The sequence below is a fragment of the Rhinoderma darwinii genome, chromosome 5 (assembly GCF_050947455.1).
Source record: "Rhinoderma darwinii isolate aRhiDar2 chromosome 5, aRhiDar2.hap1, whole genome shotgun sequence".
Classification (NCBI taxonomy): Eukaryota; Metazoa; Chordata; class Amphibia; order Anura; family Rhinodermatidae; genus Rhinoderma; species Rhinoderma darwinii.
This window is the reverse complement of record NC_134691.1, coordinates 338,566,925-338,627,887: the sequence shown is the minus strand read 5'-3', so window position 1 is coordinate 338,627,887 and position 60,963 is coordinate 338,566,925. Positions and strand designations below refer to the sequence as shown.

General features: G+C 44.6%; 1 protein-coding gene across 1 annotated transcript; it reads right to left on the bottom strand.

Moving 5' to 3' along the window:
• Positions 1-2,551: 2,551 nt before the first annotated feature.
• On the bottom strand, positions 2,552-59,555 carry ZBTB47 (zinc finger and BTB domain containing 47). The gene is made up of 6 exons (XM_075827809.1): positions 59,374-59,555; positions 42,430-43,842; positions 19,237-19,384; positions 16,896-17,011; positions 15,121-15,265; positions 2,552-10,335 (listed from the first exon to the last, which is right to left on the bottom strand). The coding sequence occupies exons 1-6, from the start codon at positions 59,374-59,376 to the stop codon at positions 9,929-9,931; spliced, it is 2,232 nt and encodes a 743-aa protein (XP_075683924.1). The 5' UTR covers positions 59,377-59,555; the 3' UTR covers positions 2,552-9,928.
• Between the last annotated feature and the right edge of the window lie 1,408 nt (positions 59,556-60,963).

The following is a 60,963-nucleotide window of genomic DNA, read 5'->3' as shown; positions in this document are numbered from 1 at the left end:
GATGTATGGGCGCTCTTCTAACAATCACTTTTGATTGATTACTATTGTCCAAAGTCAAGGACGCAGTTGGAACGGACTATAAAATTACACAGTGAGAAGGTCAAACCTTTAGGCCGGATTCCCAAGTAGCGTTCCGCAACGGAATTCTGTGCGAAAATTCCGCAGCATTTACAGTAGCCGCAAGGTGGATAAGATTTTAAAAATCTCACGCCCACGTTGCAGAAAAAAACCGCAGCGTAAACGTTACTAAATTGACCTGCGGTGCGGAATTTAAATCCTCAACATGTCAATGTAGAGTCTATGGAGGGATGCGTGAAAATATAAAACACGTCCTACTTTCTCACGGACCCTTCACACGATCCGTTGAAACAATGGCCGTGTGAACGGCCACATTGAATTATATAGGTCCGTGTGACCGCCGTGTGAATAAGGCCTAAGGAGTCATGTAACGTGCTAGGAAAATGCCAAACAGGAGCCGAAGAGGAGCATCCCTCAGCCAAGTGCTTGGAGGTCTCAGTTCCCGTTCCCTCACCGATATAAACATTTGACATGTCTCCATAAAAGAAAGGACCCTTTAAGGACTCATCCACATGACCGTATCCACGGTACTCGTCAGAGTTATTCAGTAGTATGCTGTATATAGCACCTTATTCCATGAAGCGGCTGGAAGGGAAGACGGTCGACTATAAGGAATTCAGCACACTGTATACCATGATATATGAAGATACAGCAGTAGGGACGGCTCCATACTGTAACTCGGATGACTTTGAACAGGATTGTTAAATCAATGACCAGTGTATTCAATGAGAGCGCGCGAGCGTGCACAAGAAAGCGAGCAAGAGCGCACGAGAGCGAGCAACAAACACAAAGTCAAAAAAAGAGACACCTATAGCAAATTTTCAAATGTCGTTTTTTATTTTGTCAAATAACTTTTATAGCTACTTAAAAAGGCGAGAACATTTTGTTTTTTATTTTATTTTCAGATTGGCAATAGGTAAGTGGTTTAGATTCCAAAATCCCCACATACATCTGTCTAAATTTGTGCTCTGGACATAGAGTTGATATCACTAACACTTTCTACGACTACGTTGCTGATCTCCTACCTCTTCTACTTATTGTCTTTCCACTTGATAGCACGAGAAGACATGAAAACCGTAATGTCCAATAATACAGTGAGACAGCAAAAAGCTGTAACTTTAAGCATACGATATAGTGGAAAAAACAAAAAGTTCCGGACAGTCGGGAAATATTGACAAAATGTCTCTTAATCAACCATATCTAGTGCTGCTGAGAGTTCATCTACAGGAGAGGAAGATGAAAGATAAAACTTAGCAGGTTCCTTCCAAACTTACTCCCAGAATGCTTTGCATTCGGCTTTGCCGAATGTCCTGGGTCCAGCTTCTAAAGCTCTGAAGGTGCGGAGTGTCGATGCTCACAATTTCGTTTGACATTTTCTTTCTCATGTCCGTAAGAAACGAGGCTATGAAAACATTGAGCCCACCCAGATTGGCCTGCATCGGGCAAGGCACGGTTAAGCCGGATAGGATAGAACCACCTCAGAAGTGGGGCGTGTAAACTATCACAACTGTCCTTTAGTCCTACAGAATACGGGACGGACCTCTGATATGCAGTCTCATATATGCCCTTCCCGAGCAGAAGAGAACGGTGGCGACTGTTCCACTTATTTCTTTTCCAAGAGAAACCAAGGTCCGATCTTACAATTTCCAGTGACCGGCAAAAGAAACAATTTTTAAATTTTAAATTAAAATATTTTTTTTTTTTATTCTTTTTTAAATAACCTTGATTTTGGCAGCGTAAAGCAAGAAAAACGTTCCAATGTTAGAGAGGAAGGAGAGAGACATTGCTTTCGCACACGGCTATGACAGCTTACAGATATACAGAACCCATCGTAAAAAAAAACAATTACAAAATGAATGAAAATGATTTACACTTACGGGGGAAGGGCCACCCAAACACAATAGTGCAATACAGACTAGCGCTCTGTCAACCCCACCCTGGCTTCATAGGGTGTCCAAAAAAAATTTTTTGTTAAAATATTACATTTGGCCAAACGTCAGGACAAAGACAGGGACTCTTAATAGCACTCTGTCGACTGGTGTTTAAGTTTTTGCATTCTCATTTTTTTTTTTAGACCGTATCCATTCAAAAATGTTCCCTTGGAAGGTCTCTCCCACTATAGAAAGTGATGGCAAAGCGCCAGGATCACATGCCACCACTTTTCTGATCAGTGAGGGTCCAATCGCTCTGACCCCCAGAGTCCTCAGAATAAAGCTCCATCAGTTTTATCTCCCAGGCACCTGCCGTCCAGTGAACTGAACTTGAAAGAGGCTGTGCTGCAGATCCCTGCCCAGTGAGTGGCCAGAAGATACAGGATCAGCGATCATCCCAGAGGTCAGACCCCTACCAATCATACGGTTATAGCTATGCCAAAACATTTCAAGATGGGGAGTACCCCATTAAAGGAGATGAGAGCCAAGTGAGATGAAGAATTTGCAATGAACAATGAAGCAGTCAATTTTCTAACACAAGCTAATCCAGGACTGTTTATTTTAAAAAAAAAATACTAAACGTGCAGTACCTCTCAATGCCTGTTGGCGGTGTAGTGTGCTTAATCTACGGGCAGCATTTTGGACCAAAATTTTACTACAGATGTGACAAAACTCTGCATACAAAGCAACATGACACAATGAATAACAGAGATCTAAACATTAACAATATGAATGAATTATAAAGTTATTATGCACAGCGTAGAAAATCTATTTAGATGAAGCAGTCGAGAGGCAGCAAGTTGGGAACTCCGCTTCTGGCTGGCTCCACGCACTCCCCCTGTCTAAGCCAATGTTAGCTCACTGTTGGACCCTATGGTGAGCTAGGTTGGGTGGACCAGCAGGGGTGGAGGGGGTGCCTGGGTTTTGTGGCCATAATACAGGAGGCTAAAACGTGAGTATTACAACCGAGTGAAGGCGGCCCTTTAAAGTGACGCGTGACAAATGCACTGTGGTGATTCCTATAGACTGGGTCCCGTCAAATACACTATCGAGAAACCAAGTCATTGTCCCACCTACTCTACCTGGTCACATTAAAAAAACAGGCACTAGACAAAAAAAAAATGAAAGCAGCATTATACCGACGCAAAATTTAACGCAGCACAATCGCCATCTAATCCCGAGCGCCATGAAAATCAAATAGCAGGTATGGAAGAAAAAAATCGGCTGCTTTTTCACAAAATCGCACCTCTCCTGTCTGGTATTGCAGCTCCGCTCCGTTGAAGTGTGCAATACCACACACAACCTGTGGACAGCTGCGGCGCTGTTTTTGGAAAAAAAAGCAGCCAAGTTTTTCTTCCTGTTTAAAAAAAATTAGCCGCTCCTCTATGGGTATGTTCACACGCACACCCAAAAACGTTGGAAAATAGGGAGCTGTTTTCACGGGAAACCAGCTCCTCATTTTCAGACGTTTTTTTATGCCACTCGCGATTTTCGCTGCGTTTTTTACGGCCGTTTTTGGAGCGGTTTTCTATAGTCAATGAAAAACGGCTCCAAAAACGTCCCAAGAAGTGTCCGGCACTTCTTTTTCGCGGCCGTTTTTTTTACATAGCCGTTTTACAAAACGGCTGTGTGAAAAAAACGGCCCATCGGAACAGAACGCTGTTTTTCCCATTGAAGCCCCTACAACGGCCATACAAAGCCCAACAGAACAAACTGCGCCGGAACAGGCCCCCAAAAAAGGGAATAAAAAGGGTGATCAACGCTTATGGGTGTTGACCATACGAGAGGACCTTTAATGGTCCTGACACCTCACTGCGTTCTTTTATTAATTAACAAGGTCTAATTATTGCTAATCATTATATTAAAGTGTGGCTTCCCCTTTAAGCAGCCTCTTAGAATTTATATCATCTGTATATGGAGTGGAGTAACTTTTCCTTGACTCAATGTCCTTTTAGACAGCCCAATGCTGCCCATGAAACGAGTGCCGATCCAGCACGTCGATCGGCGCTCGTTTGCACCATTCAGAAGGAACGATCGCGCCGATGCATTTGCATCATGTAGGCAGCACATCTCCGGTGTACACAGGCAGATGTGCTGCCAACAAGCGGCCAGTTTAGGGTTTGCATAAGTTTTGCAGGGCAGTGATCGGGTAGGAGCGCTCATTCAGCCAATCATTGGCCTTCGCTCAAAGATGCATTTATAGATTATTTTTTCACTGATCTCACACCTCCAAGTAGCCCCTGCTGCTTCAGTGTCTTTCCTTCCAATTTGCTGCCTAGGAGCATAGTCTTTAGGTTATGTTCACACGGCTTATTTTCTGCCGTTTTTCAGGCCGTAAACGCCCCGAAAAACGGACGCTAATCACCTCCAAAGATCTGCCATCGATTTCAATGGGAAAAACAGCGTTTCGTTTGTAGAAACGGAGTGTAAAAAAATGGCGTTTCTCATTGTGTCAAAAGAAAAACAGCTCCAAAAACGGCCGCAAAAAAACGCGTCAAAAAACGTTTGATGTTTAAAAAAACGGCTGAAAATCAGAGGCTGTTTTCCCTTGAAAACGGCTCCGTATTTAGTCTAGTGTGAACAGAGCCTAACTATACAGTAACGTGCAAAAAAACTAAAATCAACCTCATTACCTCCGAATGTAATGTAGCACAGAACATTGCATTATGGGAAATCAGCTAAATGGTGCACAACGCTGACTGACTAAGGCGGGAAATGCAATTTTTGTTGCAGAATTTTGAGGCAAAGTCAGAAGTGGATCCAGGAAGGAAGGAGAAGTTCTCCTTTTTATATTTCCCATTCCTTTTGAATCCACTTCTGGTTTTTGCTCAAAATCTGCACCAAAAACTTGTTACTTAGGCTGGAAACACAAGTAGTAGGACCGTGAACGCAGCTCTGGAAGGGACAGGAGCATAAGATGGGAGGTAGTTCAGTCTGATAAGTAACGTTCTCCTAGAATGGTATATATTGTTATATATTAAAGGTGAAGCTACACTTAAATGGGAACTAAACTTTCAAAAAACTTGTCACATGTCAAAAGTTTTGATCAGTGGGGGTCCGCGGAGACTCCCACCAATCGATCGCCGAACAGGAACGAAGCGGCACAATGCTCACCGGAGAGCTTCTGCCGCTACATTTCAGCGCTCGGTGGGGGTCTCCGTGCTCAGACCTCCACCAATCAAAATGTTTGACATGTCGCTATGACAGGTTAGAAGTTTTTGGAAAGTTTAGTTAGGTCCCATGCACACGACCGTATTTTTCCATCCGTAATTACGTTCCCATTCATTTCTATGGGCTCAGGACGCCTATTTTTTACAGACGGGCGTCCGTTCCATAGAAATGACCCGTAAAATAAAGAACATGTCCTATTCTTGTCCATAATTACAGCACGGACTCCCCATAGAAGTGTATCTTCCGTAATTACAGATGGCACCCGTAGCGTCCGTAACTACGGAAGCGTTGCTAGGCGACGCCAGGTTTGCAGATGTTGCACATCATTTGTAGTTTTATTCTTTCTGCCGATCCGTATTTACGGATGGATGAAAATACGGTCGTGTGCATGAGACCTTAGGCCGCATGCACACGACCATAAAAATAGTCCGGAATTGCGGACCGTAATTACGGACCCATTCACTTCTATTGACCATGGACACCTTCACGTATATTTGCGGGATGGTGTCCGTGCCGTAGAAGTGTAACGCAAATTATGTATGGAACACGTCCGTTCTTTTGCTTTTTACGGGCAGTGCTCCGTTACTTTGTATGGGAGCACGGGGCGAAGATGCGAGTGGCTGTCCGCGGCCGACAGTCCTGCCCGTAATCGCGGGCCGTGATTACGGTCACGGCCGTGTGCATGGGGCCTTATACTTTGAAAAAAAATAAAACCGCCTTGGAGGGATCTGGTCATTTTAACTTTAAAGTCATAAGCGGAATAAATTCTACGGAAAATGGAGCAAAGTTTACATGGCCTCAGCCGCTCTCCACCCAACGCACAACATTTTAAGAATCACAATAATGGCGCTCTCTCCGGTTTTCGCCACCGGTCTCTAGGCCCAGACATGTCGCTCCCAACATTATTGCAAACATTATAATAGAGACTTTGGTATTTTCGTCTGTGACAGCGCCGCTGTGGTCAACCTTCTATTGGCCTTACTACACTGCACAACTACAGTGTAACAGATGCTCAGAGGTGCACGTATTGCGGGGGTCTGGATGCAGGGACGTTGCGAGCCCAGTTCATTTAAGGGCATTATTTAAAAAAATAATAATAATAAAAGCAGCAACTTTGCAACTGATCTGGATTAAAAATCTACCATTGCAACTGTGTCTCCATGGTTACAGACTACAATGGAATTCTGTGTAGTCTGATCTTTCAGTTGTGGGTTACTCTTTTCCATCTGCCCCCTCTACAGACAGATGCTTTATTTGTAGTCTGTTACCATGGCGACACATAGGAGCTGCATCCACAAAATTGTAGAAAATTTTATTAAACGTAAAAGATGTTGCAACAGTGTACACGCCCTTAAAGGGGTTAATCTCTCGCAGTGCCGCCGTTTGTACGTAATTGAAACAATACTCCCCACAACTCCACGGTTTAGGAATAATGGCGGATTGTACATGGGTGGCAGGCAATCATTGTATAGGCGACCATTCCACATCATATCACAGAACAAACTAAAATCCACAAATATTCTGTAAATCACAATATAGATTTTACATGATTACCATACGGTTGTTCTGGATTTCATCACAATTGCGCTGGAGAAAGCGATCCTCCTCCAAAAAGCAACTTCTTAATATGGCAGAAAGGGTTAATGAAAATAAAGGTTTAAAAGGAATTGTCCAGGATTATAAAAACTTGTCCGCTTTCTTCCAAAAACAGCACCACATCAGTCCACAGGTTGTACGCGGTATTGCAGCTCACCCCCATTAAGTTCAATTGAGCTTAGCTGCAACACCAAAACAGTCCAGGTGTGGCGCTGTTTATGGAAGAAAGCAGCCATTTTTTCTAATCCTGGACAACCCAAGGACATAGTCCCATAAGGATAACCCCTGTAGCATCACTGTAGAGTAAATTTGGACACATCAGTCGCTTCACCAGACAAGGAGATAAACACAGGGGGGGAGGGGTTCTAGTATGGCCACCCATCAACACCATTTAGCTTTGCTTTTATTATGTCAGAGTATTCTGTGCTAATGTCTTTTTATTACGGCCGGAGTGCCTTATTTTTCTTTTTTTTTATGCAGAGCTCCAAATTCCCTTGCATAGATGGAGGTAAATGATATTATTTTGTGCTTCTTCTGCCACCACTAGGGGGAGCTTACTGCATGCTGTGTTATTGAGCTCAATGTAGTAAGCTCCCCCTAGTGGTGGCTGCTGGTAGACAGAATTTTATCATGTAACTATCGCTATACAGGGGATTTGGAGCTCTGTATAAAAAAAAAACTGGAGGTCCGACCCCTATAAAGATTAGAAATGAATTAGCGAAAATGTTCGACCCAAAAACCTCATGATGTTAAAATGTGGACATACTGTCTGACAATCCCATTTAAAAACAGGTTGCCATAGCAACCTCTCTCCCGACAGCGGAGGAAAAGCTGCCTGGCAGCCGTCCCAACATGCCAGCCTGGCAGCCGTCCCAACATGCCAGCCTGGCAGCCGTCCCAACATGCCAGCCACATCTCAGCCTGCAATATTAATCAGATTTTTGGATGAAAAACGACGTTATAAAAATAATAAAAAATAAATAAAAAAAATTGTTTAAAAAAAAATGCATCATCCCTCATAGAAGCTCCACAGATGAGACCGCTATAGGCAGACACTGGATTGGCCCCTATGTACAGATCCTATCATATGTGCAGTGGTCCGAGAGTCTCATATAGTGCAAAATATGGTGGAAACTAACACATGGCCCAAAACCAGAACATAATGAGCCCACCCATTCTGTAAATTGGACCAAATATTAAAAGGGGTTTTCTTCCAAAATACAGCGCCACACCTGTCCACAGGTTGTTTGTGGTATTGCAGCTCAGCCTCAATCATTTCAATAGAGCTGCAATACCAGACACAACCCAACGACCGACTTGGCGCAGTTGCTAGAAGGAAACAGACACGTTTTTCTAATCGTGGACAGCCACGTGGTACCCCAATAATTAGTTGAAATGATTATAAGGGAGTTCATAGTAATCAAATAATCTTTTTCAAGCTGAAGAAATCGATTTCCCTTGGTTATGGGAACATATGTGGTCTCTAGAGTGGAAGAGATTGGCCACGTAGTTAGAAATGTATTGGCGCAGCCCACAATATGACCACGGGCCTCTATCACCGAAGAATTTAAAGGTTTTTTGGGATAATGCTACAGTAATGACATGGTGGTCACCCAGACAGGAAGTGATGTTTGCTGACACTTCCTGCAGAACACACGAAAGACTGAGGAAGGGCGAGGAGAGAAATAAAACATGGATTCTACAACAATATAATACTGACGACACTTTATGATTGTAGTTACAGTAGTGGAGTTGGATTTTAACAGGAAGTAATCGGCGCGTCGGAAAACGCTTCCTTCCGGTTGTCAGACCCACTTTTAGTTTTAGCATATAATTGTTGGGATGCGAAATGGTTTCCTACACGACAACTTGTATTGAAGGTTTAGGGCCAGTTTGAGAAGCCCCGGAAAGGAAGTGACAACTTGCCATGTGGGTGCAAGAATCCAAAGTGGAGAAACCCTTCAAGGTTGTCCGGTCAAAATGTCAACCCGGCTGAAACCGTTAAAGAGGTCCCAGGCAGAAATCAAAGTTGGGTCACAGCTTTCTAATTAACACCCCAAATCTGCATCCCCACGCAGGTGGAGGTGTAAGAACAAGTCCTGGATATCTCGTGTTCTCATAAGTGCAGAAAAAGCTTAATTAGATCTTCCAAACCCCCACGATCATTAGGGTGGAGCCAAACCAGGAAATGGGAGGTACCCTTCCTTGATTTCTGCCTCAGGGAAACCCTTCACAACGCCTTACCCTAGAAACACTTCTGACATAACTCTATGGTACCTTCTCATAGGGGGAAACTTTTTGATAAATTTCAGACCAAGACAGGAAAATGAAACATGTAAAAACATCAAAAATCTTATTCATGTAACAGGAAGAGACTCAGTTCCCATCAATGTACAAGTTGTATGGAAAATGGATTAAAACTAATTTCAATCATGATGAAATGTCGAGGACACAGTCAATATGGCGGCCACTTCCATAAACCATTTTGTCAATTTTTTTGGGTGGGGGGGGGCACTGGTTTTCTTAAACCTACAGACTGGGTAGGTGAAAGGGCCTCTATATTAGTACCTAATATATATCTCTGCTGCCAAGATGGGACTTTCACCATGATCGGCCAGATTAGACAGGGTTGCCTAGAATTTATCAACAATGAACGCTCTTTTTCCACCTCTGCCGGGACTTCTCGTGTCTTCCATGAGCTTTGACGACCCTATATCCCCCACCATTGTGTGGCCCGGGACCGGTCACTGGGTAGGCTGTGCGTATATATGACCTCTGAGCTACGGTGCAATTGGCGTAGTTGGACAGTTTCACATACGAAAAGAATAGAACATGATACAAAGTTAAAAAGAAAAAAAAAAATATAGGAATTTACCATATTAACATTATTATGTACTAAAAACACAAAGAGCGCATTAGCGAGAAGTCGGCTTGTAGCACTTTGTCCTCACCATTGTATCCTAATGCTGCAAGCATGTGCAAGAAGAGCGCAACGATGGCGGATAATGACGTCTATCTCCTCCCCCTCCGTCACATCTGAACGGAGGCGGACAAAACGTAGAAAAGGAAAATAAATCGGTCATGACGCCACAGCGTTGTCTTGGAGGCAGGGAGGGAGCACTTAAGAACGGTCAGGCCAGTCTTAGCTTGGTCTAGTTGATGTTTGAGTTTATGCGACCGGCGGGGAAGAGCGGAGGCGGAGGAGGCAGATGGTGAGATGGCGGAGGCATGCTGTGTGGGAGGGAGTGGAGGAGGGGCAGAGAAAGAGGATGTTGAGGCAAGGTAGGGGAGAGGCCGGGGCTGGACTGACTCGGGGAGTTGCCACTTTGTGATGAGGCCGAGAGACTCGCTGCTGTTCCGGGACTGCCGGGAGTGGGGGGGTTCCCGCCTTGGAAGCACTTTTCCCTATGAGCTTTGAGCATGTTTGAAAACCGGAAGCGCTGGCCGCACACACCGCAGGGGTAGGGCTTCTCTCCGGTATGTGTCCGGCGGTGGCGCTTCATGTTAGGCCGACTGGTAAAGCTTTTGCCGCAGATCTCGCAGATGAAAGGTTTCTCTCCTGAAGTAAAAAAAAAAAAATCAATACAAAAAAAAAAAAAATCAACAATGAAAGAGCTAAACTCTGGTCACTGATAGCAAAAATAAATCTATGTTTTATAATGCACTCACATCCAGAGCTGCATTCAGAATTCTGCTGGCTTCCTGTTATCAGAGTGCATTGTGGGAGCTCAGAAGATAGGTCACATGGCTAACTGTAGACTGGAGAAAATTGCGGGATTTTTTTTAATTTAATTAAATTTGAATGCAGCTCTGGATGTGACTGGAGTGAAAAAACAAAAACATCGTATAACTCAATTTGCACAATTACTAAACATTCCTGACAAGTGACGCTGCACTTACAATAAGGGACAACTTCCAATATTCAAGAATTAGTGGCAGATATTAGAATAAAAAATGTTGAAAGGCAATTTTCCATACTCTAGAGAAAGTAGTCTCCAACCACTGCAAAAACTACATCTCCCAGCATGCACACATTTATCCTCCATTACCAACGACCTCAGTGCTCTACTCCATGACTGCAAACTCTGTGCTAATAGATTTCTTTATAGGAATCAGAGCTCCATTTTTTCCTGATACAGAGCTCCAAATCTCTTGCATAGACAGTTACATGATAAAATTCTGTCTGCCTGCAGCCACCACTAGAGGTAGCTAACTGCATAGGACTTGTACATTGAGATCAATAAAACTGTATACAGTAGATCAATAAAACTGTATACAGTAAGCTCCCCCTAGTGGTGGCTGTAGACAACGTTGGCCAATACTCATGTTTGGAGCTGCACATCAGAAAAAAAGGAGCCCTGACCACTATAAAGATATCAAGGGTGGACAATTACTTTAAAGAGGACCCATCACCCCTCCTGACAGTTCTGTTCTAACAAATAATTGTATTCGCCATGAAATAAATCTGGAAAATATTTTCTTAAAATTGTGCATTGTGCAATTCCTCTGTTATTCCTCCTAGAAATATAAGAAATAAATTGACAACTGGGTGTTACTATTCCGCTTGTCAACAGGGCGTGTCCTACACAGTCTCACTCAGCAGCACCGATTGGTCATTTTCAGTCTGAGTAGGGACACGTCCCCAACTGGTAACACCAGTTGTCAATGTATTCATTCATTTCTAGGAGGAATAATAGAGAAACAGCACAAAGTAGAGTTCCAAGAGAACATGCTACATAGTACAGGACATAAGAGGTGTGGGGGGGGGGGGGGGTTAGCAAATTAGGGAGTGATGTAAGCCGTGGTGAGGAGGGGGAAGTATTTAGCTGAAGATGTACCACATCTATATAGTGGGGGGGGGGGGGATAGGAGAGGACTGTTGAGAAGAGGGTGATGAAGAGGAGGGGAAAGATATTGGCACAAACTCGGGAGGAGGAGCCATCTACATGGCGAGGAGGAGGAGCCATCTACATGGTGAGGAGGAGCCATCTACATGGTGAGGAGGAGGAGCCATCTGCATGGTGAGGAGGAGCCATCTGCATGGTGAGGAGGAGGAGCCATCTGCATGGTGAGGAGGAGGAGCCATCTGCATGGTGAGGAGGAGCCATCTACATGGTGAGGAGGAGGAGCCATCTACATGGTGAGGAGGAATCTACATGGTGAGGAGGAGGAGCCATCTACATGGTGAGGAGGAGCCATCTACATGGTGAGGAGGAGGAGCTATCTACATGGTGAGGAGGAGGAGCCATCTACATGGTGAGGAGGAGGAGCCATCTACATGGTGAGGAGGAGGAGCCATCTACATGGTGAGGAGGAGGAGCCATCTACATGGTGAGGAGGAGGAGCCATCTACATGGTGAGGAGGAGGAGCCATCTATATGGTGAGGAGGGGCTATCCACATGGTGAGGAGGAGCCATCTACATGGTGAGGATGAGCCATCTACATGGTGAGAAGGAGGAGTTGGTATCCATATGGCGAGGAGAGGGGCCGTCTACATGGCGAGGAGGGGCTATCCACATGGTGAGGAGGAGCCATCTACATGGTGAGGAGGGGCTATCTACATGGCGAGGAGGAGGAGTTGGTATCCATATGGCGAGGAGAGGGGCCGTCTACATGGCGAGGAGGAGAGAGCTATAAAAGGAGGATTTGACAGATGGTGAAGATTTAGCAAGTGGAGAGATATGAAGAGGTGGGGGTACATGAGGGATAGGTTTGTGGAAGAAGGGGCAGCACGATGTTAGAAAATGAACATAATGACATTGCAGGGAAGCGTTCATTTACAATGAAATGAAGAGCCTGTTTTAGGAGGTCTGCGCTGCCATCATCTCATTATTAATAAACCAATACATATCGATAGGTGAATCCTCAAATGAGCAAACACAGGCCCAGAACAAGGACTGCGCAGTGCAATACAGAACATACAGGCCAGAATCTGCCCCTCGGCCTCCTCCACATCACAGGAAATGCTGCAAACGAGCCGCCATATAACAAAAGAGAGGAGATCATATTTCTATATAAAGGTCACGCTAATCCCACCCTCAGGCGGCTCCCTGGCCTCATTAGACAGATGCTCGCTCGCTGCCTCAGAACCACCGCCTGCACGGGAGCGTGTCATCCGGCAAGACCGAGCGGGGAACGGAAGGAAATATATATCCAGTATCTAGATCTCATGTGATTACTGCAAAGTTTGCATTTAACCTTTTTACCTGATCATGAGACTATTGCTGGGCTGATAAGTGCTGTATGACCGGGTGGTAACACAGCAGCACAGAGGAATATGACGTGGACCAGGGGGGGGGGGGGCTAATCTCACATGGATATCATAAGGGGACAGCGAGGGGTCTGGAGGTTACACAATGGGACAGTGTTTTACGTAACACGTAGAGGATGATAAAGAGGCAGAAGATTTCTTTTGTTATTATATTGAATAAGACGAATTAAAAAAAAAAAGAAAGGAGGGAGAAAGGATAGGAAAAGGATAGATCAGGCAAGGGGACCAAGGTAAGGAAGAGGCCGATCAGGAAACGGCACGGTGTAGGGATGAGATATTAGAGGTTAGGAATGAGGCAGCGTATAAGAAGGGATCAGGAAATGGATTTGACTGGGAGGTCAAGGAATACGGATCAGACATTGATCCCTATTGCTAGGTTGTATCTACTGCCTGATCCCTACTCTGTACTCTTGCCGTATCTACTGTGTGAACTACTCGAGAGACTGGAAACATGCAGCAGGTACAGCCGAGGGACAAGGATTACGTAGTGCATACAGTTAAGGTATAAGGCAAAAGAATAAAGACAGTGAACACGGCCAGGAGACAGGGATCAGGCAGGGGACAGGAATAGGGATCAGGCAGTGCATATGGTCAGGAGACAGGGATCAGGCAGGGGACAGGAATAGGGATCAGGCAGTGCATATGGTCAGGAGACAGGGATCAGGCAGGGGACAGGAATAGGGATCAGGCAGTGCATATGGTCAGGAGACAGGGATAAGGCAGGGGACAGGAATAGGGATCAGGCAGTGCATATGGTCAGGAGACAAGAATCAGGCAGTATATATGGCCAGGTACAGAGAGAAGGATCAGGAAGTGGATATGGCTAGGGGATAGGGATCATGCTATACATAGACAGGGGACAGGAATAGGGATCAGGCAGTGGACACAACCAGGGGACAGGGATCATCCTGTACATACAGCCAGGGGACAGGAATAGGGATTAGGCAGTGGACCCAACCAGGGGACAGGAATAAGGATCAGGCAGTGGACACAACCAGGGGACAGGAATAGGGATCAGGCAGTGCATATGGTCAGGAGACAAGGATCAGGCAGTACATATGGCCAGGTACAGAGAGAAGGATCAGGAAGTGGATATGGCTAGGAGATAGGGATCATGCTGTACATAGTCAGGGGACAGGAATATGGATCAGGCAGTGGACACAACCAGGGGACAGGAATAAGGATCAGGCAGTGGACACAATCAGGGGACAGGAATAAGGATCAGGCAGTGGACACAATCAGGGGACAGGAATAAGGATCAGGCAGTGGACACAATCAGGGGACAGGAATAAGGATCAGGCAGTTGACACAACCAGGGGACAGGGATCATGCTGAACATACAGCCAGGGGACAGGAATAGGTATCAGGCAGTGGACACAACCAGGGGACAGGAATAAGGATCAGACAGTGGACACAACTAGGGGACAGGGATCATGCTGTACATACATCGAAGGGACAGGAAAAGGGGTCAGACAGTGGACACAACCAGGGGAAAGGGATAAGGCTGCACATACAGCGAAGGGACAGGAATAGAATATGGTCAGGACATAAGGATAAGGCAGTATATACAGCCAGGGACAGAGATAGGGATCAGGCAGTGGATATGGTCAGGAGATAAGGATAAGGCAGTATATACAGCCAGGGACAGAGATAGGGATCAGGCAGTGGATATGGTCAGGAGATAAGGATAAGGCAGTATATACAGCCAGGGACAGAGATAGGGATCAGGCAGTGGATATGGTCAGGAGATAAGGATAAGGCAGTATATACAGCCAGGGACAGAGATAGGGATCAGGCAGTGGATATGGTCAGGAGATAAGGATAAGGCAGTATATACAGCCAGGGACAGAGATAGGGATCAGGCAGTAGAGGAAACTAAGACGTTCATGTCAAAATATATTAAAATACTGAATGTTATATTTTACAAGGGGTTTGTAGACACTGGCGGTGGAGGGATCCAAGCCCAGGCTCTACATGAAGAGGGTACCACACAGCTGATGCCACACGCTCTCAGAAGCTGGCACAAGGAGGTGGCAGGAGGGCAGTCATATGCTATACAATGAAATCCTTACCAGTATGGGTCTTCATATGTTCATCAAAATACTGTTTCATGTTGAAATCCTTGCCGCACCACTGGCACATGAACTGCTTGTGTCCGATGTGTATGCTCATGTGCGACCGCAGCTGGTACTTGTACTGGAATCGTTCATGGCAATTCTGGCGAGGAAACAACCAAAAACACACAACTATTGTAAGGTCCAGAAGAGACACACACAGGAGATACAATAAAGCTGCTACAAAAATAACACTAAACAGCCGACGAGGAAACTTCTAGCGCAACAGCAACGAAAAACTCCTAATATCATCCCGGAGAAGACGCTGAAGGTCAAGTCCCCGATAAAGACAAGTCCCTAAGGCGATCTGTCAAGTTGTTAAAAATCCCGTCCAGCTGGGTAAAAATCAATATGGCCGACGACATTTCCCACAGGGGTTCTTGTTAGTTCTTCTAGGCCAGTGAATGGGAAACATAGCGATAGAGATAAATTCCCCACTTCTTTATCACTGTATATTTGGGCAGATTTGCTTTTCAGGGGTCTAGGAAAGCTGGGTAAAAAAAATTGTGGGAACCTGTAACGAAGCCCATATTGATGATCTTGTAGTTTTCCAGGGCAAAAATATAACGAAGAGCAAAAACAACAAAACAGAGAAGGGACGGGCCACCTTAAAAACCAATTTATTTTTGCCAATGCATCAGAAATGAATAAAGACGCAACTCGGCAAATGCTCTAAATTAAAAATACCCTCTTATTTGGGGCTACAGCTCCTATGCAGACCTAGGCGTCTCCATGGTAACAGACTACAAACCCTGTAGTCTGATCCTGTAGTCATATTGCCATCGATCGGTCCTCTAAATATCTCTAAGTCAGTGAAAAGCGGTGTACACATCTGCATTGGAGTCTCTGTCGCAGATTTCATTACATTTGGCGGGAGAAGTATCGCACCTCGGCAGATCCCATTGTAAGTCAGTGTATCACAGTCATGTGGTGGATCAGACTATGCATAGTAGTTTACGTTAAAAAAGGAAACCACTGTGCAAGTGTGAACAGAGCCTAGGTAGGTGATTGATGCAATAGAAGTGCAGGATCAGACTACGTAGAGTTGGTTTGCAGTCTGTTACCAAGGAGACACAAAGACTATTTCCCTATGCAGAGCGGACAGTAGGGATTCCAAATAGTGCATTTCACATGGAGCGTTCTGAAACGAAAAACATACATTGAAGCAAGATCGGTGAGGTCTCCTGCAGCAAAAAGTTTGGAACATTGTTGGCTTTGTTCGAAAAAAATGGTCGTGAGGGACAGGCCGTACCTAGCCGGGGCAGCCTGCTTCGATGCAAAACTGTTCAGCCATGATCAATTTCAAAACCATGCAAATTTGCGTAAAAAACGCAAGTCGCAACATTTTTTGGCCTTACCCATAGACAGTGTAATATCCCTAGGAAGGAGTTCTCAACAGTTAGAGAAGTTATGCTGTGAAATAACTATTGGAAGGGGTTTTCGACAGTAAGAGGAGTAGTGCTGTAAAATATTCATTGGAAAGGGTTCTTTACAGTAAGAGCCGTTATTCTGCACGATACCTACAGAAAGATACTTTACAGTAAGAGCAATTATGTTGTAAAATATCCGTATGAAGAGGTTTACTGGAAAGGGTGGATGAGCTTTGGAATACCCATCACGCAGGGGTAATTGTAAAATCCACACAAGATCCATAGAGTCATTTCTAGGTAATGGTAAGTCTCAAAGTAAATGAACATGCTGTCCATTAAACGTCAAATATTTTGGAGTCTCACCTCACATTTAAAGGGTTTCTCCCCGGAGTGCTGCAGAGAGTGGACCTTCAGAGACATGCTACGTTTAAAGGATTTCCCGCAGGTTTCACATGTGAAGGGCATGTCCTTTGTGTGAGCTGTCGAAGTAGAAATAAGACACAGTTATGGTTTAGGTCGGCTGTCGGAGCGGAGATTTAGCCCCGGTCGAACGGCCCAAGCTGTGGTTAATTAATAGGTTATTAAATAGCAAACACTCGGTGAAATATTGCGGTGATCTGACATCACATAGAAAACTATAATACAGCCATACTGCGCCAAACACCAACATATAGAAATCAAGAGGGCCCAAGTAATACCAGCATGCAGTACCCTAGTAATTCCACAATCAGCGCCACTGAGGAGGAATTCAGAGTGGTCCACGTGTGCAGGTGATGGGGAGAGTTTCAGGCCCTTTTCTCCCATACTTTACTCCAGCCCTGCTACAATATGGCACAATTCCTTTCAAGGGGTTGTCCAGGATTAGAAAAACTTGGCTACTTTCTTCCAAAAACAGCACCACACCCGTCTACTGGGTGCGTCTGGTATTGCAGCTCAGCCCTATTCACTTCAATACCACACACAACCTATGTTCTTCTAATATCCCCTTCCCCTTATATAGCTGTACAACCAGGTGCCGTAGTGGTTGTCTGCCTGGTAAAGAAATCGATAAAAGGGTAAGGGGCGTATTTACCTTTTCTCTGTCAGGGACATATGTAACATGTCATAACTTTATATGTTTGCCACCACTAGAGTAAAAAAATAAAATACTATCTTGATATTAAAGTCCAGAATCTTGGCTTTCAAATGATATCATGGTCATAGCTGTAGCCGCAATATTCGGAAAGCAGCACTTATTTATATTCAGGGGGCAGGATGAAAAGTTTTACTTCGTGGTGCTGTGTCTGTGTAGGGAGGAGGTGGGAGAGGGAGCTGCAAGTGAGAGCAGAGAGTAGATCAAAGCCTGTTACTGTCATCCCTCTCCCTGTACAGTCCCCAGTGACCTGGGGGAGGGGGATACAGGAACTTTTGTTTTATGATGTCCCCCTCTTAAAACAAAAACACACACACACACACACACACACACACACACACACACACACACACACACACACACACACAACTTTGCTGAAGATATGCGGAGATATGTAGACAGGAATAAGTGACATTCAGGAATTTTGAGGCAGATTTTGACCTGCCTGCACTTTCTTTGCCGCGTTTTTCGGCTGCGGGAAAAAACACAACTAAAACGCTTTCTCTACCTCCCATTGATTTCAATGGGAGGTCAGAGACAGAACCGCAGGGAGAAAGAGCATGTTTCGCTTTTTTGGTTCGTGTTTCTGCTTGCGGGAAAAAAACGCCTCCGCCTCCCATTGAAATCGATGGGAGGCGATTTCAGACCTTTTTCAGTGCAGGTTTCCGCATCAAAAACAGCGCCAAAAAAAACTGTGTGTGAACTAGCCCTAAGAATTCTACGGTCAGACTTCCATTTTTTTTTAATGCCATAATTAAAGTTTTATTTAATATATTCCAGGTTTTTCCTTTTTGTTTTTTATTTCTCTCTTTGTATTGGAATAAAAAAGGTTTAGCAAAAACATTTTTTTTTTCTTTTTTACGTTTTATTCGTATACGTCAAAAGTGTGAAAATTGTCGCGTCAGTGAAAGATTTATGGATAGTGTTAAAACTTCTCTTTTGTGTGTCTAAGCTCTACTCACATGTGAACACGTCCAACGTATGCGACGGGGAAACTCCTGCCGCACACGCCAAATATACCAATTTGCGTCAGCATAGCCCCTTTTTTTTTTTTTTTTTTTTAACTGTGCAGGAAAGTGCGGTATACATTTTATAACATTGGCACCGATACTTCAGAAATATACCTCCGACGGGAAGCTCTAGACAGAGCCTTCCATAGTTGGGTGACCGCCTTTTTGGGCGTTGAAATGGTGGCCACGGTGGTTGTCACCCAGCTTTTATGGAAAGAAAACAGAATACAACTAACCGAAGAGGGTGACCAAATTACTTACATTTTGTTACCCAACTAGTTACATTTTTGTTTTTTAAAAATCAGAGGAAATTCCTAATTCGTTTTCTGCTTCTGGATGATCGGATTTTCTGGATTATCCCACGGTGGATTAAAGGAATTCCGATATATCACATGAACGTTGTAACCAATAACACCGTGCACTACAGGAAGACCCTACAGTATCTCAGATCTTCCTCCCCGCAGCACGGAGACGCCGATCACAAGACAAATAATTCATCCCGTACGTCCCGGAAGACTGGATCAGACAACAGGACCGGGACTCTTCACGGATCATTACTCACCGACCAGGTGCTTTCGTACGTGAGCCATCGTGTAGAATTTCTTCTCACAAATGTCACAGGAAAATTTCTTCTCTGCGTAACCGTGGACGATCTTATTGTGCTCATGAAGGGACCAGAGCTTCTTAAAGGTCTTCCCGCACGTTAAACACTGTAAGGCAAGGAAGAGACGGTCATCACGCTTCTTCTGAAGAAATAAAGTCATTACTCTGAAGCTTCCGGAGTGAAAAGCGAAACAACTCTGAAAAAAAAAAAATTCAATTTCCCATGGTTTTGTTTCTACAGCTCCTATGCAGAGCAGTGTGTCTCCATGGTAACAGACTACAAATATACCCTGTGTAGTCTGACCCTGCAGTCCTACTCTCTTCCGTCTGTCCACCACATCTGTAGGGTGGGGATAGAAGGAATAGGACTGCAGGATCAGACTACACAGCTGGTTTACAGTGCAGATAGGAGCTGTATACAAGGAACGATAGGAAAAACTATTTGCAAAGTTGTATCATTTTTTACTTCAGACACATGAGGGACAAAAATTGTTGCCAAAGTGTACATACCCTTCACACCGTGGATTGCGAGAATGCAAAAGGGTTTACATTAACAGGTCAATCGAATGAGACCAAGAATTGAGGAACTATTGAACGTTTTGTTCAGAGGTCGTATCAAGGTCGAAGGAGTTCAGTAGCCAATGGGCCAGGAAATGTATCGCTGGCTCTAAGCTTTTGGGTTATTTTTGACTGCATTTTACGAAACAATGAACAAATAATAAATAAAATCTAATACTAAATATAATAATAATAATAAATATTATGTACCACAGTAGATTGGCATCAAATGAAATCTTCTCTCTGTATTATAATTATTACATCTGTTACTTATATAGCGCCAACATATTCCGCAGCGCTGTACAGAGGTCCATACATACTGTCCCCATTGGGGCTCACAATCTAAATTCCTTATTGGTATGTTTTTGGGGTGTTGGAGGAAACCGGATTACCCGGAGGAGACCCACGCGAACACGGGGAGAACATACAAACTGCAGATGTTGTCCTTGGTTGGATTTGAACCCAGGACCCGAGCGCTGCAAGGCAACAGTGCCAACCACGGAGCCACCGTGCTTAAAAAGTGTCACGTTGATTGTAAGGCCATATTCACACGACTGCGAAAAAAAACCGGTCATTAGAAACTGATAAACTGTCAGAATGTCACGGCCGTTTTGCATCAGTCTCTCCAAATTTTCATCCATTTCCAGTCCGTCTGTCCGTTTCTCATGGCTGTTTGACATCCGTTTTTCATGGCCGTTAAGAAAACTAATGAATTTCATTGGTCAGGTTTTTTTTGTCCCAACCCCCTGAAAACACCCAAAGGAAGGTCATTGTCATGATTGTTTCACAGCCCCCTGTATATGACGACACACAGCCCCTGTATATGATGCCACACACACCCCCTGTATATGCCGCACAGCCCCGATGTAGATGATGCCACACAGACCCCCTGTATATGACGCCACACACCCCCTGTATATGCCGCACAGCCCCGATGTAGATGATGCCACACAGACCCCCTGTATATGACGCCACACACCCCCTGTATATGCCGCACAGCCCCGATGTAGATGATGCCACACAGACCCCCTGTATATGACGCCACACACCCCCTGTATATGCCGCACAGCCCCGATGTAGATGATGCCACACAGCCCGGATATAGATGATGCCACACAGACCCCCTGTAGATGATGCCACACACCCTCCCTGGAGGAATTTTCAGGGACCCTTGTAGTGAGCGCTACAATGCCCTACATACTCACTAATGCAGCGCCGTCTCTCGTCTTCTTTATGTGTGGTTTCTCGTCTGCACGGGATCTGCCAAAGCGGCGCGGTGACGTGATTGTGTCGCCTTCGCAAAACCCGTGAAGACGAGAGACCACACCTGAAGAGGACGGCGCTGCATCGGTGAGTATGCTGCCAATAGCCAGAAAGGGAACTAGTAGTTCTCTGGCCAATCCCCATGTCATAGATCCGTTTTTAACGGTTGTTATATGTATTGACAGCCGTTAAAAACGGATCCATTGACTTCTATGGGGGCCGTCTGGCCGTGAAAATGGCCAAAAATAGGACATGTCCGTGTCAATACACCCTTAGAACATCATTCTTCTGAAAACTGTCGTGTGAATAAGACCCTACCCTGTAATCGTGTCACGCCTGGCAGCCGGGAGAGAGAGGGCCGTACAGCACACAATGGGAATTTTTACAAAAAGATTTTGGCCGGTTTACAAAAACACAAAAAGTTCTACGTCTTGCCCCCCCTGGTGACGTCACTGGGTATCACAACTTCACTGATCTGACCCAACCTAGAAATAATAAGTGCGAGTCTTTAGGAAGATATTCACCAAAAATTCCGAAACACACATGGTTAATAGAAACCAGTCAGACAATCACGTAGCCACGTCTAGTACTCCGCCAATGCAAAGGAACGAACCCAATAACACGACAATATGGATACGCAGACCTGACATCAATACATCCACGGAAGATCCAGTCACAATATAAAACATAAATAAATTTTAGTCCCTTTATTAAAATTCACGACACCGCGTAACCAATTGTATACAAAAAAACTTAGCACAAAAATAGTACAAAAAGGACGAATACACAATAACTGTAGAAACTTTTTTTTTTTTGGACCCCTACTCAAAAAATAATGGCACATATAAGGATATGCTATACCGGCTGAATACATAACTCATGCCTTAAACCCTTCCCTCCTCATCCATTTTTTGATATTCACTTTTGTATTTTCCTCCACGCCTTCCAAAAGCTATCATTTTTTTATTTTTCCGTCTACGCAGCCACACGAGGTCTTGTTTTTTGAGGGACAAGTTGTTGTTTTTCATGGCACCATTTACTCTACCGCATAATGTACTGGGAAGCTGTAAAAAAATATTTGTGGGGTGAAATGGGAAAAAAACAGCGATTACGCCATTTTTGGGGGGGGTTTTGTTTTTACGGCGTCCATCAGGCGATTAAAACGACATATTCACCTTATTCTACAGGTTGATATTATTACGGCGATACCAAATTTATATGTTTTGTTCTATGTTTTACCACTTTTAACCCCTTAATGACCAGCCTATTTTAAACCTTAATGACCAAGCCATTTTTTACATTTTTCCATCGTCGCATTCCAAGAGCTATAACCTTTTTCTTTTTGCGTCGACATTGCTGTATAAGGTCTTGTTTTTTGCGGGACAAGTTGTATTTTTTAATAGCACCATTTTTAGGTACATATTATTTATTGATTAACTTTTATTAACTTTTTTTTGAGGTGGGAATAGAAAAAAACCTGAAATTTCACTCTTTTTCGCGTCTTAAATCGACGCCGTTTACCGTGTGATATAAATAACACAATAACTTTATTCAGCGGGTTGTTACGATTGCAACGATACCAAATTTGTATAGTTTTTGTATGTTTTACTACTTTTACACAGTAAAAACGCTTTTTTTTCCAAAAGGATTTGTTTTTGTGTCTCCATATTTGAAGAGCCGTAACGTTTTTATTTTTTCGCCGATGCGGTTGTATGAGGGCTTTTTTTTTGCGGGACGACTTGTAGTTTTTACTGGTACCATTTTGGAGTAGATGCGACTTTTTGATCACTTTTTATCACATTTTTTTTAAGTCAGGATTCACAGAAAACAAGAATTTTTCCATTGTTTTTTATTAAATTTTTTACGGCGTTCACCGTGCGGGTTAAATAATGTAATAACTTTATAGTCGGGGTCGTTACGGACGCGGCGATACCAAATATGTGTAACTTTTTTACTTTATTTTGGTTTTTTAATACTAAAGGAGTTTGTAAGGGGAAAAGGTGGGTTTTTAATTTTTTTTTCACATTTTTTTTAAAATTAACTTTATTAAACTGTGGCACTGCTGAGGTGTGATCAATGCGGCGTGGCATGGAGGCGATCAGCCTGTGGCACTGCTGAGGTGTGATCAATGCGGCGTGGCATGGAGGCGATCAGCCTGTGGCACTGCTGAGGTGTGATCAATGCGGCGTGGCATGGAGGCGATCAGCCTGTGGCACTGCTGAGGTGTGATCAATGCGGCGTGGCATGGAGGCGATCAACCTGTGGCACTGCTGAGGTGTGATCAATGTGGCGTGGCGTGGCGGCGATCAGCCTGTGGCACTGCTGAGGTGTGATCAATGCGGCGTGGCATGGAGGCGATCAGCCTGTGGCACTGCTGAGGTGTGATCAATGCGGCGTGGCATGGAGGCGATCAGCCTGTGGCACTGCTGAGGTGTGATCAATGCGGCGTGGCATGGAGGCGATCAACCTGTGGCACTGCTGAGGTGTGATCAATGTGGCGTGGCATGGAGGCGATCAGCCTGTGGCACTGCTGAGGTGTGATCAATGCGGCGTGGCATGGAGGCGATCAGCCTGTGGCACTGCTGAGGTGTTACCAATGCGGCGTGGCATGGAGGTGATCAGCCTGTGGCACTGCTGAGGTGTTATCAATGCAGCGTGGCATGGAGGTGAACCGCCTGTGGCACTATGAGGTGTTATCAATGTGGCGTGGACCTGATATAACACAGTGGACCAACACTGCTGCTCTGTGGTCCCCAAACCATCACTGACTGTGGACACTTCACACTGGAGCGCAGGACACTTGGGTTGACTCCTCTCCACTCTTCCTCCAGACTCCGGGACCGAGATTTCCAAATGTAATGCACAATGTACTTCCCTCTGATACCAGGACTGTGGACACCGAGCTGCAGACCCGTCATTGTAAAGACTCTGCGTGTGTTTTGTGTTGATTCGCTGATTAGAAAGTCACCAGGAGGCGACAAGCTGCAACTAACACCCAATATTCTCATATTCTGAGACACACAATTTTGGGTTTTCAGTAACTGTTCCCATAATCATCAACATTAGAAGAATAAACTGCAGGAAACAGATCCCTCTGCGTGTGATGAATCTATAGAATATACGAGATCCCTCTGTGTGTGATGAATCTATAGAATATACGAGATCCCTCTGTGTGTGATGAATCTATAGAATATACGAGATCCCTCTGCGTGTGATGAATCTATAGAATATACGAGATCCCTCTGCGTGTGATGAATCTATAGAATATACGAGATCCCTCTGCGTGTGATGAATCTATAGAATATACGAGATCCCTCTGTGTGTGATGAATCTATAGAATATACGAGATCCCTCTGCGTGTGATGAATCTATAGAATATACGAGATCCCTCTGCGTGTGATGAATCTATAGAATATACGAGATCCCTCTGTGTGTGATGAATCTATAGAATATACGAGATCCCTCTGTGTGTGATGAATCTATAGAATATACGAGATCCCTCTGTGTGTGATGAATCTATAGAATATACGAGATCCCTCTGTGTGTGATGAATCTATAGAATATACGAGATCCCTCTGTGTGTGATGAATCTATAGAATATACGAGATCCCTCTGCGTGTGATGAATCTATAGAATATACGAGATCCCTCTGCGTGTGATGAATCTATAGAATATACGAGATCCCTCTGCGTGTGATGAATCTATAGAATATACGAGATCCCTCTGTGTGTGATGAATCTACAGAATATACGAGATCCCTCTGCGTGTGATGAATCTGTAGAATATACGAGATCCCTCTGTGTGTGATGAATCTATAGAATATACGAGATCCCTCTGTGTGTGATGAATCTATAGAATATACGAGATCCCTCTGTGTGTGATGAATCTATAGAATATACGAGATCCCTCTGCGTGTGATGAATCTATAGAATATACGAGATCCCTCTGCGTGTGATGAATCTACAGAATATACGAGATCCCTCTGCGTGTGATGAATCTGTAGAATATACGAGATCCCTCTGTGTGTGATGAATCTATAGAATATACGAGATCCCTCTGTGTGTGATGAATCTATAGAATATACGCGATCCCTCTGTGTGTGATGAATCTATAGAATATACGAGATCCCTCTGTGTGTGATGAATCTATAGAATATACGAGATCCCTCTGTGTGTGATGAATCTATAGAATATACGCGATCCCTCTGTGTGTGATGAATCTATAGAATATACGAGATCCCTCTGTGTGTGATGAATCTATAGAATATACGAGATCCCTCTGCGTGTGATGAATCTATAGAATATACGAGATCCCTCTGTGTGTGATGAATCTATAGAATATACGAGATCCCTCTGCGTGTGATGAATCTATAGAATATACGAGAGACACTTTTTGAATTTAATTACTGAAATAAATAAAAGTTTTGATGATATTCTAATTTATTGAGGCGTGTGTGTATATATATATATATATATCTCTCCTAAAGTGGGGGATGCCTCATTTATATTAAAGCTAACTGCAGTAACCCTCCACCAGCGGCACGTGACATGCCAGCCCGATAGTTGGGGGTCCCCAGCGGGAACCCTCCATCTCTATTGTCTCCATATGCCCTAATAAGACCTGTATAAAGGATGGTGTTCACGAGACAAGACATTCACATAAGAATAGTGACCGGAAGACAATCTAACAAGTCTGAATTTGTCCTGAACTTTCCTATTGTTTTGACCGATATAAGCGGTGCCAGGGGTGTCTGGTAGCCACTTATCTCTCTCCTATGAAAATAACATGAATGCTTGGAGAAGTTTACGTGGAAGATGCGGGAAAAGTCGTTGGTCAAATTTTTTTTCGTTAGCGTAAGAATAATCTGAGGTCAAAGCTGCGACAAGGAGGTTTCAGGATTACTAGCGATAGAACTGGCGTCGTACTATTATACCGTCTGGTTTTTGCCAGAAATATGGAACACAGAAATTTTGGGAAAACACGATATGAAAACCCTTCATATTTAGGGCATGTTCACACGCAGTGTTTTCAGGCGTATTCCGGGGCGTTTACGCCTCGAAAAACGCCTGAAAACACACAAGCTGAACGTTTTTAGGGAGAGTTCACATGGAGTTTTTCTACGAGTTTGACGTGGAAACCGCACCGCAAGTCACGCCAAAAAATGGCTGAAAATGCCTCTGATTGCTTTCAATAGGAGGCGGTTTTTTCCCGCGAGCTGAAAAACCAGCTAGCGGGATAAAGAAGGGACATGCCCTGTCTTCGGGCGTTTACGCCTCTGACCTTACATAGACATCAATGGGAGGCAGAGAAAGTGTATTTCGCGGCGTGGTCGCAGGTGAAAAACGCAGCAAAATCGCCACGAAAATCAGCGTGCAGGCCGAGGAAAATCTACCTCAAAATTCCAAACGGAATTTTGAGGCAGATTTTCCTCCTGCAAAAAACTCTGTGTGAACCCGGCCTAAACATCTGCCCGTTGAAATCAATGGGAAAAACAGCATTTAGTTCATACAGGGCGTCTTTTTACGCCGCGGTTTTATAAAAACAGAGCGTAAAAAGACGCTCCGTAAAAAGAAGTAGCAGGTCACTTCTTGATGCGTTTTTTTGGAGCCGATTTTCCATTGAACGCTATGAATATCGCCTGAAAAGAAGCTCCAAATTAACCATAAACGCCTGAAAACCAGAGGCTAAAATAAAACAGCCACGTATTTTCAGACGTTTTTTGTTAAGCGTGTGAACATAGCCTAATAGGGGAGGGGGGTGTATGGAGTCACAGTGACCAGACAATAATGACGCAGTCCCAGGACCCCAACAGACCCCATTAGAGTCAATGGGGTGAGTTGGGATTCGCCAGTATACGTTTGAAACAGACCCGGGCAAGCCGCCATGGGTCCATCAAGAAATGAGGCCGTGTTCTTGTGCAGGGTTTCTTAACCTTTCTAAGCCCAGTATTCCTCGTCATTGAAGTCAGTGAGGAGTGATGAAACCGCGGTCGCTCGGCTCTTTCTATCACTCCCCCTTCATACATGTGGCAAAAGTGAGTGTTAGAAGACCCTCATTCTGACAGTGGGGCGGAAATCCCAGCGATCAGACTCCCACCAACAGCCTGTTACACCGGGCGCCTGCTGTGTACCCCCTGGCATATAACCCGGACTAGGAACCACTGTTCTAGTGTGAACACAGCCTAACACATCACATTGTGGCCCTCCATCAGAGGTAAACTATGATCTATGATGAATTTGTACTCAATTTTGTAACAATATGTGTCGCGATTCCGTATATATGTTGAATTCGATTTTGATACCCCGATACACAACAATCCATTATCTGGTAGGAATGTTTCCTTGCCCTAGTTCTATTTGGAGTCTTATTTACATAATTCTCACGTTATGGACGTCATTCTCTATATACAATAATGAATATTAACGTAGATAATATATCTGGTACTGAATGTACCTTGTATTGATGCTCTTCATCCACAGCGACAGGTGACAAAGGCCGTGGATTGGCAGAAACGTCAGTCGCCCCTTTCATGTGTTTTGGAAAAATTGTCTTTTCTATATGAAATAATATACGAAATACGGCTGCAAATGAAACAATAAATTTCATTGCGTTGAAAAAATAAATTAGTTTTTTTTGCGTGTTCCGAGATTAATCCGAGACAGGGAACCGATCCCAACCATACAAGTACCTCGTTATACTCATAGGAGTGCATCCCATATTTTTCTACATAAGTGGACAGTGACATGAGAAGCTTTGCAAAGCCGGACTCCTCGACCAGAACATCAGCAATGCTCCATGGCCGGGGATTCCACCTAGAGGGAGCCCCTGACGTCAATGTCCATAAATTTAGAGTGACGTTAGGAGCTTTGAGATGCCGAAATCCACGACCGATGTGGCAGTAACGCTCTGGCTGGAGATTTAGCTCCATGAGGGAGCCCCTGATGTCACTGTCCATATATGGAAAGTTATGTCAGGGGCTTCCCAGGGCCGGGATCTCCAGGATGAGCGCTACCTGATCCTCTGCCTGGAGACTCCGACACTGGGGAAGCTCCCCGAGTTCTAGGTTTAACATATACCTGTGATAGAAGCTAGCGCAGCATAGAAGCCGATGAACTACGGGATGTTCGGGAGTTGCGTCTGATATGTAGCGCCCGTATTACGCTGGCGTGAAGGCGACCTTAGACAATATTGATAAATATGGCCGATCGTGTCTACATACAACAAACAACCGCTAAACACCCACCAATGTTTTCTACAAGAAAATATAGAATGTGATTTTCCATCTTTTATTCACATTATATAACGAATCATGTCGATTCGGAGAAAAAAAAATTCCTTAATTTAGGAAACTCGAGCAGCGGCCAGATTACCAGGAGACATGGAAACAGATGGTTCTGCGAGGACGTTTCATGGGACATTAGCGATTCCTCTACACTAAATGAGTCTGCTCAATGAGGCAGCGAGCTGGACGGCAGATTGTGACCCGCAGCAGAATGTCATCTGTACGCAGAGCGGACGTCCTTGTATGAATCATAGGCTGGAGAGCGGCACCTGCCAGGGGACGGGACGCGCAGCGCGGATACACGACCCGCCGTACAAACACTCACATATAATAAAGGGAATACAGCATCGCAAAGAGACATTGTATAAAACTCAAAAGCAGTTAGAGGTTCTCTCATTTATTCCATCGCAGCACCAAGCCCTGCCCCCCACCACATGACGTGATCGCAGAAGGCCGATGGGTTGTCATGGAAACACCGGGGTCTGCCATCTTGCTCCTCCATTTAAGCCCTGCCAGTGTATTGTTCAAGCCTTAGTGGGACTTATTAATATAGGTTTGTTTTTTTTACTAGTAAAAAAAATAAAGATTCCCATTTTTTACGTAAAATAACGGAATTTTTAAAAAATAACTAAAAAACAAAAACTCTGGCATCGCAGCATCCAGAACGATCTGAACGATTAAAACATTTATCCCCCACGGTAAATGGCATGGGAAAAAAACAACTTTTTTTTTAAATTTTTTTAAAAACTGACGGAATTGCTGTTTTTTTTAGTCACGCTGCCTCCCAAAAATAGAATAAAAAAATGCCACAAAAGTTGTACCGTATGTACCTGAAAATGGTACCAATACTAACGACTGCTCATCCTACAAAAATCAAGCTCTTAGGCCCGATGCACATGACCGTATTTTTCATCAGTAATTACGGACCCATTCATTTCTGTGAGCTATGGACGCCTTTCTGTATTTTTACGGATGGGTGTCAGTGCGGTAGAAATGATAGACCATGTCCTTTTTTTTGTCCGTAATTACGGTACGGACTTCCCACGGGCGGCTATGAATATCTGTAGCAGTCCGTAATTATGGAAGCGTTGCTATGCGCCGCCAGTGGATTACCCATGATTCCTCCCTGGTTTTTTTTGCGGATGGTAAATACAGATCTGTATTTACGGACAGTATTTACGGATGGATGAAATCTACGGCCGCATGCATGGGACCTACAGAAGTTTTGATTGGTGGGGGTCCGAGCACTGAGACCCCCACCGATTGCTAAAACGAAGCGCTAGAAGCGCTCGTGTGATCTCTGAGCCGCTTTGTTACTGTTCGTCTTTTTCCAGAAAGCTGATGTATCGGAGTGCGGGCTCATAGACTTTCTACTGAGTCTGTACTCCGATACATTGATTTCAGGAAAAAGCCGAACAGAAACGAAACGGCTGAGCGCTCACACGAGCGCTTCGTTTTAGCTATTGGTGGGGGTCTCAGTGCTCAGTACCCTTTAATGTCTACGCTGGGAAAAGCTCCCGACATACGTTAACCGCAGGCTGTGACGGATGCTTTAAAAGTGGTATACGTCACCATGGAGATTGATTGTATAAGTTAAATACGTATACGTTACGTGGATACCATTATAGTCTATGGGTGACGGATGTCACTATGGGTATGTCCACACGTAGCGTAAACACTACAGATTTTACACAATGGATTTCATTGTGGAGAATCCCCAGCGTCTCACTGTAGCTGCAGAGCGGATGACATCTGAACAAATCTCCCCCACACGCTGCGTAAGAAGCCTGCCGAAAAAACGCTCATAAATTGACCCGCGGTGCAGTTTTCCTAATCCACAACATGATGTCAATTTAGGCTTTGGAATCAATGGTTTTCTGTGGAGGGTTTTTACCATTGAATTCAAATGGGAAAAACCCTCAACAAACAGCAGATGTTGCAAGTTTTGAGGCGGAAAAGCTGCAAAAATCCGCTGGTGCAGTTTTTCGTCTGGAGTTCCCCGCGGGTTCCAGGGCGGACACACGGTGTATACGCAGCTTATCAGCCCTGTGTGAACATGGCCTATTAGGCAACCAGTTAAGGCATACATCGCCCATAGACTATAATGGTACGCGTTTAACATATATGAAAACCCCATAAACGTATATGTTTTTTGCAGGAACCCTCGGTAAGGAGAAGTGTAGTCTTCTAATAGGTACACCAACCCAACTGAGGCCAAAAGGACACACTTGGCAGCAGTTGGGCTAAGGGAGCCCTATGGACACGTTTAGCATGTGTGTCAGGGGCTTCCCCGACGTACACCCTAAACGTAGGCCAAAAACGTGATGTGAACAGAGTCTTAGCGGTACTTGTCAATATTACGCTTGCTCACGCTGATGGCTACTTTGCCTCCCTCTTAATAAATACTATACTCAGCAGCTCCCCACATACAGCAGCCTAGATCTCTGCATCCTGTTGTGTATGGGTGGAGAAGTGAGGTTTGACAATAAGGGCTTATTCAGACGAAAGTTGGATACGTCTGAGCGGCAGCCGTTAAAACAACGTTCGTCACACGTTTCAACGGACCATGTGAAGGGTCTGTTGAAAAATAGAACATTCTTCTATTTTCACAGATTCCTCCATAGACTCAAGTCTACGGGGATCTGTGAAAACGGGTCCCGCACGGGTGTGAATAAGCCCTAAGGCCCCATGCACACGACCGTAAAAATCGTCCGTAATTACAGACCACAATTACGGACACCTTCCTGTTTATTTACGGGAAGGTGTCCGGGCCGAAGAAGTATACTGCAAAAGATAGGACATATTCTATCGTTTGCTTTTTACGGTCCGTGCTCCCATACTTTGTACGGGACACAGTCCGAAAATGTGGGCGGCTTCTCGTGGCCGCAATCGTGGTGATAACGGGCACGGCCGTGTGCACGGGGCCTTAGAGGGTATTCCCAGAATCAACAGTTATCACCTATACATAGGATAAGTGTCTGATCGCTGGGACCCCCACCGATCTCTAGAATGGAGTCCTGAGACACTCGTTTCTCCTTACTGCACCCACCCTGTGAAGAGCTCGAATGGCGCAGCCCCTTTTAATGTGGGGTGCTTCAGGACCCCCTGTTGTAGCGATGAGACTATTCTGACCTATACAGTGGATAAATGTAGATTTTTGGAGTACCTCTTTAATTGCACTCGACTTGGACATTCAGGGTTTTGAGGTGCGCTCGTGTGTACTTCACCTAATTCATACATTTTTCTGGCAACTCCCTGTCGGTTTAATAAAAGGGTGCCACTCATCAAACTTCCGGCTATCATCTCCTGATAGGTCATCTAAAAAAGGGGCGGGCCGAAGCGGTGATCACTAATAGGCTGGAGATTCCATGGACTTCATTATTCTGATTGTTTTAAAAGGGGTTTTCCCATGACTGGACAACTGATGACCTATCCACAGGAGAAGTCATCAGAATATGATCGGTGGGGGTCCGACACCTGGACCCCACACTGGTCAGCCACTCCGGCTGCCTCCGGATGTTTTGAAGGGTATGCAGTAGTTGGAACCAAAAGCAGATGACACCAACCACAACATAGCGGCCGATCTACACAACTGCAGCTCTTGAATACTGGAGCTCGGCAGCTATCCCATGACCGGAGCCAAGTACTTCCGGCATTGATGCCCGGAGGCAGCCAAAACAGCTGATCGGTCTGGGAGTCGGACCCCCCCCCCCATCATATACTGATGACCTATCCTGTGGATAGGTCATCAGTTGTCCGGTCGTGGAAAACCCCTTTAAATCTTCTCCAAAGAAAACACCACATAAAACCCTGTGTGAACAGGCCTGTAAGGAGATATTTTTTGCGGGACACATAGGGTTTTCTTATCGTTACAAATTGGAGCCGATATCTTTAATTCTGCAAGTGTTTAGGGAAAAAAAAGAAAATTGTCAAACACAGAAGAAATTTTTTTTTTAATTCACATTCGGTTTTGAATTGAAACTGTCCAAAACTAACGTTTGCCACGTGTTCCATTAAGAAATTATATTCCTTGCGGTTTCGGTCACTATATTATATAAATGTATCTATCACACAGAGGTCGTTGCTTAGCAACAGTCCGAATCAGGCTTCAGTGACACTCCCTCTATGTGAATCAATGTGGACCAGAACTTCCTGTATGATGTCATCACATGGACTGTACCACACAGGATCTCACCAGAGGGGAGGACATAAACTTTTGTCCCCAGTTACTGCTGATGATTAGACCGCTCCGGTCACACCATTATAAGGTAGATGACAGCTCAGCGTCCCGGCTCTAAACTTATAATCTCTTATACAGGATCATACAGATAAAAGGATAAAATCACACTGTCCTCCCCAGCAGGCAGAGATGGTACCGGCTCTATCTGTTCCAGTAATGCTGCACTGAAGCATCATGGGATTGAAAGCATAGCCAAAAGGAAAACTTTCCATTCGAATGCAAGTTTACATGCACCAGTTAGGACAGGGTTAATAGGATAGTAAACAGCACCAGGAACCTGCCTATAATACAAAAACAGAATTTCTTTATTTTATGGGTCTTGGAACCAGGGATTTATTCTGAGCCATAGGGAAAAATACCGCGCCGCTGCCTTCACCGTCCTATCACGAGGACGTCAGCAAAAATACATCCATGTGACATCAGCGTTTCTATACATGTCACATATGGCTATAGGTGACCCTGCCCCCGCTGTGGTTATCCTCAATGTCCTTTTAGTAAGATTTACCCCCAGCAGGTGCAATATCAGGCAAGACACTTAAAGAGGCTCTGTCACCAGATTTTGCAGCCCCTATCTGCTATTGCCTGTGATCGGCGCTGCAATGTAGATTACAGTAACGTTTTTATTTTTAAAAAACGAGCATTTTTGGCCAAGTTATGACCATTTTTGTAGTTATGCAAATGAGGCTTGCAAAAGTACAACTGGGCGTGTATTATGTGTGTACATCGGGGCGTGTTTACTACTTTTACTAGCTGGGCGTTCTGATGAGAAGTATCATCCACTTCTCTTCAGAACGCCCAGCTTCTGGCAGTGCAGATCTATGACGTCACTCACAGGTCCTGCATCGCGTCGGCCACATCGGCACCAGAGGCTACTGTTGATTCTGCAGCAGCATCAGCATTTGCAGGTAAGTAGCTACATCGACTTACCTGCAAACGCCGATGCTGCTGCAGAATCATCTGTAGCCTCTGGTGCCGATGTGTCCTCGCTCGTCTGACACGATGCAGGACCTGTGAGTGACGTCACAGCGTGATCTCTGGAGAACACGCTGTGTCTGCACTGCCAGAAGCTGGGCGTTGTGAAGAGCAGTGGATGATACTTCTATACACAACGCCCAGCTAGTAAAAGTAGTAAACACGCCCCGATGTACGCACATAATACACGCCCAGTTGTACTTTTACTTTTCAACACGCCCAGTTGTACTTTTGCAAGCCTCATTTGCATAAATACGAAAATGGTCATAACTTGGCCAAAAATGCTCGTTTTTTAAAAATAAAAACGTTACTGTAATCTACATTGCAGCGCCGATCACATGCAATAGCAGATAGGGGCTGCAAAATCTGGTGACAGAGCCTCTTTAAACTGCACACCACTAATTAAAGGGGGGATCCACTGAAGGTCATCGTCTAGATCCAAGTCTGCGGTTCTCGGCAATGAACCTAACCCACTACAGCGCTGACCTGACAACACTTGATCCGTAACGGTGGTGTGTTACGTTACCAGGCTCATGGTGGTGGCAGCTCATGTCAGAAGATGTGCCATATGTGGAGTTCCCCTTTAAGAAAAGGTTATTGGTACAGCTTCTATAAGAGTTGTCACCTGTCTTTTAGGTGATAACGCTGCCTGGATATACATGGATACCTCGCTGGCCCCCTTCTTGCTGAACTTCTCCGAAAATTGTCGATTCAGGAGGCTAGCAAAACAGATGACAAGCCCTGGAATCTGCTTGAATGTTTCTACTAAGACCCTGAAAAAGTCAACGACCTCAATAGAAACCAAACATGGCTTTCTTCCAAAAACAGCGCCACAGGTATCTAGAGGTTGTATGTGGTATTGCAGCTTCACCCAATTTACTTCAATGGAGCGGAGCTGCAATACCAGACACAACCTGTGGACAGGAGTGGCGCTGCTTTTGGGAGAAAGCAGACATGTTTTTTTTAATCTGAGTGAGACTTAATCGTGCCAGAAAAAAAGGTGTTCATGCAAAAAAAAAAAAAAAAAAAAAAAGGGGGGCACGGCTCAGAGTTGTGAAACGCACCTTATTAATGGTGTGCACCATTTTTTTTTAAAACAAAATATTGATGTAAAATCTGCCAGCCAAAAAGGTAGTGTAAGGATATAGAAAAGTATCTAACGTGTCCAACAAGATGCGCAAAATTTATCATAAGGCGTGCGCCACGGTGATAAATTTGGTGCCGTTTCTGCCTTAACTTCAGGACACTAATAATAAATCCCCCCCCCCCCCCCCCCAATATCTTTTTCTAACAGCTAATTATTCTACAAATACCAAAGAAATTACGTACGTCCGAAAAGTTCCCACGCTTGGTCCGGCCTGATCCAATAACACAGCAGTATAGGGCCTCATGCACACTATGGAGCTGTAGGACCTCTACCTGGTACAAAGTAACGGAGCAGCAACGCTTTCTTATATGGCATCAGATGGAGAGACCAAGTATAATATAAATCACGGCTGCACAGCTCAGTATAGTAAGAATTTAGTCAGAGTGGGGCAGCGGCTGTGTGATAGTCACTGCCCCGCTCCTGAGTCCTGAAAAGTGCGCGCCGTCAGGATGATGCGATGCGACCGGCACTGCGCTAATGAGCGGCGGCACTGAAGACCGAACATGGCGGGCGCACTTCAAAACACCCCCATGTTCTGTCTTCAGTGCTTGGACCACCACTCTTTAGTGCAGCGCGGCGGCCGCATCACCTCATGCTGACCGCGCGCGCACTTACTGTCAGGAGCGGGGCAATGGTTGTATTACACAGCCGCAGCCCCTGATTGCTACGATCAAAGCTGACCGCAACATTCAAGAGGAAAATCAGAAGGTGGGGGATGCCCCTTGGATCGTGTCACAGGAATCCCTGTGACGCGATTGAGGGACTTACCATATATGGGCAGACAGCCCAGGGTCCATTGAAGGACCCCAGGGCTGTCTTACCATATTTCCTGTTTTTAGGGCATACTGAGGTCTGTCCTAACAACTGCCTGTGTACTATCCGTGTATATATACACTACCGTTCAAAAGTTTGGGGTCACACAGACAATTTTGTGTTTTCCATGAAAACTCTCACTTATATTTATCAAATGAGTTGCAAAATGACTAGAAAATATAGTCAAGACATTGACAAGGTTAGAAATAATGATTTTTATTTGAAATAATTATTTTCTCCTTCAAACTTTGCTTTGGTCTTGGAATGCTCCATTTGCAGCAATTCCAGCATTGCAGACCTTTGGCATTCGAGCTGTTAATTTGCTGAGGTATTCGGGAGAAATTTCCCCCCGTGCTTCCAGAAGCCCCTCCCACAAGTTGGATTGGCTTGATGGGCACTTCTTGCGTACCATACGGTCAAGCTGCTCCCACAACAGCTCTATGGGGTTGAGATCTGGTGACTGCGCTGGCCACTCCATTACAGATAGAATACCAGCTGCCGGCTTCTTCCCTAAATAGTTCCTGCATCATTTGGAGGTGCTTTGGGTCATTGTCCTGCTGTAGGATGAAATTGGCTCCAATCAAGCGCTGTCCACAGGGTATGGCATGGCGTTGCAAAATGGAGTGATAGCCTTCCTTATTCAAAATCCCTTTTACAAATCTCCCACTTTACCAGCACCAAAGCAACCCCAGACCATCACATGACCTCCACCATGCTTGACAGATGGCGTCAGGCACTCTTCCAGCATCTTTTCAGTTGTTCTGCGTCTCACAAATGTTCTTCTGTGTGATCCAAACACCTCAAACTTCCATTCGTCTGTCCATAACACTTTTTTCCAATCTTCCTCTGTCCAATGTCTGTGGCTTTTGCCCATATTAATCTTTTCCTTTTATTAGCCAGTCTCAGATATGGCTTTTTCTTTGCCACTCTGCCCTGAAGGCCAGCATCCCGGAGTCTCCTCTTCACTGTAGACGTTGACACTGGCGTTTTGCGGGTACTATTTAATGAAGCTGCCAGTTGAGGACCTGTGAGGCGTCTATTTCTCAAACTAGAGACTCTAATGTACTTGTCTTGTTGCTCAGTTGTGCAGCGGGGCCTCCCACTTCTCTTTCTACTCTAGTTAGAGCCTGTTTGTGCTGTCCTCTGAAGGGAGTAGTACACACCGTTGTAGGAAATCTTCAGTTTCTTGGCAATTTCTCGCATGGAATAGCCTTCATTTCTAAGAACAAGAATAGACTGTCGAGTTTCACATGAAAGCTCTCTTTTTCTAGCCATTTGGAGAGTTTAAATCGAACCCACAAATGTAATGCTCCAGATTCTCAACTAGCTCAAAGGAAGGTCAGTTTTATAGCTCCTCTAAACAGCAACTGTTTACAGCGGTGCTAACATAATTGCACAAGGGTTTTCAAGTGTTTTCTAATCATCCATTAGCCTTCTAACACAGTTAGCAAACACAATGTACCATTAGAACACTGGAGTGATGGTTGCTGGAAATGGGCCTCTATACACCTATGTAGATATTGCATTAAAAACCAGACGTTTGCAGCTAGAATAGTCATTTAGCACATTAACAATGTATAGAGTGTATTTCTGATTAATTTAATGTTATCTGCATTGAAAAAACTGGGCTTTTCTTGCAAAAATAAGGACATTTCTAAGTGACCTTTTTCTAAGTGAAACTTTTGAACGGTAGTGTATATGCCTGTGTACTATCAGTATATAGATATATGCCTGTGTACTATCAGTATATAGATGTATGCCTGTGTGCTATCAGTATATAGATATATGCCTGTGTACTATCAGTATATAGATGTATGCCTGTGTACTATCAGTATATAGATGTATGCCTGTGTACTATCAGTATATAGATATATGCCTGTGTGCTATCAGTATATAGATATATGCCTGTGTACTATCAGTATATAGATGTATGCCTGTGTACTATCAGTATATAGATGTATGCCTGTGTACTATCAGTATATAGATATATGCCTGTGTGCTATCAGTATATAGATATATGCCTGTGTGCTATCAGTATATAGATATATGCCTGTGTGCTATCAGTATATAGATATATGCCTGTGTGCTATCAGTATATAGATATATGCCTGTGTGCTATCAGTATATAGATATATGCCTGTACTATCAGTATATAGATATATGCCTGTACTATCAGTATATAGATATATGCCTGTGTGCTATCAGTATATAGATATATGCCTGTGTACTATCAGTATATAGATATGTGCCTGTGTGCTATCAGTATATAGATATATGCCTGTGTGCTATCAGTATATAGATATATGCCTGTGTACTATCAGTATATAGATATATGCCTGTGTACTATCAGTATATAGATATATGCCTGTGTACTATCAGTATATAGATATATGCCTGTGTGCTATCAGTATATAGATATATGCCTGTGTACTATCAGTATATAGATATATGCCTGTGTACTATCAGTATATAGATATATGCCTGTGTACTATCAGTATATAGATATATGCCTGTGTACTATCAGTATATAGATATATGCCTGTGTACTATCAGTATATAGATATATGCCTGTGTGCTATCAGTATATAGATATGTGCCTGTGTGCTATCAGTATATAGATATATGCCTGTGTACTATCAGTATATAGATATATGCCTGTGTGCTATCAGTATATAGATATATGCCTGTGTGCTATCAGTGTATAGATATATGCCTGTGTACTATCAGTATATAGATATATGCCTGTGTACTATCAGTATATAGATATATGCCTGTGTGCTATCAGTATATAGATATATGCCTGTGTACTATCAGTATATAGATATATGCCTGTGTACTATCAGTATATAGATATATGCCTGTGTACTATCAGTATATAGATATATGCCTGTGTACTATCAGTATATAGATATATGCCTGTGTACTATCAGTATATAGATATATGCCTGTGTGCTATCAGTATATAGATATATGCCTCTGTACTATCAGTATATAGATATATGCCTGTGTGCTATCAGTATATAGATATATGCCTGTGTACTATCAGTATATAGATATATGCCTGTGTGCTATCAGTATATAGATATGTGCCTGTGTGCTATCAGTATATAGATATATGCCTCTGTACTATCAGTATATAGATATATGCCTGTGTACTATCAGTATATAGATATATGCCTGTGTGCTATCAGTATATAGATATATGCCTGTGTGCTATCAGTATATAGATATATGCCTCTGTACTATCAGTATATAGATATATGCCTGTGTGCTATCAGTATATAGATATATGCCTGTGTACTATCAGTATGTAGATATACGCCTGTGTACTATCAGTGTATAGATATACGCCTGTGTGCTATCAGTATATAGATATATGCCTGTGTGCTATCAGTATATAGATATATGCCTGTACTATCAGTATATAGATATATGCCTGTACTATCAGTATATAGATATATGCCTGTGTGCTATCAGTATATAGATATATGCCTGTGTACTATCAGTATATAGATATATGCCTGTGTACTATCAGTATATAGATATATGCCTGTGTACTATCAGTATATAGATATATGCCTGTGTACTATCAGTATATAGATATATGCCTGTGTGCTATCAGTATATAGATATATGCCTCTGTACTATCAGTATATAGATATATGCCTGTGTGCTATCAGTATATAGATATATGCCTCTGTACTATCAGTATATAGATATGTGCCTGTGTGCTATCAGTATATAGATATGTGCCTGTGTACTATCAGTATATAGATATGTGCCTGTGTACTATCAGTGTATAGATATATGCCTGTGTACTATCAGTATATAGATATACGCCTGTGTACTATCAGTATATAGATATATGCCTGTGTACTATCAGTATATAGATATATGCCTGTGTGCTATCAGTATATAGATATATGCCTGTGTACTATCAGTATATAGATATATGCCTGTGTACTATCAGTATATAGATATATGCCTGTGTACTATCAGTATATAGATATATGCCTGTGTACTATCAGTATATAGATATATGCCTGTGTACTATCAGTATATAGATATATGCCTGTGTGCTATCAGTATATAGATATGTGCCTGTGTACTATCAGTATATAGATGTATGCCTGTGTACTATCAGTATATAGATGTATGCCTGTGTGCTATCAGTATATAGATATATGCCTGTGTGCTATCAGTATATAGATATGTGCCTGTGTACTATCAGTATATAGATATATGCCTGTGTACTATCAGTATATAGATATATGCCTGTGTACTATCAGTATATAGATATATGCCTGTGTGCTATCAGTATATAGATATATGCCTGTGTGCTATCAGTATATAGATATATGCCTGTGTGCTATCAGTGTATAGATATGTGCCTGTGTACTATCAGTATATAGATATATGCCTGTGTACTATCAGTATATAGATATATGCCTGTGTGCTATCAGTATATAGATATGTGCCTGTGTGCTATCAGTATATAGATATATGCCTCTGTACTATCAGTATATAGATATATGCCTGTGTACTATCAGTATATAGATATATGCCTGTGTGCTATCAGTATATAGATATATGCCTGTGTGCTATCAGTATATAGATATATGCCTCTGTACTATCAGTATATAGATATATGCCTGTGTGCTATCAGTATATAGATATATGCCTGTGTACTATCAGTATGTAGATATACGCCTGTGTACTATCAGTGTATAGATATACGCCTGTGTGCTATCAGTATATAGATATATGCCTGTGTGCTATCAGTATATAGATATATGCCTGTACTATCAGTATATAGATATATGCCTGTACTATCAGTATATAGATATATGCCTGTGTGCTATCAGTATATAGATATATGCCTGTGTACTATCAGTATATAGATATATGCCTGTGTACTATCAGTATATAGATATATGCCTGTGTACTATCAGTGTATAGATATGTGCCTGTGTGCTATCAGTATATAGATATGTGCCTGTGTGCCATCAGTATATAGATATGTGCCTGTGTGCTATCAGTATATAGATATATGCCTCTGTACTATCAGTATATAGATATATTCCTGTGTACTATCAGTATATAGATATATGCCTGTGTACTATCAGTATATAGATATATGCCTGTGTGCTATCAGTATATAGATATATGCCTGTGTACTATCAGTATATAGATATATGCCTGTGTACTATCAGTATATAGATATATGCCTGTACTATCAGTATATAGATATATGCCTGTGTGCTATCAGTATATAGATATATGCCTGTGTACTATCAGTATATAGATATATGCCTGTGTACTATCAGTATATAGATATATGCCTGTGTACTATCAGTGTATAGATATGTGCCTGTGTGCTATCAGTATATAGATATGTGCCTGTGTGCCATCAGTATATAGATATATACCAGGACATTAAAGTTTAAAAATAAAGTAAAAACAAAAGTAATGTTAAATTAAAAAATACCCACATTCCCCTTTTTCACAATAAACATTACAATAAGTCTCACTCCATAAAATAGATATTCGGTATTGGCGCGGCCGTAATAACCTGCGCAACTATTTTTTTGCATCATTTATGATGCGTGCGCTGTGGAGAAATAAAATAAACACTGCTTTGGGCCGGTTCACATCAGCGTTGGCTTTCCGTTCAGGGGATCCGTCGGTTGAACCCCTCAACGGAAACCTGCCGAAACGGTGACAAACGGACACAATTAGCAACGTTTCCGTCACCATTGATATCATTGGTGATGCAAATAGAAGCGAAGGTTTCCGTTTGACTTTCCGTTGAGGGGTTCCACGATGGAAACCTCAGATGGAACGCCAACGCTGATGTGAACCGGCCCTTTCTTTCACTTATTGTGAGGCACGAGGTGTGATGTACCTCACACATTAACGCAATGTAAGTGAATGGAGGGTCACAAAACCTCTGCGGACACACCCGTGTGGATTTTAGGGTCACTCACAATTCCCATGGCTATGAAAAGGGTCAAATCAACTGCAAAACAAGTATCTAACAAATTCAGATAATACCTTTTTCTTGCAGAAAATGTCCGGCATGTGACCTTACCGTGAGGCTGGGGTTACACAGCGTCTTTGGCCGATACACAGATCGTTGTGCCGCCATACTTGCATCACGGGTAAAGTTAATGTGCCGCAAGTTTCCGCAACTCTGACGCCACAGTCGTAAGGAATCCAAACTTACTGGACTTCTTGCGACTGCGGTGTCGTGGTAAATTGCAGGTCCGCACAGACACCAAATTCACCTACATTACTGCGATCTACACGGCGATCTTTGGACGCACGGCCCGTATCGCAGCCAAAGTCGCTGTGTAGTCCAAGCCTAATGGTGGACTGCAAACTGCAATACTACATGAAGTGCACACAAACAGACCACAAGTCCTTCTACCAAAGCATGGAGCTGTCTAGAGTACAAGTCTGAACATCGAGGTGTCATAAAATCCCCTGATATGGTTATACTCCAGTCACATCCAAAGCTGCATGCACAAATCTGCTGGCGGGAACTAAAACTTAAAACAGCACAATGCAGGCTGACAGAGTGAAATTGAGAAGCTCAGCCAAGCAGTTAGTCTACTTGATCACCAGAAAAAAATTTGATTGCAGCTCTGGATGTAACTGGAGTATACCAGATGTTCGAGCTGCAAAATAATAATAAAACGTAAATCTTCATTATGAAACTGCTGCGATCTGGAGCTCAGGATAGACATTTCTCATACAACACCAGCAGAACGGGCATAATGCTACCAGCTTACTTTCCAGCGGAACCAGGAACCGGCGATTGGGACGGCATATTTTACTTAAACCACCACATAGGTCACGGTGCGGAGCGACTTACTTGTATATTCTTTTCACAGTCTGTCTGGTGGTGAAGCATCAATTCGCTCTCCAAAAGGAACCTCTTGCCACATTTATCGCAAATCCTCATGCGGCTGTGGGTGACGTTCATGTGCTTTTCCAGATACCACCTATTATTAAATACTCTAGGGCACTTCTTACATGGGAAGTGCTGCTTCTCATCAAATTTAGCCTTTTGCCCCAAAGCATCTTGTCCCTTCTTCTTCTGCCTCCCACCACCTCCTCGGCTACGAGACCCCTTGGCACCTTTCATCAACTTGGTGGACTCATTTTCACCTAGCGACTTGCTCCCGTCTTCAGGGGAGTTTTCATCTTTGGCTGTCTCTGCTGAATCATCATTGTCCTTTTCTTCCTCCTCCTCCTCTTCTTCTTCCTCCTCCTCCTCCTCTTCCTCCTCCTCACGAGGTTCTTCTAGGTCGTCTTCTTCGCTCGGCAAGATGTCATCATCCTCGTCCTCCAACATGTCCAGAAAATCCTCCTCTTCTTCTAGGCCACCTTCTTCTTCTTCATTCTCATCATCTCCATCTTCTTCCGATCCCCGATCGTCGCCGTCGGATCGGTCTAGAACAGCTACCGGTTCTGTTGAACCCCCCTTCCCCTCAGTCCCTTTAGAAACATTTAGCGTCTGGTTATTTAAGTTGACCTCTACGATGATCTGTTCTCGGTTATAGGACTCTTGGCTCTCTATGTCCTCTTCCGAGTCGGCCCCTTCGATTTTACAGATCCGGGCCTCGCTCCTTTCCTCATCTTTAAAATACTGTTTTGGTGATGTGGCATTGGGCATATGTCCTTTACTCACACTGTCCTCTACTCGAACAGAGTAGGGATCATTTCCCTCCCGGGCGTAAATTTTTGTCGGAGGCGCGTCCACCTCCTGCTTGATCTCCCTATAGAACTGCGGCTGCATGACTGCGGTGGTTTCATTTCTATTGTCCTCCGTGTCCAAAATATCATTGGCCAAGGACAGGTTCAACGACCTGCTGTGAATGAGCTCCTGACATGACGTCACAATTTCGTTCATCTGTAACACGGCGGCAGCGTTTAGAACGTCCTGCACGTTGCAGCCGTTGACTAATAGCTTAGAGGTGTATATGAAGTTGAGAATCTGCTGGAAACCTCGCGAGGTCAAGGCTTCCAGGGAAAGTTCCACCCGCTGGAGCTGCTTGTTCTGGGTGAAGAGAGAATGGAAGAATTGGCTGTAAGCGGCGAGAACGCCCTTGTGAGCGGGAAAGGTGCTCTTCTGTTGGACCAGCACGATGTCCACATCGCAGAGGTCGGGTTGAAACAGACGTTGCTCGTTGAGTCTGTCCATTAAACAGGTGAAGTGAAGAGCTACATCTTCCACTAGAGAATACTCCGTGGAGGGGTAGTCCGTTGTCTTCTCGACTATCAACTGTGGAAAGACAAGAGACAGAAGAAGACAAATCAATGTAGGAGAAGTCATGGAGAAAAAAAAAATAAATATATATATATATATATATATATATATATGAGTCATCATGCTAGATAAGACACCAGGCGGCTAAAGACATCACATAGCAGTTGGCCTATAGGTATTTGTCCCAAATCCCCCTTAACTGGTTGCCGACAGGACGACGAGAATACTCGTCCTGAGCGGCGGGTACTTGATCAAAGCTGATCGCGGCATTCAAAGTTAAAGTGAGAAGGGGGTCTCCCCTTTGATGCGTCACAGGAAATCCCTGTGACACGATCAATGGCTATACCATATATGGGCAGACAGCCCAGGGTCCATTGAAGGACTCCAGGGCTGTCTGACCATATTTCCTGTTATTAGGGCATACCTAGGTATGCCCTAACAACTGCCTGTGTACAATCAGTATATAGATATATGCCAGTACTGTAAAATTCAAAAATCTAAATCTAAATCAAAAATCCCTTTGTGGGATTAAAAAAAAAACAAAAAAAAAAAACGTTTTATTAAATTAAAAAATATAATAGTCAAAAAAAATACACAGAAATACAAATTTTTTACAATAAATAAACTTTTCAAAATAGAAGTCCCAAAACATGAAATAATATGCGCATATTTGGTATCGCCACGACGGTAACAACCTGTACAATAAATGTATAACATTATTTATGATGATCGGCGTACGGTGTAAAAAAAACAAAAAGAAAACTGCAACGGAACTGCTTTTTTCCTCTACGTTTTTGCCAAAATAAAAATTCAATGATCATGTAAATTTACCCAAAAAAATGGTACCTACATAAAGTACAACTCGTCCCGCAAAAAACAAAGTCTCATACAGCTACGTGGGACAAAAAATGAAAACGTTATAAGCGCCGGGATGCAAAGAGGGAAATATGAAAAAAAATTGTTCGGTCCTCAAGGACAAAATTGGCCGTGTCCTTAAGGGGTTAAACATGATTGGCTCAGCAATGGGTATATAGCTTCGTGGGAACAAAGGCTCGGACATGTGGAAATCCAAAAATGCCCGATACTTATATCCACAGACATCTGCCATAAAGGGAGAGAGAAATAGCCCCCATTACATATAAGGTCGTCCGCCGATGCCGCCAACGTTCGGACATATATGGTCTAGTGTGTATGAGCGCCTTATCTGCCCTGACTGATCAACTCGTCTCAGCAGGTAGAACATTACAGGACCTGGTTCACATACTTCTCAGATACAAGTCGTTAGAAGATAGAATAGATTTTATCCACCTGTAAAAAAATAAAAAGAATAAATCAAGAACAATCCCAAGAATCCGGATAATGACTAAAGTCCCTTTTTCGGATTTGCATTTTGCCTCCCTACCTTCCAAAAGCCATAACTTTTTTTTTTTTAAATTTTCAGTCGATAAAGCCGAATAAGGGGCCTGATTTTTGCGAGACGAGTTGTAGTTTTTCACTGAGAAATGGGGAAAAAAAAATAGCGATTCCTCCGCTGTTGTTTTTTGGGTTACGTTTTTACGGTGGTCACCTTGCGGTAAAAACAAAGACGCGTTAACTTTATTCTTCGGGTCAATACAATTATGGCCATACCAAATTTATATCGTTTTTCATATTTTTACAAGGGAAAAAAATTTATTATATATATATTTTGTCGCCGGATTCGGAAAACCATAACTTTTTATTCCGTCGATTGAGCGGTGTCAGGGCTTTTTTTTTTTGCAGGACGAGCCGTAGTTTTTAATGGTACCATTTTGATGTACATGAGACTTTTGTTCCATTTTTCTGTGGGGAAAGGAAATCACCATAAAAAAAAAAAAAACAGCAATTCTGGCGTTTTTCTTTTCTTTCTTTACGGTGTTGACGGTGCGGGTTAAATAATGTTATATTGTAATAGTTCAGACTTTTACAGACGCGCCAATACAGATTATGTCATGATGCCAGGGCTTAATAGGAGTACAAAGATGGCAGACCTGGGCCATGCCAATTATCGGCACCCCGCAATTGTGTTGTGTGCGTGGCAGTAGGCTGCCGGAGGCGTTCACCCCCTCTTTCTAACGACTTACATGCCGTGGTTGCTATTGAACGAGGCATCTAAGGGGTTAAACAAGCTAGATCCCGCTTGAGCAGAATCCCACTGTAAAGAAAAAAGTGTGTCCCCCCCTTTAACGGAGTTGGGGTGTGTATATATATATAATGTGTGTCTTAACGTCCCATGAGTCGGGTCTGTAGAAACAGTAGGAATATACTCGTAACAGGACAGTGACAATTACATTGAAGTGTCGGCTGTATTATACAGTATGGAGTGGGCTCAGCCCGAAAGCCCGCTCAATTCTCCTCCTTCCTGGAAGGGGTTAACAATTGTTCGTCCCCATACATTACGACCATTCCTCTGTGCATATGGAGCTAAACAAACGCCGACCAACATGCTAGATCATCGATCGTCACCAGCCACATAATCTGCACGTGTAAAAGCTCTAGTCTAGGAGAAGCCATAACGACCCATATGGACAGACTTTGATCAACAGTGTTGGTGGCCACATGTAAGAAGTCCAGACAACCAAATCTTGTGCCAGTCGATAAGAAAACAGCCGGATTTTATAGATGCACCCAACAATGATCGTCTTAAGGAGGAGGTTTACCGAATGCTGCCGTTAATCGAAATTAGAAGAGTCAACGACAGACGTCATTGCGATTACTTCAAAGTGCGTGGTCTGCATTAGGACTATGGCTAAAATACAAACCCTGGCACATCGACCCAGTCTAAGTTCTCGTAAGTCCGACCCAGTCTAAGTTCTCGTAATTCCACAACAGTTGGAGACCTACACACAAGTCTACTCTACAAAACGCAACCATCAAGACACCGACCTGAACAGTTCTCTCTTCTGCGTCCTTCTTAGGTGACCTCGTTTAGATAAGGGAATTGCTAATAAAGATCCCTTATAATTGATCCTTTTATGGAGCGAGATATATTTAGGGACTTAGGAGAACAGTTGAGAGGAAATCAAATTCCCTGCAGCTGTTCCACCATTACACTTCACCATACCTGGACTCTAACTATGGTAATTCTCCATTACCTGCAGACAGAACGATCACTGGGGCCGATAAACATTGAACTAAACTGGCCAGAAGCTGCCGATTATGGACTTTGGATAGGGAGGTCTCCCGACTCCCCCTGATGGCAGGGCAGTGAAGGATCAGATATCTTGGATTTCAACATGCCCGATCCTTTGATTCCATGGGAGAGGGGCCGCTGCGTCTGGAAGGGGACAGAAGAGTACAGCAGCGTCTGAATGTAAAAGTGAAAATGCTGAAGACTATTGTAAAACAAAAATATATCCTTTAAGGCCCTGTTCACATCACCATTCATTTCCGCCGAGGGGTTCCGTCGGGTTAACAACTCAACGAACAGGCAAACTGAAACCTTAGCTTTCGTTTCCCTCCCCATTGATCGCAATTGTGACGGAAACTTAGCTAATGGTTTTCGTTTGCCACGTTGACAGGGTTCCGTCAAGAGTCGACTGCGCTATTGGTTCCGTCAAGAACGGAAACCTGTCACAACGGTGACAAACAGAAACCATTAGCTAGGTTTCCGTCACAATTGCGATCAATGCTATGGAAACTATGGTTTCATTTTGCCTGTCCGTTGAGGGGTTAACCCGACAGAACCCCTCAGTGGAAGGGCAACGGTGATGTGAACAGGCCCTTCAGCAAGATTAAAGATAATCTTGCAGATCGGAGTTGGAAACTGAAGTTCCAGATTATCAGAATTCTAGAAGTTCAGAGAAAAAAAAAATGCCCTCAAAAACTGGTCTAGGTGCCAACTGCATCCTCTGCCGCCCCCGGATCTGAAGTCGGCCTTCTTACTGCAAAGTTGTTGCCCCACGGCAGCCAGGAACTAATCGAGCAGCTATTTGGGTTTCAGCAAAAACTTGCAGATGTTTAGTCCCCGGGTGACAATGCACATGAGCGAGTCAGGCCTGAAAGACAGCAGTGTTATCATGACCAGAGAGCGACCCCATTTAGGACCCTACAAGAGGAAGCCATACAATCTTCAGTCCACTACTCCCATCTTCCAGCCCACCCACAGACGAGCAGCGAGGTAGAGGTCCTGCGGAGATGTCAGAGGTCACAGACGTGAGATAAAGTCTACCTGATGGATGGTTGACCAGCCTGACATTACCATCTTTCCCTGTGGAGGCGCAGTCATAAATTTCCAATAGGTCGTATATATAATCCCTGTCCCATGAACCTCAGAATACATCCGTCTACCAGATGGAAGGTTTCAGGTGAAATAATGTGACCAGTCAATGGACCACCATTACAAATACTTACCTATAGCCCTCAAAACTATAATGACTACACCCTGATCTACAGATGCTGGCCAAGGTTCACTCACTGGCCGAGATGGCTCACAGGTTGGGATGGATGCTCAGACTCATTCAGGAAGGAGCTCTTCTGATTTAGAGGCTGTATAACACTTCAGAGCTGCATGCACAATTCTGCAAGTTTAAGGGACTAAAATCATTTAAGCTTGCTCTGATCAATTGCATTTTAGGATGTGTTTTCACATCTGGCACTATACCCCCTTCATTTTATGTCAAAGAAACAACCCCCCCTGTATTATAGCAGCTCAGCTAAACTGGTAATGTGTCAGAAAACAAACTTGCTGATCAATTCCAATAACAACCAGCAGAATAGTGAGTGCAGCTCTGGAGTATAATACAGGATGTAACTCAGGATCAGTACAGGATAAGTAATGTAATGTATGTACACAGTGACTCCACCAGCAGAATAGTGAGTGCAGCTCTGGAGTATAATACAGGATGTAACTCAGGATCAGTACAGGATAAGTAATGTAATGTATGTACACAGTGACTCCACCAGCAGAATAGTGAGTGCAGCTCTGGAGTATAATACAGGATATAACTCAGGATCAGTACAGGATAAGTAATGTAATGTATGTACACAGTGACTCCACCAGCAGAATAGTGAGTGCAGCTCCGGAGAATAATACAGGATGTAACTCAGGATCAGTACAGGATAAGTAATGTAATGTATGTACACATTGACTCCACCAGCAGAATAGTGAGTGCAGCTCTGGAGTATAATACAGGATGTAACTCAGGATCAGTACAGGATAAGTAATGTAATGTATGTACACAGTGACTCCACCAGCAGAATAGTGAGTGCAGCTCTGGAGTATAATACAGGATGTAACTCAGGATCAGTACCGGATAAATAATGTATGTACACAGTGACTCCACCAGCAGAATAGTGAGTGCAGCTCTGGAGTATAATACAGGATGTAACTCAGGATCAGTACCGGATAAATAATGTATGTACACAGTGACTCCACCAGCAGAATAGTGAGTGCAGCTCCGGAGAATAATACAGGATGTAACTCAGGATCAGTACAGGATAAGTAATGTAATGTATGTACACAGTGACTCCACCAGCAGAATAGTGAGTACAGCTCTGGAGTATAATACAGGATGTAACTCAGGATCAGTACAGGATAAGTAATGTAATGTATGTACACAGTGACTCCACCAGCAGAATAGTGAGTGCAGCTCTGGAGTATAATACAGGATGTAACTCTGGATCAGTACAGGATAAGTAATGTAATGTATGTACACAGTGACTCCACCAGCAGAATAGTGAGTGCAGCTCTGGAGTATAATACAGGATATAACTCGGGATCAGTACAGGATAAGTAATGTATGTACACAGTGACTCCACCAGCAGAATAGTGAGTGCAGCTCTGGAGTATAATACAGGATGTAACTCGGGATCAGTACAGCATAAGTAATGTAATGTATGTACACAGTGACTCCACCAGCAGAATAGTGAGTGCAGCTCTGAAGTATAATACAGGATGTAACTCAGGATCAGTAATGTAATGTATGTACACAGTGCCTTAACGTCTTATGTAGAATATGCTCATTATGAATATGGATCAGAATTTTAATTCCTTTAACCATTTAATATCCTTAATTAATCCTTAAGGTGTCGTTTTTTTCAGTTGTCTGCTTTGTGGAGCGCACAGTTCAGAGATTTAATTTTGCTATTAAACACGTCATTTGCTTTTATTACCACAGAGAATAAAGCGTCGCCGTCCCCCCCCCCCCATCCTCTAACACTCCATCTCCCAGCACTACTCTAATTAGACGTCTCGGTCATCAGGTCACCATTATAAGAGGAGACCATTCATCAAAAGTTACACTAGAAGACGGCAGTTCATGGACAAGCTCAGTGAGGGACTGACTGCTCTGGAGATACAGCACAATAATTCTGCACTGGAGGAAACTAGAAAAACAACTTAAAATGACATCTTAAAAATGACAACGTGAACGGCAGCTGATGAAAGCGTCTCCGAATAGATCAGGGACAGACCGAGACCGTGCAAAGCCCCCAATGTCACGTAACGGGGACAGCTATAGGGTGGCAGGGGGGTTCCACTGTGATCCCTTAACTAGATGTCCTTTCACTCAGGACAAAGACTCGAGTGGGCATGTCTCCAGGGCAGATAAGATGCCCACATAGAGGTTAGTGGGCACATCTGCATCCACTACTAGGTCCCTGATACTTATTAAGAATCAGGGGATCTGCTGGGCAACAAGAAGCGCAATGACCGGCAGCCTCAATATTAGAGGGAGGGGTTGGGGGTCTCCCGTTTAGAAGCCCCTCTATTATCCAGAGCAGAGAGCCAATGGAAAGAGACTCCAACTCTGCAGGACACGGCGTAACCACGTATTACATACACTACAACATCACCCTGCAGCGGTCGCTCACAACTTCCGCAGGCGGGTTCAGCCAATAGCCAGCAAGTCTGCGCCCCTTTAATAGGGTGGTCTCATGAAGGCCCAAGCTACAAGGGTCATTTTTAGCAGCTTGATCACGCCGAGTTTGGAACATGTATAGGCTTATGGTACTGGCTATATAAATACAGAAGTCACAAATTCAATAGGGGTCAAGAAGCAACTTTACTTCAGCATTGCAACAATGGCGTAAAGTGACACCTTGATCACTACTGAATGCTGCTTTCGTTTACTGGACTCTCTGCCTCTACCACGGCATTCACTCTCATCCCAATCACTCCATTAACATACTCGTCTGGATGTGCAATAAACCTTGATTATTGCATAAGAAAAAGCACTTTTGATTTCATTTTCTCAACATCTCTGCTTGCTGTTGGTGAATAAGAAAATTCTTATTTAAACCAAGAGGCTGAAAAGCTGGAACTGCTCACAGCTGAGAGTTTGTTACATTGTATTAGTGTAGGGAAGTGGACTCATATCTGTGCTGCTGTAGCAGACTATCTGCACCGATCCACTGTAACAAATCCTTAGCTGTGTGAACAGGACAAGAGAGCAAGCAGAGCTCTTGAAGGTGCTAAAGGGAAAGGCTAAGTACAGTTTAGCGAAAAATTCTACAATGTCTACGGCCAGTCTCTGATTCGGATCGGGGATGTTGACTTGAACACTTGTGCTGGACCCGCCATAGATTCCACCTGATCGCGGGGGGGGGGTTGGGGGATCTCCGCAGCAGGACACCCTGTGATCGACTTAGTAAAAGTACCACCTTACATAACATTCTGCTGCTTGTTACATCTGTAGACCCCCAATTGTTGCAATTCTCAAAGCTCGGGGACCCTCTGGATCCAATGCAATGGTGAATGCGACGAGGGAGCCCTCATATCTATGTCCGGCTTTGGGAGCCAAGAAGACTTGTTCATCCCCATGGACGTCCATTCGGCCCTTGATTCTGACACGGTCCGGCTTTGCGGAAACGGCTTTACAATATTAGTATAAGAAAGGAAAGCTCCACAGCGGCGGCGGCGGCAAGGTGCCGTGAAATACCCTTTTTTTTTTTTTTTTTGCAGTGGTGTTTAATCAATCAGAAACATTCCTTGCTAAAGTCCTTGACCGAGGGGTCATTCCGCATTACTGCTCCGACTTTATATAGAGATGCAGGACGCTTCTCCGGATGATCAGCGGGAGACACATTAGGAACTCTTCAGACGGGTATAAACAAAACAGGAGAATATTCCGGAAAATAATAGTCTACTAAGAGACCAGTCCTGTTATGTAAAACTGCTAGTCACTTTACAACAAGAATGGCGCAGGTAGCCCATCACCTACACAAGAGGGCAGGGTTTACCTCAGATTATAACCTTCAGCAATGAGCACAGCCGGAATAGTCTACAATCCACCTCCTGTCTCATCGCTGCTTTGTCCTACACCCATGATTTACAGTGCAGCTCTGCTCCATTTGGGCACAGCTGGGATCATTGTCTGCAGCTGTCTTATAAAGTACATACGAGGTATCCTGGTGAATCTCAAAGCCCCCGGGTTTCTCCACATGTATGTCACGATTAATATAGATTACAAAGATAATGATGGAATTATATTCATTAACGTATTACATTTTTAGGTGCCGTCATGTGTGCGGCAGAGAGAAGCCGTTCCTATTAGGGTCAATTTACTCGTTGCATTTTTTTTTTTCAGCATTTCTGTGAAATTATAGCAAAATGAAGCAGTTTTGTGAAAATTGCGGCAAACATGCAACATGACCGCAATATGTGAACAGACCCGAACACCGATGCTGCGCTTTGATAAACTTCTGACTTTGAGGTGACCGTCCCTTTAAAATGACAGCACTGGTTTGAGGCGCGTGTCTACGATTATAAACCATACGATAATAAATGTATTATAGGCCTCATAGTACAATGTTGTCATAGCAACCAGAGCTCAGCTTTCATTCACTTTCATAATGAAACATGGGCTCTGATTGGTTGCTATGAGTCATCTCCTCCTTTTTTTGCCTGCATTGGTTTTTATCAACTTTATTATACATATTTTTAATGAACAACAGACAATCTCTGATTAGAACACAGAATCACAAGGCCTCACGTATCAGAGCTGTGCCAGAGTTCGTTTCCTTGTTGCCCATAGCAACCAATCAGATTTCAGCTTTCACTTTTCCTTCGCAGGTTTACAAAAAGAAAGCAGAACGCTGATCGGTTGCTATGGGCAACAAGAACGCTTTCTCAGTCCGTGTGAAGAGGACCAAAGGAATGGCGTCTGTATTTATTTAGGTGGTGTGGTCTGGGGTCTGCATTCATTTTGTGACGAAGGGTGGTCACAGGGATCCCAGCAAATCCTATTGACTCATAATTCAGATTTGTTGGGGGTTCTTGTATTCTTGCCCTCCAAAATACTGGGAGCCCCGGCAGAAAGGAGAGAAATAAATAAAACCAATTTCGCATTAGTTTATGTTCTTTTCTCCATTCACATCCAGAGCAGCTATTAAAATTCTGCCAGTTGACGAGACCGCGGTTTATCTTCACCTCGTTGTCAGACATGGGATTTAATAGCGGAGCTCTAATTTTACTGGTCATCCAAACTCGTACAACGCACTGATTTCTAGTAACAAGAAACAAACAGAATTTTGATTGCAGCTTTGGATGTGACTGGAGTTCAAGCAAAGTATTTACCAATTTTATGTTACACTAAATCGGTGACAATGTCGTTCCCAGGGAAAACAAGGAAAGATTTACCCGTTGACCACATTTTCTGGTCTGTATGCCGGGCAACGACACACCGGTTGTGATTGGCACCACCTGCATGTCCTGGCAGTGCCATTGGGCCAGGAGGGAGACAATAGGTAAGTGTTCCTCCAAAAACAGCAACCAAAAATATTTAACCCCTTATAGACTTCGCCAGATTTGGCCTTAAAGGGCACCTGTAAGTACAAGTCCCTCACAGTCATCCCTGGGCTTGAGAGACGCAGACTAAAAACATCTGTGGGAGTCAATCTGCCATGTTGGCCTTTGCCGGGGACAGTCGTTGGCAATACTTGGGTTTGTGATTAGCGACGGATGTGTATGACCGCATACGACAAGACCCTCAAAGCAGCCACCTGAATCGGGGGCAGTCGGGAGGCCACGTTACAATATGTATGAAAGATGCACAGTTTGTCGGACCGCGTAGTCTATATATTAACCATGCAGACGCCGGGCGCTCATGACTGGAGCAATGTTTTGTGGTGCGACTTTCCAATTCAAACTATGGAGTGTGACCAGGGCCGGGTTACGGTTGGTAGAGTTCACGGACTGTAGCCGGAAATGGAACAATGGAAGCTGCCATTCTGGTTGTCATGGCTACGTCCAGGGGTCACGTATACATATACACAGAAGTCCGGTCTCCTCTATACTAGACATTACCACATAAAGCTGATGAGTCGGATAGGACATGTTTACAAAAAGCATATGGGACGTCGCTATGGCAACCAGAATGAAACGTTGACCATTTTATTTCATGACAGAACAGGCCTCATTTACAGAGGAGAAAAAAAAAAGGATTAACTGGGGACCAGCGGCTCCCGGGATTTTGGCATTGTAAATTTTATGAGGTTTGAGCAGTATGGCGCCATTTCTGGAGAGCTGTTGAAGTCCAACCAGTCCAGAGGTTCTGTCACCTCCCTATGCGGAGTAGGAGAACTGGTAAAGCCGATCGTATACAGGACTTTCACAGGTACGATATATCTACCGCAGGCAGGAGATAAGCGTCTGACAGACACCTCTGGCACCGTTTATCTCAGGAAACCAGGACAGGAAAGGTTGAAATGCAAATTTCTGTTTTCACCCTTTCTTGTTTGAAGAGGCTTAAAATTATCTCAATTACAAATCAACGCTAAAAAATTTAGAATTAGGCCCCATGCACACGGCCGTGCCCGGAATCATGGGTCACGATGGCGGGCACATCCGCCCGCCCGCCCGCATTTTTGACCCATTCTCCCATACTTTGGACCGCAAAAAGCAAAAGATAGGACATGTCTTATGTTTTGCGGTACACGTCTACGGCCCCGACACCTTCCCGCAAATATATAGGGAGGTGTCCATGGACAATAGGAGTGAATGTTTCCGTAATTACGGAACCGCAATTACAGGCGATTTATACGGTCGTGTGCACGGGGACTGAGATCAGAAGAAGCAGACGCACCCAACGACTCGTGCCTGGGGGGCCCAAAGACCCCTTTGCCATATGATAAGACACCGGCATTCTACATGGTACACGGGGGCTCTGCTGCACCTCGGACCCAGAATCTAAAAACATAATAAAATATTAAAACCTTATTACGACATTCACAATACAGAACGTTGTAGCTTTTATTTTATACGATTATACAAGTCATTTTTGGGTATTTTTCTGTGTGATCCGGGGAACTTTATTTTAGTATTTTTTATGTTTCGGGGGGTTATCAGGGAAAACTAAAAACAAAGAAAAATAAATTAATTGTTTTAAATGGTGTCCAACTTTTCGTTAAGCCCATTTTTGTATAGGGGATAGATAGTTTTAGGTCTTCGGGCACATAATCCACAGCCCCCCCCCCCCCCCCATGTATAAAAAGTACTATAGAGGAAAAACTAGGGGTGTCGCCCATAGCAACAAATCAGATCCCTGCTTTCACTTTGTAATCTGAGTGCTGTTGTACACGGAAACCAATCGGATCTCTGCTTTCGCTTTTGCAACGCTGGATAGACAATTAAAAAAAAAGTCATGTGATTGGTTGCTATGGGTTACAGCCCCATTTTCTGCCTGCTCTAGTTTTTACGTTTGAGGTTTATCTAAAACGTAAAATAAAAGCCCGGCGCTAGCACGGACGAGATGAGGCAGCCATTTTGGAGAACATTGGGATAGATTATTAATACTGTAAACCAAAATGAATTTGGCGCACGGCACGTTGGACAGTGTTTTGGCGCAATTTGAGAACAAATTCTGGCATATTTTGCTTGGACTACGTCCGAACCTACCACGAATCAGCAGAAATTGACAGTGCAATACAAGGGGGTTTCTAAAATCCCACCCACGTGTAGCCGAAAAAATCTGCGCGAAAATCAAAACATGCGGCGGTTTTATTGAGTCCGCGGGATCCTCGTACTTCTGCGGAAAAGCCGCAGATTTTCACTGTGGATTTCACCCTTTGCAATCAATAGGGTTAAATACGCAGCGAATCAGCAGCAAAATCTGGATGTAACATACGTGGATTTTGCTGTGGAATCGCCACGTATTTTCAGTGAAATCCGCGGAGGATTTCTTCCGCTACGTCTAGGCGAAGCCGAATTCCCCCCCCCCCCCCCAATGTCTACCAGTTCACTAGAAAGATCTGTGCTGCGGACCGCCGAGGGGAAATTGTCCAAAAATACTTGACACCCAGTAGCACCTAAAAAACAAAATAAAGTGGAAATATAATCAAATAATACGCGCCATAATTATCAATTTTTATCCAGATACCAGCATTTAAAAGTACGGTGAGCGCCATATTGATAAAACCCACTTTCGCAAGTCAAAAAAGGGGTGTGGCTTTCAAAAAAATAAGCTGGTGCAGTTCCGTTATTTCGAATTTGGCGCCGGCTACACCGTAATTACATGCTGGCGAACTGCTCGGAGTCACGGAGTAAATGTCCCGTCCCCCCCAATGGGCCCGAAAAAAAAAAACCTCCACAAAAAATAAAAAAAAATGCTGAGGATACCAGTTGGACCTTCTGGACTTTTAATCCAAAAATAGCGCCCCCTGCAGTCAAGAATACTGGAAACACAAACTGATCCCCATTATAAGTCAGTGGGGGCCGTCAAGTTTCGCCAGTATCCATTCGAAAGTGGATCCAGCACATCCGTGGCCTCGATTCACGCCATTTAGGCGCCCGTGGCGTTAGTGTGAACAGCGGCTGAATCCGGTCCAACGAATAAAAAAAACTCTTAATCCAAAAAGCGATCTTCGTTATTGGGACGCTGGTTATTAAAGGGACATACACAGCAATTCTGAAGGAAAACCGCACCAATCATTGAATGTATCGCAATATTCCCAATGGAATAAATTACCAAAAATAATAAAAAGGGGAATGACGACCCCCACGTTATACAGTCCGGTCCTCACACATATTGTATTACACGGCTGAACCAGGTGTCACCCTCATCCACAGCAGCACCAACGTCTCCCCGCAGCCTCCAGCACAAAAGGGGTTAAAACCCAAAGAGGAGGAATAGGCCAAAGACAACGATCGAGGGACGTCCGGATATCTGGGCCCAGGCTGAGCGATCACAGAGCCCCCCGAAATCAGACCAGCTGCTGCAAGGTCTATAACATAGCGGCCGACATCTGTGCACAAGGTGAACCCCCCCCCCCTCCCCCAACACATCCCCAACTGGGGGCCCCTGCAATGTTACATTACAACGTCATGTACAGTAATAGATGGATTTACTGCACCCCAAACAATGTACATACAACCTCTCCACAACCTAATCCATGCCCCTGCACCCCCATATCCAACCCGTTACCCTGCACCCCCCCATATCCAACCCGTTACCCTGCACCCCCCCATATCCAACCCGTTACCCAGCCCCCCCCCCCCCATATCCAACCCGTTACCCAGCCCCCCCCATATCCAACCCGTTACCCAGCCCCCCCATATATCCAACCCGTTACCCAGCCCCCCCATATCCAACCCGTTACCCAGCCCCCCCATATCTAACCCGTTACCCTGCACCCCCCATACGTTACCCTGCACCCCCATATCCTATACATTAACCCTGCACCCCCATATCCTGTACATCACCCTGCACCCCCATACATTACCCTGCACCCCCATACATTACCCTGCACCCCTTATATCCTATACATTACCTGCACCCCCATATCCTATACATGACCCTGCACCCCTCATACATTACCCTGCACCCCCCATATCCTATACATTACCCTGCACCCCCCATACGTTACCCTGCACCCCCCATATCCTATACATCACCCTGCACCCCCATATCCTATATATTACCCTGCACCCCTATACATTACCCCGCACCCCCATATCCTATACATTACCCTGCACCCCCCCATACATTACCCTGCTCCCCCCCATACATTACCATGCTCCCCCCCCATACATTACCCTGAACCCCCCCATACATTACCATGCTCCCCCCCATACATTACCCTGCTCCCCCCCCATACATTACCCTGCTCCCCCCCCATACATTACCCTGCTCCCCCCCCATACATTACCCTGCTCCCCCCCCATACATTACCCTGAACCCCCCCATGCATTACCCTGCTCCCCCCCATACATTACCCTGCACCCCCATATCCTATACATTACCCTGCACCCCCATATCCTATACATTACCCTGCACCCCATATCCTACACATTACTTTGCACCCCCATACATTACCCTGCACCCCTATACATTACCCCGCACCCCCATATCCTATACATTACCCTGCACCCCCCATATCCTATACGTTACCCTGCACCCCCATACATCACCCTGCACCCCCATATACTATAAATTACTTTGCACCCCCATACATTACCCTGCACCCCCCATACGTTACCCTGCACCCCCATATCCTATACATTAACCCTGCACCCCCATATCCTGTACATCACCCTGCACCCCCATACATTACCCTGCACCCCCATACATTACCCTGCACCCCTTATATCCTATACATTACCTGCACCCCCATATCCTATACATGACCCTGCACCCCTCATACATTACCCTGCACCCCCCATATCCTATACATTACCCTGCACCCCCCATACGTTACCCTGCACCCCCCATACATTACCCTGCACCCCCATATCCTATACATCACCCTGCACCCCCATATCCTATATATTACTTTGCACCCCCATCCATTACCCTGCACCCCTATACATTACCCCGCACCCCCATATCCTATACATTACCCTGCACCCCCCCATACATTACCCTGAACCCCCCCATACATTACCATGCTCCCCCCCATACATTACCCTGCTCCCCCCCATACATTACCCTGAACCCCCCCATGCATTACCCTGCTCCCCCCATACATTACCCTGCACCCCCCCATACATTACCATGCTCCCCCCCCATACATTACCCTGCTCCCCCCCATACATTACCCTGCTCCCCCCCATACATTACCCTGCTCCCCCCCATACATTACCATGCTCCCCCCCCATACATTACCCTGAACCCCCCCATGCATTACCCTGCTCCCCCCCATACATTACCCTGCACCCCCATATCCTATACATTACCCTGCACCCCATATCCTACACATTACTTTGCACCCCCATACATTACCCTGCACCCCTATACATTACCCCGCACCCCCATATCCTATACATTACCCTGCACCCCCCATATCCTATACGTTACCCTGCACCCCCATACATCACCCTGCACCCCCATATACTATAAATTACTTTGCACCCCCATACATTACCCTGCACCCCCATATCCCATACATTACCCTGCACCCCATATCCTATACATTACCCTGCACCCCCATATCCTATACATTACCCTGCACCCCCATATCCCATACATTACCCTGCACCCCCATGTTTCGCATGCTGCTGACCTCCCCTCAGTAGGTGACATGTCTGACAGTCTCCGTGCAGCCCCTCTCCCGGCCAGGCCTCACACTCCAGCAGCTGCAGGGATCACCTACCATCTTGCAGTGATGTACCCGCACACAGAGAGGGAATGTCGCTCGTGGGCTCGCTGCTCGGGGGGCTCCGTGTCCGGCCCCCCTGCTCTGCTGCTCCGGCCTCTTATTGTCCTACATGCTCTGCCGCTGCTCTGCATCCTCCGCCTGCGCCATGTTACATTCCCGGCTCTGCTGTGGGGGGGCTGCCGGGGCTCACACGCCATTGGCCGACGCACATCACGTGAGAAGGAGTCACGGACACCCCCTCCCCTCATCTATGCTTTAAAGAGACAATGTGAGGGGGAGGGGCGGGGACCAGTGACCGGAGGACGGAGAGAGACAGGCCGGAATATCAGAGAGAGGGGCAATAACGTGATAGAGAGGGGCAATAACGTGACAGAGAGAGGGGCAATAACGCGACAGAGAGAGGGGCAATAACGCGACAGAGAGAGGGGCAATAACGCGACAGAGAGAGGGGCAATAACGTAACAGAGAGAGGGGCAATAACGTGACAGAGAGAGGGGCAATAACGTGACAGAGAGAGGGGCAATAACGCGACAGAGAGAGGGGCAATAACGTGACAGAGAGAGGGGCAATAACGCGACAGAGAGAGGGGCAATAACGCGACAGAGAGAGGGGCAATAACGCGACAGAGAGAGGGGCAATAACGCAACAGAGAGAGGGGCAATAACGTGACAGAGAGAGGGGCAATAACGTGACAGAGAGGGGCAATAACGCGACAGAGAGAGGGGCAATAACGCGACAGAGAGAGGGGCAATAACGCGACAGAGAGAGGGGCAATAACGCGACAGAGAGAGGGGCAATAACGCGACAGAGAGAGGGGCGATAACGCGACAGAGAGAGGGGCGATAACGCGACAGAGAGAGGGGCGATAACGCGACAGAGAGAGGGGCGATAACGTGACAGAGAGAGGGGCAATAACGTGACAGAGAGAGGGGCAATAACGCGACAGAGAGAGGGGCGATAACGCGACAGAGAGAGGGGCGATAACGCGACAGAGAGAGGGGCGATAACGCGACAGAGAGAGGGGCGATAACGCGACAGAGAGAGGGGCGATAACGCGACAGAGAGAGGGGCAATAACGCGACAGAGAGAGGGGCAATAACGTGACAGAGAGAGGGGCAATAACGCGACAGAGAGAGGGGCAATAACGCGACAGAGAGAGGGGCAATAACGCGACAGAGAGAGGGGCAATAACGCGACAGAGAGAGGGGCAATAACGCGACAGAGAGAGGGGCAATAACGTGACAGAGAGAGGGGCAATAACGTGACAGAGAGGGGCAATAACGCGACAGAGAGAGGGGCAATAACGCGACAGAGAGAGGGGCAATAACGCGACAGAGAGAGGGGCAATAACGCGACAGAGAGAGGGGCGATAACGCGACAGAGAGAGGGGCGATAACGCGACAGAGAGAGGGGCGATAACGCGACAGAGAGAGGGGCGATAACGCGACAGAGAGAGGGGCGATAACGCGACAGAGAGAGGGGCGATAACGCGACAGAGAGAGGGGCGATAACGTGACAGAGAGAGGGGCGATAACGTGACAGAGAGAGGGGCAATAACGTGACAGAGAGAGGGGAAATAACGTG

Bases quoted from the DNA above. Each gene is read 5' to 3' on its own strand.
- ZBTB47 (XM_075827809.1), bottom strand. The intron at 19,385-42,429 runs GTAAGTCGCTCC...CTTGCCTTACAG, and splicing joins ACTGTGAAAAGAATATACAA to TGTTTAACGTGCGGGAAGAC. The intron at 10,336-15,120 runs GTAAGGATTTCA...TTTTTACTTCAG, and splicing joins ACATATGAAGACCCATACTG to GAGAGAAACCTTTCATCTGC.